Source organism: Mesocricetus auratus, unplaced genomic scaffold (assembly GCF_017639785.1).
Source record: "Mesocricetus auratus isolate SY011 unplaced genomic scaffold, BCM_Maur_2.0 Super-Scaffold_100018, whole genome shotgun sequence".
NCBI classification, from domain to species: Eukaryota; Metazoa; Chordata; class Mammalia; order Rodentia; family Cricetidae; genus Mesocricetus; species Mesocricetus auratus.
The window spans coordinates 13265918-13338006 of record NW_024429199.1 but is presented as its reverse complement, the minus strand read 5'-3'; the positions used below and the strand labels follow the sequence as shown (position 1 = coordinate 13338006).

The 72089-nt window shown below is 42.2% G+C and overlaps 1 long non-coding RNA gene across 1 annotated transcript; it reads right to left on the bottom strand.

Moving 5' to 3' along the window:
• Positions 1-20668: 20668 nt before the first annotated feature.
• On the bottom strand, positions 20669-39018 carry LOC110341465. The gene is made up of 3 exons (XR_002383419.2): positions 38952-39018; positions 38436-38484; positions 20669-20941 (listed from the first exon to the last, which is right to left on the bottom strand). It is a non-coding gene; the product is annotated as an uncharacterized LOC110341465 (long non-coding RNA).
• Positions 39019-72089: the final 33071 nt, after the last annotated feature.

The window sequence follows — 72089 nt, the reverse complement described above, 5'->3', positions numbered from 1 at the left end:
ATCTAGACACAGCATGTTACTTTAGCTGAGAAATTACGTCATTTGTGGATACCCACCAGGAGGGGCCTGAAGACAGTGTCAGACATACCAGGCTAATGAGAATACTTGGTTAATGAGGAAAATCACAAGGATGAAAACTCCAGGCTGACAAAAATACCAGTGCTGTCATGACTTAGCCATAAATTATTTCTGTCTACCCCCAAGTTAATTAATTGTTGCTTAATAGACCACAGATGTGTCAAGCAGCTCTTTCCTGAAAACTGACCAAGTCTATGGAAGATGCCTATAAATTAAAAGAAAACCGTGGAGCTGAAAGTATTTCATTTTCTTTGCCTAAATTCTGGATAGTCTGATCTGGAACCTTAATGTCATTTCATGAAGGGAATTTTCACAAGGTTAAATTGGGAGACAAGTAATGTGACAGACCTTGCTAATGCACTGTGTCTGACCCAACTCAGAGAAGAGGCAAAATTCCCCTGTGAGCTGTACTCAATCAAACCTGTAGTTTGCACAGCTGCAGAAAGACAAAGGTGTTCATGTGTCCTGATAGGAAGTCAGCAGACTCACCTTGCTTGGGAAACAGTTCTAATTGGTTCAGAATTGTTGCGACAATGTGCATGTTTAAACTGTCAGTGTGCGGCGGGGGAATAAAAAAAAAGCCTCGGAACTGAGTCAGGGTCTGAGAAACACAAAATGGTGGTGGAAAGCCACTGGTGAAAATGGGGGAACTGTGGGTTCCAGCCTGCTGCAAACGTGAAACTCGGTTTCCATGTCCATGTTCTTTCCATGTCAGTGGATCAACCCACTCACAGGGTCCACAAGTGATTCTCTCGCTTGTGGATATGATTCTTCTTGTAGACAACACGCTAAGGATGAATGTGGAAGAAAAGAGCCAAAGAATCCACCAGACAGTGAAGTCGGCCTGCGTCTGAGTACAAGTGGTATATTTCATTTCACACATTTGGTATCTTTAAATGTCATCCTTTAAATGTGAAAGGAATTTACCTGGGATATTTTTAGATGACCAGAGAAATGCTTAAGGTTGGCCAAGTAAATAGATTAGACTTTTACCTGAGAAAATGGCTCCCACTTTTTCATCTCATAAATGTTCAGTGTACACACTGTTCAGTATCTTTAGCTTCCTGGTCAGAGCTGCCCCTTGTCAGCCCGAGGTAATGATGACACTGGTGGAGAACCTACTCTGGACTCCATGTGTGTATTAATCCTCCCTCCCAGTAAGTGTGCATATATTATACATGTTTGTTTGTAGAGAAATAGCACTAAGAAGAAGAAAAAAATATCTGTTACCACTCAATAATATTTTCTTTCCAAGTGTGGTAGCAATCACTTAAAATAGTCTCAAGAGTCAGAAATTTTAGGAAATAAAGGAGATATTTTCTTGATATAAATTCTCCTTCATTCGGGGTAGTGGTACACACGCCTTTAATCCCAGCACTAGGGAGGCAGAGGCAGGTGAATCTCTGTGAGTTCCAGACCAGCCTGGCCTACAATAGCTAGTTCCAGGACAACCTCCAAAGCCACAGAAAAACCCTGTCTTGAAATACCTGTCCCCCCCCAAAAAAAATTCTCCTTCATTTAAATGCCTTTCCTAAAACATGTGAGCAAAAGAAGATATTGACAGTCAGCATACCTTATCTCTGCATATATGTTGTTGCTGTTACCATAGTGTTTTTGTGGGACTCCTAAGAGTAGAAGTAGATGGGTCTCTGACTCTTGCCTGTTCTTGGGACTCTTTTCCTCCTATTGGGTCAAGCCTCGCTATGAGGGTGTTTGCCTTGTCTTATTGTATCCTGTTTTGTCGTGTTTGGTTGCTGTCTTCAGGAGGCCTGCTCTTTTCTGAAATAGATGTGAGGGAGAGGAGATGGGGGGGGTAGAGGAAGGGAAAACTGTGGTCAGATGTATTGTATGAGAAAAGAATCTATTTACAATTAAAAAATAACAAAAGCATTTAGAGAGGGAAAGAGAAGCATTTTGTAAGTATTCTTCCATGAATTAAACTCATCATGCTAGCACTTGCCACATGGCATATTACAATCATGCCAAAGACCAAGTTTAAAGAGCATCCCTTCTTGATTATGTCACTTTAAATACAAGCTTCTTCACAAATAAAATATTAAGTTAAATGACCTATGGTGTTCTGTCTTCCAATTCCAAATCTGTGCTACAATTATTGTTGCATGCAACATCTTATATAAACGCCAGCTGCCATGATCACTTATATTATCTGGTGCCTAGTACAGTCTAGACCACAGGGAACCCGTAAATAAGTGACCCAGCAATGGTCTTCAATTTTTCACTTTGTGGCTCAGTGGTGGGACACTTGATGAGAATGTTTAAAGTCTTGAGTTCAGCCTGAGCACTGAAAAACTAAAATTGCCATTTGTATTTAATTTTTTATTTCTGTTTTGGGATTATAAAATAAAACTAATCTCTCTTCAGCAGCCACATTCTATCAGGTTAAAATGCATAAATTCTTATAATTTTGATCAATTAAGTGAAAATACAATACAATATTCAAGAAAGACAAAAAATTAAAGAAAAAATATGTTTCTTTCTCACATTGTGTAATTTTATTCCTCCAAATACCGTCATATTTATTTTTGTTTTTTTTCTTTTGGTATGTTTATTTATTTTTGTTTTTTTAGACAGGGTCTTACTGTATAATCCTCACTGGCCAGAACTCACTATGTAGTCTAGGCTGCCCTTGAATCTATGGCAATCCTCCACTGAGATGAGAGACATGCACCACGATGCCTAGCTCATTTATTTATTTAGAGACAAGGTCTCATTAAGTAGCCCGGGTTGGCCTCCATTTTCCTCAACCTCCTGAGTTCTAGAATTCCATGCACATGTGCCACCATGTTCAATTTAAATACAGTATTTTAAAGGTAAAATTTCTATATATTTAAAGGAGACAGATCAGTGGGTAAAGGTACCTGGCCGCAAACTGATAACCTTAGTTTCATCTCCAGGATTTACATGGTAGAAGGAAAAAAGTCTCTGGCCTTTGAGACACCCACCTCAGCAAGTGCCCCCACCACACACATACACACATACACACACCTACACTAAATAAATAAATGTAATTTAAGATTTTGAAAGTGGAGACACACAAATACTATAAGATGCATAATCAGCTTGTTGAACCACAGCTCTGCTCATGGAAAATACTCCTTTGTAAACCAGCAACAGAACACCTACCCTCAACCCATTTCCACCCCTACCCCCACTCCCACAGGAATGAAGTTGTATGTAAAAGGTATATAGAAACCTCCATAACCAGGCCGGGCGTTGGTGGCACATGCCTTTAATCCTGACACTTGGCAGAGGCAGGAGGATCTCTGTGAGTTCAAGACCAGCCTAATCTACAGAGCTAGTTCCAAGACAGCCTCCAAAGCCACAGAGAAACCCTGTCTCGAAACACCCACCCCCCCCAAAAAAAAACATGAACCAAAATAATCAACGAGATGCAAAACCTGACCCCATCATGTGAATGTAACAAGAACTTACAGAAAACATTCTTCTTTTCAGACTGAGGCCTTGAAGGAAACTGCACAAATGTGTTGAGACATCCTTGACATAAGAACAAATGGGAATAACTTCCAAGGCCCACAGAGCACATGGCTTTCCATAAAGTCTGCAGATCTGTGCCAGTGTCTATACTAATACAGAGATAGGAGCAAAGAAAGTTGCAGTGTTATGAAACAATTCAAAATGTGTGATAAAGTAGGTCAGGGTACACTGTGCATGACAAGTGTCCACATTTGCATTTGGTTCAGGGTCAAGAAGCATTATGCCAAGTGCAATCTTGTTTTCACATCCTTGTTAATTACTAAACATTGAAGTTGAACACCAATATATATGTAGTTAGAAATTTTAAGGAAATTTTATTTATGGAAACACTGAAGAGGGAACTTTTAAAAACATTTGAAGATGTTAACAGCTGTGGCGTATTGAAAATATTGTGGGGTTCAGTTTGGTACTTGGTTTTGGTTGGTTGTTTGCTTTGAGATAGGGTCTCATGTAGCTCAGGCTAGCTTCAGATTCACTATCCATCTACAATGACATTGAACTCCTGGTCCTCTTGATTCTATCTCCCAAATACTGGGATTACAGATGTGTGCTGGCCTGCTTGGATTTTTATTTTGGGGGTAGGTGTTGTCACGCTGTAGCCCAGACTAGCTGGGAACTCAGCCGACCTCAAAGTTGAGCCTCCCAAGTACTGTGACTGCAGGCCCGAGTCACCATGCTAAATTGAAAATAGAAGAGACATAAATGTGTTTCTATTGTGCTTAGTAGTTTCCAGCATGATTCATGTGCACACAGGATCCTACGATAAGTATTAATCATAAATAGAACATTAGTAAGGTAAGTCGGAAATGACATAGAAAGTTGATGAAACTATACACCACCACATTTATTTACTGACTTTTACATTTCTTCTAGCCCCAGAGAATATAGTTTTCATTCTTTTATAAATATAGAAAGTAACCTACACAAATACCAAATAACTGCTACTTAAAGAATGTAACTTTCATTGTTTTAAATGTTTAATTCCCCTCTGCCTCAGAGTGACAGCCAATCATATTTTGTTTGTAAATAAAATGGGGACAATGGGCTGGTGAGATGCTTGGGAGGAGAAGGCTCTTGCTGTGTTACACTATGTACCTGAGTTCCATACTCAGAACACATGTAATAATTGAAGGAGAAAACTGATGTGTGGTGGTTAGAATAAGAATGTACCCCCACATACTCATGTCTTAATACTTGGTGCCCAGTTTGTAGAACTATTTGGGAAGGATTAGGGTGTGTGACCTTACTGGAGGTGTGTCACTTGGTGACAGGCTTTGAGGTTTCAAAAGACTCAAACCACTCTCTTTCACTCTTTCTTTCTCTTTTTTTACCTTGTGCTTGTAGATGAAGGTGTAATACTTCAGTTCAATGTCTGCCTGCCTAATGCCATGTTGCCCACCATAATAGTTATGGATGCTAACCCTCTGGAACAATAAACCCCAAATTAAATGCTTACTTTTACAAGTTATTTTTTGTCGTTATAATGGTGTTTTCATCACAACAATTAGAAAAGTAACTAAGACAGAATTCCAAAGAGTTGTCCTCTGACCTCCACATGTGAAATGTGACATACAAATCCCTTCAAAATTCACACAAAAAGTAATAATTTTAATGGGGAAGATGACTGATATGATTCTAACCCTCTGAAACCATAAGCACAATTAAAAACTGTCTTTTATAAGTTGCCTTGGTCATGGTACCTTTTCACAGCAATAGAAAGGTAATCAAGACAGAAGTTAGAACCATGAGTGAGGTGTTGCTATAACAGGCATGACAATGCTGTGTTGGAGAAACAAAGAAGACATTGGAATTTGGATTCAGAAAACAGATAAATCTTTTAAGCAGTTAAATGGGCCATCCTACTAGGAACTTGGAAGACAATAGTGCAATGTGGACTGATATTTTGGCAAAGAATATGGTTGTTCTAAGAATATGCCCTCGGCTAAATTGTAGAGTTTTGAACTAATTCTGTTAATAGAAGAAATTTCAAGACAGTCTAGTATTGACTATGTCACATGGTTATTATACAGATGTACAAAGGGAAAAATTAAGCAGAGCAGAAAGAAATATAAAATATACAGTTTGAAGCCGGGCATTGGTGGCGCACGCCTTTGATCCCAGCACTCGGGAAGCAGAGGCAGGCAGATCTCTGTGAGTTCGAGGCCAGCCTGGTCTACAGAGTGAGTTCCAGGACAACCTCCAAAACAATACAGAGAAACCCTGTCTCGAAAAACCAAAAAAAAAATAATAATAATACAGTTTGAGGATAAACGGAACACCAGGAAATGAAATGTCAAACCAAATCTTGTGCTCTAAGAGATGAGACTTTTTAAAGAAATGCCTGCTGCTAAAGGGAAAATAGGGAGTATTGCCCTCATGGTTGGACCCTACACAGCTAATCCTGAAAGGAAAGGCCCAAGGAACTGTCTATTCCAAAAGAGAAACAACAAAGAATATTCTATGCAAGGGTAGTTCAAGGAGGGGGCCAGGTTCCTTCCTAAGCAGGCAGAGAAGTTAGCAGCATCAGCCATATTGTTCTGGATTTAGGGTCATGAATGATACAGGAGTAAAGGGGTTGTAGAATCCTCCTCTAAGGTTAAGAAGAGCCACTGAGGCCAGGCATGTGTCAGGGAAATCCTGGCATGGAGGTCATTGAATGTAGCAGTGAAAGTGAAGCCTGGATTGCCTTAGAGATCCCAAGATGTTGGAGATGGCAGAGCCCTGGGATTCTGCCGAGGAGAGCTGCAAGGAGGGAGTAGAGCCAGGCCAAGAGAGAGAGATGTATTTGTCAACAAAGCTGGAAGATGTAGGAGATCTGAGGAGCCATCTCAGCCCTTTAATGTTGGATTTGGAGTTTGTACTGCTGGGTTTAAATGCTGCTTTTGGTCCATTATTATTTCACTATGACCCCCCCCCATTCCTCTTTGGAGTGGTACCTCCTTAAGCCTCCTTAGTTTGCCTGTATGTTCTGTGCCCTTGTATGTTGGAAATATGTAATTTGCCTTTGATTTCACAAGGGGTTACAAGTATGAGATTGCCTCAAATCTCAGAAGAGACTTTGGACTTTGAAACTGTGAGAGACTATGGGGACTTTTGAAACTGGACTGAATGCATTTTGCATTATGATATGACTACAAACCTAGGGGTGTCAGGAAGTAGAATGAGATGATTTAAATGGGGATGTCCCCCTAGGCTCGTATATATGAATACTTGGTTAGTACTTGGCGGAATTGTTTTGGAAGGATTCCATGTTAGGATCCAGGCATTATGCTGTCAGCTGGCAGGCTAATACTTAGTCAGCCCAGGGGACCTATGGCTGCATGTCACTATGTCATGTACTCTGTGACTCATTTCTCACTGCCACCAATAAACAACTACGTTAGGTGATTTTGTTGAAGGAAGTGTGTCACTGGGGGTGGGCTTTAATATTCCTAAAGCCTACACTTCATGTGCTCTGCCTCTAACTTGCAGTAAAGGTATAAGCTCTCAGCTACTGCTTCAACACCACGCCTGCCTTCTTGCTGCTATGTTTCCTGCCATGATGGCCACAGACTCATCCCCTGAAAGTACAAGCAAGCCCTCAATTAAATGCTTTCTTTGGTAAGTTGACTTGGTTATGGCATCTTTTCACAGCAGTAAAAAAGTAACCAAGATACCAGCACAAGACCCACATGATTTTTCATCAAAGGGACAATGTGATTCAAATAGAGGAAGAATGAAAGGTACCAAATAAAAGGATTTTATAACTTTATTGGTAAAAGTATTGTTATGGAGTATCCGTGTCCATAGCCCACCTCCTTAGTTTGCCTGCATCCCCAAAGAAAATAGGAAACAAGGGCTGGCAAGAAGGCTTAGTGAGTAAAGATGCTTGCCCCTAAGTTTGACAATCTGACTTCAGTTCCCGAGACTCCATGGTTAAGGGAGTAAACTGGTTCCCTCAAGTTGTCCTCAGACCTCCATGTACACTAGGACATGCATGCACATATACTCTTACACAGATGTGTAACTCAATAAACATAATTTAATAGGGAAAACATTCAGCTGGATGGTGCTGGCGGCAGTGCATGCCTTTGATCCCAGTGCTCGAGTTCAAGGTCAGCCTGGTCTACAGAGTGAGTTCCAGGATGTGCAGGACTACACAGAGAAACTCTGTGTCAAAAAAACAAAATAAATAAATAAATAAAGCTCACACACACAAGAAATAGAAGTTAATACCAGTAAATGGATTTACTTACAGTTTGGCCAGACCCAGGAAGGAAAGGACCTCATTTCTTATCAGCATGCCTTGAAGCTTAACAATTTATAGACAACGGGGAGACAAGGCCGGATGATATGGACATTTAGCTATGGAACAAATTAACCTTTCCTGGGAGGAAAGCAATTGACTTCAGGTTGTGTGTATTGTCTCTGTGCTCTACTAGTTTGTCAGTTTTTTTTTTATTATTATTCAAATCTAAGCCTGAGAAAAGTAGTATAGACATTTTGTCCTAAAAGGCCCCTTACTTTTGAGACATGGTCTCCTGTGTTTCCCAGGATAACCTTGAACTCATTGGGTAGCCAAGGATGATCCTGAATATCTGATCTTCCTGTTTCTGCATCTGCCCCTAGAGTGTTGAGATTACAAAAATATCCTACTTCGCCCAGTTTGGGTTGTACCAGTGACCAAACCTTGTGCCTCATGCATTCTAGGAAAGCCTCCTACCAATGCAGAGAAATCTCCAGCCCCCAAATCTTCCCTCCGGGTTTCTGAAAGGAAAAAGTCTTAGGATTTTACGGATTGGTGGATATAAGATCCATACCTGGACCTGGGGAGTTGGCTCAGGGGTTACGAGTACTTACTGCTCTTGCAGAGGACCTGGGTTTGGTTCCCAGCCTCCATACAGCAGCCCACAACCATCTGTAACTCCAGTTCCAGAAAATCTGGCATCTCCTCCTGGCCCCCATGAGTACCAGGCACACTCCTACAATCAAACACTCATAAAATAAAAATTAATAGCTTAAAAAGACCATTTCTGTTCCCAGCCTGGCAAAGCACTCTATCCCTTGGTCTATTGCTTTATTTAGTGTGTGTGTGTGTGTGTGTGTGTGTGTGTGAGAGAGAGAGAGAGAGAGAGAGAGAGAGAGAGAGAGAGAGAGAGAGAGAGAAAGAGAGAGAGTGTTTTGTTTTTGAACAGAGCCTCACACTGTAGCCTACACTATTCTAGAACTCACTGTGTAGCCCAGGCTAGCCTCTAACTCAAAGCAACCCTTCTCTGGTTTTCGGGAACTGAGATTACAGGCATGAGCCACCCCTCCCAGGCTGGGCCATTCCTTTGCTGACTGTAGGGTCACAGGGTTTTGTATGTTTTCTTTTGGGATCAGCTTCACGCTCTAACCCCTGCGTGTACGTATGTTCGCAACAGCTAAAAGATGGGCGCGGATGTCTTTGTAGAATTCGGAATATGTCTTCTGTTTGCCAGGGCCCTAGCCCTTTCTCCTAGCACAGGATCACAGTGAGAGGTTCCGGATGTTTTCACATGTGTGAGGGCCGATTGTGTTGTGTGAGCTTCCGGTAGTATTTCCCCCTTTGTCTTTACTTGGAAGCTAAACATCGTTAAAAGGTACGTTTGGATGCCAAGTTGACAGGTTAGACCAAAACATGCATTTGTATTACGCCAGTTTGTCTAAGTAAGAGCTCAGTCGTTGACCTCCCTGCCCTGCAGCATTCAGAGCTCCTGTGAGTCATAGGAATACTTTTTAAAAGGTGTGGAATATAGAAAGGAAGGGGCAAACGCTTTCCTCGGGAAGTTGGTGCAGGGATGCGGCACCCCTGCACTGCTTGCACGCACTCGGCTGCCTATCTGCTGACTCACCTCGTCATAGTTGGGTGGGGCCGCAGATGGGCCTTCGGTGCTGCAGCTCCGACCGGACCGGAGCTTATGATTCACTTTCTCTGGCTTTTGGGCCAAGTGCTTTTTTTTACGTCCTAGACATACAGGGCACCAGTTTCTCTCTCAGAGTGTCGCTATTCTAAGCCTTTGAGGCCTGGAGGCAGACAGACAGGAGTTCCGGTCCTTCATTGTGGTTTCCAGCCAAGCTTCAAAGACAAGCAGTGCTTGTTCCTTGATCTTCCCACTTAATATACACCCACCCCTCCCGACTGCCACCCTTGCAAACGTCAGACTCCAGTACCCAACTCCTGCTTTGTTGTTTTGTTGTTGGGGGCAGGGGGAGGGATTAGGAATGGAACCCAGGGCCTTAACACGCTTGCTAAGCAAATGCTCTACCACTAAGCTATATTCCCAGTCCTTAATTGTTTTTGTTGTTGTTTTGAGACTATATTTCATGCTGACCTCAGTCTTCCTGACTCACCTCCTGATTAGAGGTAAACTAGTTATTTTATAGAGTCAACTCCCCACAATAAATATTTTCTTTTGCCTGTTTGTATTTTCTCCTAGTTCTGCTACTCTCGGGTTCCGGAATGAGGAGAGCCTGGTTGCCACATACTCAGTTTTCCTATAACACATTTGGTGAGTACCCTTTTGCAGGCTTTACCAAAGGTGGGCCAGGCTTGGTGGCTGAGTAGGTAGGGACGGTGGGAGAATAAAGGCCGGGGGATCAGGAGCTGAAGGCCAGCCTCTACTATATAGAAAGTTCAAGCAAGCCGAAACTAAATGAGACCTTGTCACAAAGGGAGGTAGGGGTGTGCAGATATGGTGTCGCTTGGCTTTAATCCCAGCAAGCAGCAGATCTCTGTGACTTCAAGGCTAACTTGGTCTATATATCAGGTCCAAGGCCAGCCAGAGCTAGCTACATGATGCAACTCTGTTTCTAAAAACAAAAGAAAGAGAAATGAGGGAATAACATAGGACAAGGTCCTGTCCTTCGAGCGCCTGATAAACTAATGAAAGGCACAATGTTCTTAATAATATTTGACTTAAAGTGCCATCTTGCCAAATGTCAAGATTCTCTTGCAGTAATTTATATGCACATCTCTTAGGAGAAGTAGGTGTTTTGCAAGTGACCCCCCCCCAACCCTACCCTCACACCCAGCCCAGTACCCAGCATAAGTCTTAAAACCTTTTTAAATATAATTGTCACCTGAGGTTAGCTTGTCATTATATGTTTTATTCTTTAAACATTAAGTTCCGAAAAGTAACATCAGTTCATTTTAGGAAATGAGTCACTGGACTTCCAAGAACTGAGAGGTGCCTTACAGGATATAACTCGGAGCCTGTTTCAGAAATGGAAAACTTGAGAGTAATCAAAGATTGTCTAAAAGTTCAGTCTCCAGCTAAGTACAGGCAAGACAAGCAGCTAGGCATGAACACGGTAATGTTTCCCCAGTGAAAACAGATCCCTACATCTGCAGTATACACATTTGTGACTGGACAGCATTCCCCAGGCATACAATCCATGGTAGGTTTATTACCTCCCAAAACAACACCAATGCCTATCTGTCTTATGTAATAGTCTTTCTATCCTGGTCCAGCTAAATATCATTTTTAACTCATACAAAAAAAAAACTTCCAGGAGTTCCCTGTGCAATTCATATATACCTGCCTAACTTGAATTTAATTAAAGTTTGGAATTCATCTATTTCAATACAACTTTAATCTTCAACAGCAAATTAAACCTGATCAACATATCTATTCAAAATTTCCACCCAAGTCAAACATTATCAGGCTACAGATTATTGCCAATTATCAAAAAAGTGGAAATTATCACATATTTTTGTTCTTTGATACAGAAGCAGAGTAGTATTTACACACACACACACACACACATTTTTGTTTTCCTTCTCTTCAAGGACAAAATGTTCCCCTCGGGAGGTTGTGTATTTCTATTTCTGGTTATAGCCATCAGCTCTCTCTGCTTTCAAGGTTTATTTAAATAACTGCAGATTATCTGAAGATGTTGTTTCTACATGCTCTCAGTCAACAGTCATGAACACCGATGTTTCCACTGGTTTCTTCCAGTGGGTTCTATATGCCAAGATTATGGTGTATATAGCAATTGATATTGACACAAGGCCAGCACCTGATTCTTGGGCTGCCTTACTATCAGGTAAGCTATCAAACAAATAGAGGAGGGGAGGGGAGGGGAGAAGAGGAGGACCTAGAGTCACATTGTGACTTAGGTCCAGGAAAGAGAAAGCAGAATACCGACTCTTGTTGTACCCAGCTGAAGGCTATGACCTCGTAGCACAGGCCATCTACCCAGTAACTAGCCCCTGCTAAGTGTATAAACACTACTGAGTCCCTTGCTAAGAGATGCCCAGCTTAAAACACTTCTCAACCTCTCACATACACAATTTCTATCTGATGGTTATTTGTGAGAAGTTTTTCCAAAACAGAAGTTCTGGGTATCTCTAGGAAAACTTCTGTCTGCTCAGTTAGTGGGACCTTAAAGAGCTATAAATAAGGGGCTTCTACCTAGATTAAATCTGCATCTGTTAGAATTGCGGAAATTCTACATTTAGAAATTGTATACAGGGGCTGGAGAGATGGCTCAGAGGTTAAGAGCACTGGCTGCTCTTCCAGAGGTCCTGAGTTCAATTCCCAGCACCCACATGGTGGCTGACAATCATCTGTAATGAGATTTGGTCCCCTCTTCTGGCCTGTAGTCATACAGAATATTGTATATATAATAGATAAATCTTTAAAAAAAAGACACTGTATACATTCTCTGGTTTGTATTTACAAAGATTCTCTCCAACCCTAAAACAAAGTCTCACTATATAACTCTCTTAGAACTCACTAGATAGACCAGAATGGCCTTGAACTCACAGAGATTCCCCTGCCTCTGCCTCTTCAGTACTTATTTACAAAGATTCTTTAGCATAGTCACAGTACATTTTGTTATTATTGTTTGTGTGTTTTGTCTTTCGTTTTCTTGTTTTGGTTTTCAAGACAAGGTTTATCTGTGTAGCCTTAGCTGTCCTTGAACTTACTTTGTAGACCAGGCTAGCCTCAATTTCACAGATATCTGCCTGCCTCTGCCTCAGGAGTGTTGGGATTAAAGGGGTACATCATCACCACCCAACTACATTTTTTTTCTTTGTTTCTAAATGAAAACACAAACTAGTTATTTCTACAGTCACAATTAAACCTCAGGTCTTTTGAATTTCATTTCAGGGCTCTTTCTCATATCACACTGATCCCAAAAGGAATATACTCTTGAACTACTTGAGTGAATGACAAACTAAGATTTTCATGACTATAAAACACATGATGACCTCGTGGGAACCTTCAGCACTAAGAAAGCTTGTGTTTTAAACCTACTTAAACTCTAGAGTTCTAACCATAAATCATCTACCCAGGAAGCCACTCTGAGACAGGAATTTTACCTCTGAGATAGCAAAAGTGTAAAAGTTTAAGTAAGATGTTGCAGGTTCCAGGAAATTCAACAGCAGGGAAATATGCTCCATGTTTCTTTTTCACTGGGACTGCCACTGGGCAAGGTTAGTGAAGTACCGCTTCTAGGCTCCCTGGATGGGAACCAGCTGGGATAGGGCTGAAAAACCAGTCAGCTCCCTGTCCTGAAACACACCTATTGGATTCATGTAGTGGCTCCACAGTTTGCCTCTTGCAATCTCCTCAGACTCACTTTATGCAAACTAACATCGAGAATGGCCATGCTGATTATGTTTCATTCACATAAGACAGAAGGGCAACTACTACTGAGGAGAGACTATGAATGAAAGCGATTCAGCTGACTGTTCCAGCAACACTTGGACTATCAGGATACAGTATTACGTGCACTTAAAGAGAGACCAAGGAGAAATAGTCTATGCAGAATTCGTTGTTTATTAGTTATTGCTCCACTTAAGGTCAAAACACCCAAAAGAAGCACTGTAAGCCGGATGGTGGTGGCACACGCCGTATTCCAGCACTCGGGAGGCAGAGGCCGGCCTGGTCTACAAAGCTACACAGAGAAACCCTGTCTTGAAAAACTTTTGAAAAAGAAGAAGAGGAGGGGAGGGGGAGAGGAAGAGGAAGAGGGAGAAAGAAAAGGAAGAGAAGGAGAAGGAGGAGGAGGAGGAGGAGGAAGAGGAAGAGGAGGAGAAGAAGAAGGAGGAGAAGAAGGAGGAGGAGGAGGAGGAGGAGGAGGAGGAGGAGGAGGAGGAGGAGGAGGAGGAGGAGGAGGAGGAGGAGGAGGAGGAGGAGAAGGAGAAGAAAAGTTTCAAAGAAGCAAACAGCTGGGCGGTTCGGGGCCACAGTGGCCGGAGTTTATGGCTGCTGCCCTCACACCTTGGTGGATCATGAAGTAAAGTGTTTGACTTGGAACCAGAAGTAGATATCACTTTCAAGGAGGACACCCAGAGACCTACTTGTATTAGCTAGACTGGGCTTCCATAGTCTCCCAAAACAACACCACAAATGGAGGAGCAAGTCTTTAAAGCCATGAGCAGGCGAAGTTCTAGCTGAACCCTAACTGTTGTCTCACATGAATCATTTGACTTCTTTAAAATACAAGTAATACTTGAGCGTGCTTGAGATGTGAAGATTAACTCAGTGACAGTAATAAGTGTGTTGATAGATGCAACTAGAGGCTAAGAAAGGAAAGGATTATAGGGTAAGGTGTATCATATCCTGTCCCTGAGAATGCTGTCACTCGCATTTTAGCTAAAGGCAATAGCGCTGATGCTCAGAATTGGCAGCAGGTTAGAGTAGGTCAGCATTTTTCATGAACACTTGGTCACATGGTCCAAAAACCCACTTTTACTTTGATTGAGAACCCCAGAGCAGAATCTGCCCTGACCTGCCTGGTTCTTGAAAGTTTTTGTCCTGATGACAAGATAATTAGTTACATGAGAACTATAGTTTCTCCAGCTGATCTTAGTGGAGGAAGAAAATATCTACTATCATCTCTCTTCTCATCGTAGTTATGATTCGTCATTAACCCGCTGTGACTATAAATTTCAACAATATCTGAATCCTGAAACAATGTCTTGCTTGGACTGAGAGAGGTAGATTAGGGGCGTTCACATTAAACTTATAACTTGGGCTTCAAGTATTCATTATAAAAAAAAAAGTCACCCCAAAGCTGAAAGAAATTTCCCAGGGTCTTTGGAACGCAGGTCTCTCTCTTATGGAACACAGGTCCATGTCTTATGATTATATTTCTCCCACAGGTGAAGAAAATCACTTTGATCCTGACTTCTTTATCTTTGCTTTTACTCTCAGACCCATAGAAACAAAAACCTCTGACTGGCCCACCCCCCAACCATAATTTTTGAAAGCACCTGTGAGGTACAAATTCAGGTTTTTGAAGTTGAAAGTTTCTTCAAAAAAAGAACTGAATTATTTTCTTTCTTTTCTCTTTTAAAATTTTGCTTTTGTATGCCACTACATCAAGTTGGAAAACCACATTACACTTTTAAAAATGTTTACATTACAGCCAGGCACAGCGGCTCATGCCTGTAATCCCAGGACTTGGAACTCTGAGGCGGGAGTTTCCAATCCAACCAGGGATACACAAACAAAAGATGAGGAAGGTGTTTATGTTTTTAAGACCTATCCTTTTTACCTGTCACTAGGGGTCTAAGATAATAAATCCATTCTTCGTCAACCAATCCTCCCACTCTACTGCTTTTTTTCTTTCCTTTCACAAATCTGCTGAGTGAGCCGGCTTGCAAGCCCAGCGATAGTCTGCTGTTTTCTAGGTTTTTGTCAGCAGACCCTGACCCATGCTAGTAGGATCCTCACCCACAAAGGTATTGTGAAAGATCAGCTACCCTGGAAGAAGTTACTCCGTGTATCCATCCTCTTGGGGACAGTGAGACACATTCTTGGGATGTCAATACTATCTTTGGGAAAGATAAGGACTTAGATTCTGTAACACATTCTTCTTCAACATTGCTTTATGGGATAGACAACAGTAAATGTGTTTTGAGTGCAGCCATGGTGTCAATACTATCTTTGGGAAAGATAAGGACTTAGATTCTGTAACATGTTCTTCTTCAATGTTGCTTTATGGAATAGACAACAGTAAATGTGTCCGGAGTGCAGCTGCCATCTCCTCTCTTTTTATCATATTTTATGGCAACATCATAAATTGTTCTGGAAAGCTGCAGTGGGTGTAGAGGGAACCTGGCATACACTCAGGCTTTTACAGAAACACATGAACTACCTTGATGAGCCGATGGATCAAGAAAACCCTGTTCGTTGGGTATTTCAAACAAGGGCTTTAGCCAAATGAGCTCAGTTGATGCTGCTGCTTTTTGACAACAGCCATGAATCACCGATAGAAAAGCATGAGAACCCAGTCAGCAACTTAATTATATATCATTACCTAAGATAATGGCAACATTTTAGGTATGAATTAAACCTTTTGTGGTGGAGTCTTGCATCATCCCACGGTGTTGGTCCAGGCAGTGATTCTGAAAATCTATAGACAAAGCACTCACGGTTTATTGTCCATTTAAGAGAGGCTGCAACCTTTCTTTGTATTCATTTTTCAAGACTGCTGGAGGAAGAAAGAACTTTTGTTCTGAAGGCAGAAGAACTGCTTTAATGAAAGGTAGGAGGTAATAGTTACATCACAGAGACTGAAACACACCACCAGAAATGGGTCCCAACAGTCAAAGCCTAACATCAAACCCCGGAAGCTGTTGGCCCTGACTGCCTGACCACCTGACCATAGGCTGGTCTTTATCCGGGCCTTTTCTAAAGAAATACCAAATTAAGTCTGGGAGTCAGGGCCCAGCTACTACTCACTCCCCACACGGGATTTCTGTTCTGAAGTCTGTATCCAGCACAGTTGTGAGGGGACACATTGCATCCCCAGGAATACTGGTACCAATCTCCCTTCCCCTGCTTCTCCAGCTAAGCTCAATATGCAATGAAAACAACTTGTAAAGATGGGGAGGAGCACCGCAGAAGGGTCATAGAGGTGGACGGGTTTCTGTCTGCAAAGTCTTCAGCACTCTAATCCTTTTAAATTAACATCAGTCCAAACCGCAATCACAGAGGAGCACCCTCGCTAACCAGACTCAGTCCCTACCAACATCACTAGTTTGACCCATATTGTGTTTGTGAGTATGTTTTAAAAGTCAGATTTCAAGCAAAGAGCATGATTTATAGGTTTCTGGTTCGAGCTAGCTGTCGGCATTTCTTCAGAAAATTTTCCAGGTACTGAGCAGAGTTCATCCTTCCCTGGAAGATTGGCAGGAACACTAGCCAATCAATGTCATAAAGCTGGATATGCTTAGACAGATGGTGTTGCCCAGCAAGCTCCGCAAACTTGTAAAGATTTAAATATATTAGAACTCATAAGCCATTTTAAGTGGACTTCTCTGTGATTTTGCCCATCAGTGTTTCCTGGAAAATAAACTTGCAGCGCCTCTTATAAAGCCATTCCTGTTTTCTCACAGCGCTTGGAAATGGAGTTCTCACCTGGGTTAACACTTTCTTCTGGGGACTTTCATATGTGGAAAAGGATCACATACTGTCACGATTTTGTTTGGGATTTTTTTCCCTGTGTGTGTGTGTGTGTGTGTGTGTGTGTGTGTGTGTGTGTGTGTGTGTGTGTGTGGCCCTTAGTGTCCTGGAACTCCCTGTGTAAACCTGCTTCTGACTCCCAGTGCTGGAAACCTTTCTTTTTGAGACAAGGTCCTGACAGGAAGCCCTGGCTAGTTGTTGTTTCATGTATATTTTACTTGCTCTTGTGTGTGTATTAATATATTTCACATGGGTAGATACTGGCAAGGCCTGAAGAGCGTGTCAGACGACCTGAGGATGGATTTACAGGCAGTTGTGAGCATCTGACATGCGTGCTAGGAACTGAGGTTGTGTCCCCAACAAGAACCAAGCATACTTAACCACTGACCGGTCTCTCCAGTCTCCCGGACTGATTTTTTTACTTCTGCCTCCTGAATACCAGAGGCCTGTGTCACCTGCCCAGCATATATCTTTTCTGATTGTGTTACTGTTAGCTAAATTGTGTTAACTTTTATTGTGTGGATATTAAAGACCTTTTCTCTTCAGAAATCTCTTACTTCACCCAACCAGTCCTGTCACAGTTGGAGAAAAGGTGCAAAAGAAACGCCAAGTAGTAAGAGCAAACCACTCTACTTGTCTCCCTCGGTGAAGCCCTCCCTCGGGGTCTGCCATAAACAAACTGTGGATGGAGCTGCAGCTCCCTCCACTCTGGGGACAGGTAAATCTCCAACTAGAGCAAGGACAGAACTGTCCCCACCCCAGCTCTTACATTCATGTCATGAAGGAAGATGTGGATTTGAAAGTCTTTCTGTCTACATGGGCTGTTTCTGGCCTTGGTATAGAATCGTTCTGTGATCACTGTTTTCACTGTCATATTGTGATTGGCAGGAGAAGGAAAAAGCGGAACACCCGAGCTCTGGTCTCTTCTACCGTGTGAAACAGCTTTCTCTCTTCCAGACAAAATGGCATTGTTATTTTAGCCTCTTCTCCCAGGACTATTTCTCAACTGTAATTATTCTTATTGTGCTTCTGTGGTAACTCCCAACTCTTCCTCTCGGAACACTGGCTCTCATGACTAGTATAGGCTCTGTATCTATCTACACTCTGCAAGTTTCTTACACGAAGGAAAACCAACTCTTATTTTTTAACAATTAATACATGCTGTCTTGTGTAGTTTAACTGAAAACATTCACTTATTAGCCATCCCTCTAAAGTAGATAACTGCTACATCTCTAAGTATTCCTGAGCAAATAAACCTTTTTCATATTTAAAAGGGTCTGTATTATTATTGTTTTGCATCTCATTCAAATTTTCTGAATTTCACTTATCAGACCCCAAAGTGGACAAAGTTCAATAATAACTGTACCAAAAGCCTTAAGTGAACTGAATAGAGTGAACAGTTTACTACTGGAAAGACTCCTCTAGTCTTCTAATTATTCTATTTACATTTGCCTTCTTAAATCATAATTTTATTGCCATGACACTGCATTGCTTGCTCATGTGTGATTAGGCACATGTGGAGATTTTGAATTCTAGAACATTTCTAGAACATACAGACTGTTTCTTAATGTTGAAATACAATACTGATTATTGTGTCTTGACTAGTTGTGCATATACAAATTTCAGTGCACCTCAGTTCAGTGTGTGTGTGTGTGTGTGTGTGTGTGTGTGTGTGTGTGTGTGTGTGTTTGTAAGTTTGGAAAGGGATTGTGTGTGGGAAAGGGTGATTTGCTTAGTTATTTTTCATAGACAAACTCTTGCTATGCAGCCCAGGCTGGCCTCAACTTGGGATCTTTCCTGCTTTCCATGAGTCCTGGCGTTACAGGCTTTGCCACCACACCCAACTCTTAAGTTTTTAATGTCTATGTTACGTTTATTAGTCTAATCCATTCATTCTTGAAAACTGTTTCCACCTTAGATACTACCTACATGTTTATTTATGTACAAGAAAAAGAATTGAGAGGAAATAGGAACAATGAGAAAAGAAGGAAGCTGTTGTGAAAGTAGAGTTTAGAATCTGGTCAATGGAGTAAAGTGTTTAATGGAACACTATAAAATTAAAAACATGGGTTTATAATTTTATATGTTGAGAAGGCTATGTGAACACAAATAATAGGACACTAAAGCAATCCTGAGCCAGCATTTTGCTTGTAACACTTTACTAAATATCACTGTAGCTTTCCAAACTATTGATAATTGTGCCTTGAAAAGTCAAATGCAGCCAGATATAGTGGCCCACACTTATAATCCAAGAACTCAGGAGCCAGAAACAGGAGGCCGAAGGACTGTGGGCAGCTCATGGCTATATTGGACAACAAAGGGAGAAACTACCTCAGAAAAAGAGAAAGACGGACAGAAAGAAAATGTAATGCATTGTAGTTGGTTATGTTGGCTTACACCACCATTTTGGAGGCTGAAGTTGGAGAATCATGAATCCAAAGATAGCTTGAGCCACATAACAAGAACCTACCTAAAAAACTTACACACACACACACACACACACACACACACACACACACACACACTTGGCAAGTATTTTTTTTCCTATTTATTCATCCAATTCTGTCATCTACAAAAAATTTGACCTACTAAATGATGTTACTAAAAGCTCACACCATTCTCTATTTATGGTTTTGCTTTAAATCTACCATTCTCAACATGTGGGTCATGACCCTTTTGAGAACTGACCAATCCTTTTCCAGGAGTCACCTAAGACAATCTGCATATTAGATATTTACATTATTATTCATAACAGTAGCAAAATTACAGTTATAAAATAGCATCGAAAATAAAGTTATAGTTGTGGGTCACCACACCATGAGGAACTGTACTGAGAGGTCTCAGCCTTAGGAAGGTTGAGAACCACCTCTTTAAATGGTTGAAATTAATAAAATGTCATGCTAAATATGTATCACACTTTGCAGGAATTGCTTTGCTTCTTTTACAAAGCAATCATTTCAGTTGAGGTTATGAAAGAAGATTGCATTATTCCTTAAAATACAAAGTTTTTGAAGTGCTAAAATTGTAACTTCACTTATGAAATGGAGGTGTACTGAACAGTATATTCAATGTATTCAAGATATGTATTGTGTTTATAACAGCCATATTGCCCTTAACGCATACATGTATATAGAGAGAAGCTGACATTCCTACCTAGTTTGGTACAAATTAAAGGACTTTCTACTTTCAGGTAAATTCTTAAACAAGACTGCTCTTTAGTGCATGGCAACCTTAGAGGAGGAACACAAGCCTGACTGTAGAACTCAGTCTCCTCTGCTACCATTCCTATAAATGCAAATGTCTACTCTTCTAGACTGGGCTGGGAAGCAATCTTAAGCCACTCATTTTAAAAGATGCTTGATCAGGTGACAATGAGTTAAATATGACACATGTTGAAGCCCACTTCCAAACATCAGAAGTCTTCTCATAAAACAGTTCTTGGGCCTGGTGATAGAATTCAGTGGTAGGAAACACACTTAAAAATGCTCAAGGTGCTGGGTTTGATGCCCAGTAGATGAAAAATTCTTATGTAACCAGGACCATTAGTCTGCTTGAGAACAACTCATTGTGAAGGAACGTCTCATTTCTGTTAAAGCCATTTTATTAGTCTCCAGATTTATGTAGAACAGTTAGATTAAAATGCCCTAAGAGCTAACAATAAAATAATATTTGAATAAAGAACTAATTTTTAGCAGAGGCTTGGCACTTTATTGCATCTCCCAAATATACTTCCATGAAATATCCCATTCATAAGCTTCTCGGGGTTAGCCGTGAACCACTTAAAATGACACTGTGAGTTTTCGGTTGGCCCGTGGAGAGGCAGCACTTTCCAAAGCAGAGGTTCTGCCTCAATGACGAATGAGGTTTTAGAAGTATTTGCCAAGATGAGATAAATGTAAATGTTCTCTAGGCTGGTTGGGTTTCTAGGGATAACAAGATACATTTCAGTTTCTTTAAAACATAAATTAGAATGTATTTTAATAGTGCCTGGCCCACCATTGCTTCTCATCAACATCCAATGAATGTGAACAACAAAGAAAGAAAAAGAATCACTAAACCTCCTCAGAATGAACACCTTTCAGGTCTCCTACCCAAACTTCATTTAGGGCCTTGTTCATTATGAACCCTGCTTCATGAAATATTCCCTCCTATCTGCCAAACCTTAGAACAAGCCCTGTAAAAATATGGGGCAGATAAACAGTGGCCGTCTTACATAATGAGATGTCCTTGCCAAATGGGAGTAAAAGAAGACAAGAAACCCGCCTCCCACTGAGCGACATGTTCCAGGCCTAGCGAGCCTGAAACACCATCATTCATGGCATAGTCTGGCTCCCGGCAGAAGCCAGACTTGATGTTGGGCTACCGGAGAGGAGAACCCTCCAAAGCACAGAGGCATCAGCCATCTCCTGTCTCCTGCTGTTGGAGTGTGACGGTAACATGGGCAAAGATTCTGCCATCATCACCTGTACCACCACACCTGATCTTGGGTGGTACTTTTGTGCATGATAGGCAAGCATTCTACCCTCGGAGCTGCATCCTCCATCCTCAATTATGTTGTCTGAACCACAGAAGGTTTCCATGGAGAGAAATCACAATGACAAGATGAGTCAACCTAGAGAAGCCATCAGCACCTATTAATCTCGGTCCTCAAAGGGGATACTTCTCCGAACACGGTTCTTATGACAGCTAATGAGCTCTCACTTTTTAGCAGCATCCTTTACTGCATGTGGACGCCTCCATACATTCCGTTGTCCTATGCCTCAGCTTCTCCTCAAGTTAAGATTAGATCACCACCCATTTTGCACTGTCGCTAAAGGTATGAAATGAATTAATTTGATAAAGTTGTGGAAACCGTGTCTGGCACTCTTAGTGAAGGGCCTTGTAACTGCTCAATCAGTAACCAAAGCAAGCCCAGACTCCAGGCACGAAACAACATCACACTCCATCAGGAAAAGCGGGACACCGCAGAAAGGAGAGACAAACAGTTCTATCTGTTACAAGCATCTTCTCTTAAATATACAAACTATTTCTGGGCATTGTGGCATGCCGGGTCCCCCCACAGGTAGGGCTGGGGAAGGGCCAGTCCAGCCGTCTCTTCCTGGGGCTGAGCGGGATGGTGAGTGTGGATGACTCAGAGCCCCCACCCCCTCTTCCTAGTGACCAGGGAGAAACACACCCTGAGTTGGAAGACTTGATGAAGCAGGATCTCACTTTATTCCAACAGGCAGGAACTTATATAAGGTTGAGGTAGGGGATGGGAATCTTAGGATGGGGTAAGGTGACCACATGAGGAGTAAGGGCCAATAATACTCCACCAAGCTGGCAGATAGCTAGGCAGGGGGCAGTCTTACATCAGGCCTTGCTGGGTCACCCCTATGTAGGGGTTACAGGTCAGAGACAGGTCGACAAACTCTAGCCAGGCTCAGGAGGTTTTACTGGGCCTCACATTCGAGTCCTTTTAGGCCCAAAGGTGGCACACACCTTTAATCCCAGCACCCAGGAGGTAGAGGCAGGTAGATCTCTGTGAGTTTGAAGCTAGCCTGGTCTATCTAGTGAGTTCTGAAACAGTCAGGACTACTTAGTAAGATCCTGTCTTGAAAAAAAAATTTTAAGCTATTTTTCAATTAAAAATATTTAATTAATTTGAACAGTCATGATCACTGTGATCTATTTTATACGATATTAGCCTCCATCCCCACCCCGCCTTTTGAGACAAAATCTAATGTAGCCGACACTAGCTTCCAATTCACTGTGTAACTGAGAAGGACCTTGAACCCCTGACATTTCCCCCTCACCACCCCGGTAGATCTCGGGATTGCATGCCATACCCAGCTTTAAAATCCTTCTCGACCTGTTTCAAAAGCACAAACTACTAATGCAACCAGCAAAAGTTTTTGAAAACAAAATCAGAAAAACCAAGAAATAAACCCAATCCAGTGAATGATGCCACTCCTTTCCATCAGATAATACAGAGACTCACAACTGGTCAAAATGCTCAGGAGATAGCCAGGCGCTAGTGGTGCATGCCTTTAAATATTTTTGGAGGAGAAATTCAACATGTGAATCAAATTTGAGAACTACTTATTTGAATTTACTGGGTTAAAGTAAAACACAGAAGGCAGGAAACTTGTGTACTCTCTACAACTTCAAGTCCGGAGACAGAAGGCAGCGCTAACTGTGCATATTTTGTTTTGTTTTGTTTTGTTTTGTTTGCAAGACAGGGTGCTTTTTTATAGCCTTGGCTGTCCTAGAACTCACTCTATAGACCAGGCTGGCCTTGAGCTCATAGAGATCCTCTTCCACGTGCTGCCCAACTCTAACTGTGAACTTTCAAACAAATGCTATGATCCTTCATTTGGTCAGGAAGTATGACTGAAGTATATTACATTCAATGTGCTTGTGCTGAACATGACATGAAAACTGTGTGTGTTCCTGTGTGGGAGGGTCTCATGTAAGGCCAGGCTGGCCCTTAACTTGCTGTGTAGCTGAGGATGACTTTGATCTCCTGGTCTTCCCACCTCTACTTCTTAAGGGCTGGGATGCTGCCACTCCTAGCTTGGAATTGTATTTATATGGTAGTTAGCACAGACATGGTTAAGCGCCATTTATAAATTGGTTTTGTTGCTGGGAGAGGTTTGCTTGTTTTGGTTGACTTTGACACAGAGTTCCACTAAGCAACCCAGGCAGGCCTTGAACTTAAGATACTTTGCATCAGCCTCCCTAGTGCTGGGATACCAGACATGTGCATGTTGAGCCAAAACCTGGTTTTTGAGCAGACCATAACATTCTATTCTGTTAATAAAATACTTTTTAAGGCAATTGGAGGGGGGGAAAACTGTCAAATTCTCTCAAGGTTGATATTAGATCTGTCATGTTGACTTTTGTTTCTTGCTTGTCTGTTTCTGTGGTGCTAGGGATGGAACCTAAGGCCTTGTGTGTGCTGCAGAAGCACTCTGTCACTGAACAGCATGCCTGTGTTGGACATCTTTTTTGTTGTTTTTGTTTGTTCGAGACAGGGTTTCTCTGTATTGCTTTGGAGGCTGTCCTGGAACTCGCTCTGTAGACCAGCCAGGCCCCGAACTCACAGAGATCTGCTTGCCTCTGCCTCCCGAGTGCTGGGATTAAAGACATGTGCCACCAACGCCAGGCTGTGTTGGACATCTTGACAGATATATCGGTTGAAATGTTTTTTGTACTTCTTATTTCTAGATCAGAAAATATGGGATAGCAGGTTATTCTGGATCATTCCCCATCTGATTTTTGACACAGATTATCTCAGTGAACGAAGAACTCTCCGAGTCAGCTAGACTATTTGAATGGAAAACCCCAGGAACCTCCTGTCTATCTCCCAGTACTGTGATTACAGGCTCAAGCCAAGACTTGGAGGTTGGACATTGAACTCAGGCCCCCAGGCTCACATAGCAAGCTCTGTACCAAGTAAGCCATGTCCTCAGCCCCAGTCACTTCCATTTTATTTCAAGTCTGCTACTCATCGACATGTAGAATATAAAAATGATATCATAGGCATTCCACAAAAGGGAATGACCAGCAGCAGATGCCGTGAGCTCACCTCCCACTTCCCAGTCTCTAGGAGGTCGATGCTTGGGTGCAACCTCTGCAAATTAAGTCTGTCCAAGAAGGTTCCCCCATCTCCCAAGGGACACTCAGCTCACCTGCCAGTCAGCTTGTCTAAATACAAAGAATACAAACCTCTCAGAACAGTTGACTAGCTAAGACAAGACGGTGATGGCTGGATGATTTCCCAGCAGCCTTACAAGCAGGATGATTTCCCAGCAGCCTCTTCGGTGTTAGCTCACCCCATTTCACGAAAAACGGGAGTCTAAAGAAACCCTTAGGAAAGGCAGGCTCACTCTGGGTGTGAACCTGAGAGAGAAGACCATGGTGTGACTTGTCGGAGTCCTTCTGTTTCATAAGCTGGCACTAGACAGGCTGGTTTCTGACAAGCTGCTGTTGTTAACTTCAAGAGGTGTCACAGGGGAACTCACTTTATCTTCCAGAGCAACCCCAGACGTCTGGAAACCACCAGTTGTTTAAAAAAAACCATTGCTAGGTAGGGAAAGGTCAGTAATATCTATACATTCCTAAATGGATATTATTCCCAACAGTCAGGGTAAATGATATTTATACAAAATATGGTATGTGTTGCTTTGAAAATGCCTTTTTTTTTAAGTAACTCATTTCACATCCATGTATGGACTGGGCTGCTGTAGAAGATGTGAAGCCGAGGGGTTGGATTTGGAACCAAATTTGTGGCCTTGTGCACAATGGCAGAAAATTCCAGTCCCAGAAATATCTCTGTGGCCAAACTACTATAAACTGCCTAGTATATTTAAGAGGGAGGAAAAACAAAAACAAAAAACAAAAACAAAGCGTAGTGGGTTTTGTTTTGTTTCGTTTTCTCCCAAGGCCCCTTTCCATTCTCATATTGCAAATTAGTAGCAAAACAGAATGGAAAACCCAGGTGCTAGGCAGAAAGTTCCAGACTTAGAATAGTCTTCCTAAAACTGGCTTACCTCCGGAAAGCCTGGAATTCCTGAGCAAGAGCTCCAAAAAGATCACCTTTCCTTTTACGTCTTTGTTTTGAGTTTCCCTGAGGCTGTTAGGAGCAGCCCATTGCTGTTGCCCAGGTGTTACCCGTTTCCTTCAGTGTTACCCTGAAGCCAGATTTCAGCTAGCCTGCTTGCTACCCGCTTTGGATTCCAAGCTTTTCCCTCCATGTGGCAGCCAGACTGCCAGCGTTCTTGCTGATTCACTGGGAACAGGCTAGAAGAGTGCAGAGCAGTGACCCGGCATCTGAAACAGGCCCTGGCGCTCACTGTAAACCCCAGCTTTGTCTAAGCTCAAGCAAAGCTTTTGGACTTTCGCATCGGCTTCTCCATCGGCATGGGAATCAGCCTGGTATTAGAGCACTTAACTTTGTTTTCTCTGATGAAGTGCTTTGAAGATGAGAAGAGTTGCGTTTATTTTGTTTGGCAACACAAATTAATGGGGTCAGAAACATGACACATCCTGTGTTTGGTGGCACTTCTTGATTTACTTGCCCTGCCTATCCCATTGCTGACACGGTCCAGTGCGTCCCAGCCTGCCACTGATGACTGTCTCCAGGTGATTTTACTTTCAGGACTTAAACTCAAAACCTTCATGATCGAGCAAACAAGGTAGGCTTTCAGGAATATGTTATAGTCATCCGTCTCTAGGCAGATTGTGGTGTCACACCCAGGGAAGCAAGTCTAACGCTTCTACTTAAGGCCAGTTATAAAGCTCAAGGTAACAAATACAACTGGAGAATCAAAATTGCAAAGCAAGCTTTCTCCATTTTTTAATTAGAAAAGTCTGAATTTGGCTAATCCCTGGAATATCTCAGGCTCAGGATAATTATATGCTTAGCAAGGAAAGCATAAACATGTTACTTGATTTTTTAAATTATATTTTGTATGTGTGCCTGAGCACGTACACGTATGTACAAGAGCTCATGCACATCCAGCCCCCTGGAACTGGAGGGACAGGTGGTTATAAACTGCCATGTGGTGCTGGGAGCCCACCCTGGCCCTCTGCAAGAAGAACAAGCGTTCTTAACCTCTGAGATATTTCTGCAACCCACAAAACTTCCATCTGTTCCCAGTGACCCCCTTGCGTTTCCTTGAAACGTAATCACATAACATTTGAAACACATATGTTGTTTTAAATAAAAAACACAAGGATTGTTGGTTTCATCTTGTCACTTTTTTTTTGCCAAGCTCATATCTCAGCTAAGAATCAGAACAAATAATTGTTATAAAATGTACATGGGCCAGAGCTCTTAACCACTGAGCCATCTCTCAGCACCATAAAGTGTGGGGTTTTTTTGTTGTTTGGTTGGTTGGTTTTGGTTTTGGTTTTGGTTTGGTTTTTTAGTCATCAAAAGTGGCCTCAAATATAAGTTTAGGAAACTATCCAAGAAGTAGAATTCAAAAGTAAAGGGGCAAGAATTTAGTTGTTCCTAATTTAGTGGCTTGTGTTCTACAATTTCTCCAGGCATTTTAGCCAACATTGTATTAACTTTGGACAAAAAAAAATCATAATTACATTTTCTAAAATACAGGGGCACCTTTTATTTATTTTAGAGTCTGAGCACCCTTTCCATTGCTTTGAGTGACTATTCCACTGTTTTGATTTCTACAACAATTTGACTCTGCTAACGGATCCAGTTTTTTGGTCACACATTGGTCTAGATTTTATGTCGTAAAGTCAGTTTTCAGGTGTGATTAAGAGTTAAGCCAGTGGGCTTTAAATGAATCAGATTGGCATTCCTAATGTGCTCGGGCTTATATTAGATACTTTTCTCAAAGCTGTAATTAAAATACCTGAAAGGAGTGACTTAACAGAAGAGAACTTTCTTTTGGCTCACACTCAGAAAGGGTATAGCCCAGCAAGGCAAGGAAGACACAGCAGAATTCCAGGCAGCAGATACGTGTGGACAGGCACCTTCACATCTCTGCACCAGGAATGAGAGAGCTTGTGCCAAAGCTGTAGGGCAGACCATAGGTCCCAGAGTCCACTCCTAGCAAACCAACTTCCTGCAAATCCCACAAACTCCTGAAACAGCTCCCAGCTAGGGACCAAGTGTTAAAACACTGCAGACTGCAGGGGGCAGTTCACACTCAAACCACAGCCTATGTGCCCTGGCCCTATTGGTCCTGTCTTGTTTTCCTGGAGAACCAAGAGTAGTGAAACTGCCTTTTCTTCTTTCCTTTTTCCCCTGGAGTTTTTCCCTTGGCTTTCACCCTTCCACACCTCCTTGGATGACATAAATGGTTAAGAAACATAGACCAGGAGGGTAAAGGGAACATCAAAAACAAAGAGAAGAGACAAGTTGTCATTATGCTCATGTGTTGGCTATGCCTATGGAAGGGCATCCTGTGGCCTTGGTTGTGTTTATGGAAGGACATCCTGTGTATCACCAACAAAGAGGAAAAGGTGAATGTGACCCAGGCAGTGAAGTCTGTACAGAGAAGAACAAAACACAGTTGAATACAAACACACTCTCGTTGTTCATGGAAATTGTATAGGTTTTCAAAATTGTGCTAGTCACAGACTTTTAGTATTGCGATTGATCTCAAATCACAGACTTCATTTATTTGCTGTATAGCCCATGCCAAGTAAATGTTGTGTGCCTTGGGGAAAAGCTTATATCCTAGCCATTTCAGTGTAGCTGCTTGACATAGGCCATTCCTACTGGGATGACTAAGCCTTGCTTGGGCTAATTGAGAATAAAAGTGTCACACTAGGAACCCCATTGATATCTCAATGTCAGAGGCTCACAGCTCATCCTGCTAAAGGACTGTCCAGGGAGGCTGTTTCTGCTGTGTCATCACTCTTTTGTGATTACCAGGTCAGCTGTGCTTTTTATACAAAGTAACACAAAGTCAAGGCAAACCAAAGGGTAGAGATCAAAGACTTGAAATTTCCAGAGCTCACTAAGTGTAGTGGTTCATGTCTATAATCTCAGGACTTGGGGTGGGGGGGAGTTGCAGCAGGAGGACTACTGTAAGTTTAAGGCAAGCCTAGGCTGTATAGAGAGTACCAAGCCAGCTGTCTACCATGGCAAGACCCTGTCTTAACTACTACCCTCCCAACCACCTTCACGTCCCACCAGAAGAAAAGGAGAACAAAAAACCTTTCCACCTTTTACAATCTCTAGAGTAGAAAGTAGAGTGATGTTTGGACATCACAAGAATTCCTTCCAGTATTCAAATATGCAGATGTGAGCCTTGCATAGCAGGTCAAAAAGGGTCGGTGTAGACTATACAAATTGAGTAGCAATGTCTGCCCAAGTGAGCCAGTCTATATTCATGTATATGCCTGTAAAGTTTAATGGTAAAGCAAACTATACTTCTCAGCATAAGAGGGATCTGGTACTTGGCACAGGCTCGAAGTGGAATGCTAGAATATTTCTCCCAAACATTCTCAAAGTTAATGTTGAAAATGTGTTTTTGAATACATAGAGAAAAGAATTTAACTCGCTGTGGGTGTTTGAATGAGATAACTTTTGAGTGCATTCTACATACCAAACTTCGTTATTATGTCTGGTCTTGAAATACTGAAGTGGTACTCTTGTAGACTTCATACAATAGCCAATGTAAAGACCAGCAAGTTTCAGTAATATGCCTATTCCACATTATAAACAAGCCAACATAGCTAAGCAGTTACTCATTTCTTTTTTTTTTTCTTGTTTCTATCAATCCAAAAAAGAAATAAGGGTCATCTTTTTTGCATAATGATTTACATAATATCATATACCAAGCTATTATGTTGGGCTCACAATATACAAATTATATTGAGTTCATTTGAATATTTTTGTCTTCAAGCAAAAGTAAAATATATCTTCACATGTTACAGACAAACTTTAAAAGAGCATGACAGTTTGGGACTTGGCAAAAATACTTTTCAATGAGAGTGCTAGTTTGCTTCCTGAGAACCATGATGTCTTTACCTGGTATGCAGATGGCAGGAGGACCCATTGGAGGAACGACTAAATTACTCATCAGACTCTAGCCTCCTGTGTGCTGGTATTACAGCCTGCCCGACCAGGCTTGGCTGTACAAAGGTCTTGACCAAGTTAAGAGCTACACTGATATTTATTCTGAGGAAGCAGGGAATTTTATAACCATCAGATACAAACTGAAAGGAAATAACCTTGTCTATTAAGGTATTTGTAGGTTTCTCTCTCTTAGTCACTGTTCTGTTGCTGGGATAAGACACCATGACCAAGGAAGCTCTTACAAAAGGAAACATTTAACCGGGGAGCTTGCTTATGGTTTCAGAGGTTTAGTAGTGTCATCATGGTGGGGTACACGGCAGCATGCAGGTGTGATGTTGAAGACATAGCTGAGGGCTTCTGATCTAGAGAGAGAGGGAGAGAGAGAGAGAGAGAGAGAGAGAGAGAGAGAGAGAGAGAGAGAGAGAGAGAGAGAGAGAGAGAGAGAGAGAGAGAGCCTGTGCCTAGCATGAGATTTTGAAACCGCAAAGTCAACCCACAGTGATACACTTCCTCCAGCAAGGCCACAGCTCCTAATCCTTGTAATCTTTTCAAATAGTACTTCCTGGTGACTAAGCATTCAAATATATGAGCCTGTGGGGAATATACTTATTCAAGCCACCACAGTCCTCATCTCTCCGTGTCAGTGACATTGGATACTGAATGGCTTGATAATAGGGTATATCTTTCATAAATTTGGCATCATTACTGGCTACTATGCTTTTCTTGGTTTGGTTTTGCTCCTTGTTTTGGTTTTTCAGATGGTGTCTCAGTCTGACCTTGGACTCTTCCCTTCATCTCTCCTGATTTGGGATGTACCACCACACCCAGAGGGTTTTTTTTTCCCCCTTCAGTGCTAAGAATTGAATCTGGAGTCCCAAGCACACTGGGAAAGTTCTTTACCAGTGAACAACATCCTCACCCCCCCTATGATGTGAAAATTAGGACTAGGGGTTGCGGAATATACTTGAAAGAGTCCTGGATTCTTACCTGAAGTTTACAGCTGACTCCTTTATTTGACTGAGGAATCAAAACTAGCTTCTTCACTTTTATGCCTAAACAGGGAAGAAATTCTATTCACTTGCTCTCTCCTACTCAAATAGATTATTTAGGGAAATGAAATGATCTCTTAGGTTCTTTTAACTGATCAAGCTGTCTTAATAAATGTATTCCCCAACTCTCCTCACCTTTTCTAGAAAGAACACAGGAATATTTTTGAAGGCCGGCAGCTGTAAATATGATGGTTTTCCTTGCTTGCAGTGGGAGGCACACCCCGGATGTCTGTGGTATTATTTTACCAGGGCTATTTTCTTTTCCTTGTGGGTTATCATTCCCCACCAACCAGAGCTTGCCCTTTTATTTTCCAAATCAAACTCTGCCAAACAGTTTTGAAAGACCTGACATTGTGTTTGAGGCATGCTTTAGCTTGAAAGTTAAATCCCATCTGAGTTCTTTTTATTTGACCAAGAAAAGAGTGAAGCCTGTATGAGCACCAAGTGGGAGACAGAGCCGAGGCAGCTGTTCTTACACATCTGCCTGGATGTACTCAAGAAGTTGCATAAATGAGACAGTTTTATTTTATATTTGTTAAAATTATTGTGGTAGAAATATTATTTTTAACTACAAAGTGTAAAAATGGGTGAAGAAAATTAAAATTCTATATGTGTGTGTGTGTTTTATCTTAAATCTATATCTAAAGGATTATTAAAATACAGTAAATAAACTTAAGGATGTGAGATTGATTCCAAACTTTTTAATGAACTATAAGTGACTATGATAGTCAATATAAATTCATATTTGGGGTTTAGAAATATTAACAATGTAGGTATGAGGGTGCATACTTGTAGTCTCAACACTCAGTAGACAGAGGCAGAAGTATTTATTGCAAGATTGAAGTAATCATGGACTATACGGCAAGTTTATCAAAAAAAAAAGGGGGGTTGGGCAGGCAGGAGAAATAGTCACAATGTACAAGCTGTTTTCTGGGTGCTCAGTCTAAACATCAAGGAAAGCACTCTACACATTTCATCTTAGTCAGGCATCACAAACTCTGGCTCAGAATGTTTATGGAACCCAGAGGTGGTGGCACACACATTTGATTCTAGGACTCAGGGGCAGAGGCAGGTGTATATCTGTAATTATGAGTCTATATAGAGAGTTATAGGACATCCAGGGCTATATAGTCTCATAGAAGGAAAGAAAGAAAGAACGAATGAAAGAGAGAGAGAGAGAGAGAGAGAGAGAGAGAGAGAGAGAGAATGAAGAGAGGGAGGAGGGAGAGAGGGAGGGAAGGAGGGAGGGAGGGAAACAATGAAAGTAATTCCTCATAAAATCTCACTTCATCTAAGGACATTGAAGGAATTTCTATGACATAATCTGGTAGTGGCCTTTTTTAATTTGACTCTTTTACCGAGTAGTTATTAAGCATGTGTTACAAAGGGGAGACTTTTAAACAAGCTCTGTATTTACTAGGTTTAACTCCATCTGGAAATATGGTCTCTACACTCCCAGCTTAAAGTCTTTCTTTGTTCTTGTTTTCACTATGGTTTATTTTGATTTTCTTTTGTTTATTTGTCTTCAGACAATCTTACTATGTAATCCAAGATGTCCTAGATCTCATGATTCTCCTTCCTGAGCCTGCCAAGTACATATATTAATTTTATATGTACTAATTGTCCTAGTTAGTCTTTGGCAACTTGATTACAAGCTCAGGTTGTTTTCGAAGAATAAATTTCACTGAAAAATAGCCTCAGTAAGACCGGCCTGTAGGCAAATTATTGGAGCATTTTCTTAATTAATGATTGATATGAAACGACCCAGACACTTTAGATGGGGCCACCCCCAGGCTGATGGTCTTCAGTTATACAAGAAAGTCAGATGAGCAAGTCAGTAAGCAGTACCCTTCCATGGTTTCTGTTTCAGTTCTTGCCCTAGGTTCCTGCTTTGAGCTCCTGCCCTGACTTCACCCAATGATGGACTATAAGCTATAATACAAAATAAGCCCTTTCCTCCCCAAGTTTTGGTCATGGTCTTTATCACAGCAATAGAAACTTAAATTAGACTAATTTTATATGTGATTTTATTAATATGTATTAACTGTACATAAAGGGTTCATTATTTTCATGTATGTATATATTGTGGTTTGATTAAGAATGACCCCCATAGGCCCATATATTTGAATTACCTAGTCACCAGGGAGTGGAGCTATTTGAAAGGATTAGAAGGATTAGGGGGTATGACCTTGTTGGTCAGGCCATCCAGAGTTAACCAGATGCTTCTAAAAGACAAGAGGAGACTCGAGCTCCTGGAAATGAGTTGAGGTCTATATCCAAAATACCATATTCGGGTCCCAACAGTTATGGGAACATGGTCACACTACCAGTAGCTACATACTCTGTCTTCTCCAGCATCCATTAAATCAGTGAAAGTTCTCAAATGGGGATAAGGCTTTGTGAGGCCTTCCCCTCATCCCTGGGTGATTTTTTGTTGACTCAATCATATAGAGATCTTGTGCAGTTGCTGTGAATTCAGGAGTACAACAATTGCTCTGAATTCAAGAATAAGAACAGCCATGCCATTTCCCCATTTCCTAACTGGTGTTCCACACTAATACCCACTCACTCTAGCTCTTTCATTCTTTCCAACCCTTCCTCCTGATAGTCTCTGAACCTTGTATCTATGAGATGGGAGGATGGTAACACAGTTTAAGACATTCTCCTATCTGAGCATGATGCTAGTCTCTCTAAATCTCATTAGAGAGATTATATTAATGTTCTACAAACTCAGTGATCTTAATTTTTGGTATTATTTTAGATTTATAAAAATAATAACGCAGGTATTATGTATATCACTATGTTCACCAGTGGCGTAATGAAACAACTGATATATTGCTTTTAATTAAAATCTATGGTTTTTCTTGCCAGGCAGTGGTGGTGCACACCTTTAATCCCAGCACTCGGGAGGCAGAGGCAGGAGTTATCTCTGTGAGTTCAATGCCAGCCTAGTCAACACACCAAGTTCCAGGGCAGCTACAGCTACACATAGTTAACTCTGTATTAACAAAAAACCAACCAACCAAAAATTACCCTTAGAGGTAATTGCAGGCATAAAAATACACTAAACCTCTATGAATCTCCAGACAAGTTCTGAGGGCTATCTGTTAACTCATTTAATACTAACATAAGTTCATAAGCGGTGTAAGTGGTGTGTTTTATTTCATTTGTAATTATAAAACTGAGGCACATGGAGAGAAAGCAGGCTGCCCAAGATCACAAAGTATGAACTTACAGGATAATGATTTGAACCCAGAACATTTGCCCACCGTCACTTCTGAGGTACTTTATGTGGAATAAATCATATAGATGAGAAAGCAGAGCTCTATGTGGCCTCTCCTTAATTCATATCTTCAAACGCTTTTGTTTGTAACAGCATGACAGCAAAATATTTAATATAAAAACCTCGAAGCACTAGATTTAAAAGTGCTTTCCCAGCACTGTTTTGGAAACCTGGTGGTTTGAATTGGGCAGTTTTTCTTTCTCTTCTTTGAAACACTGTAAGACCTTAGCGGTTGGATTTGTTTCACTTAAAACATTCACCTAACAGAGCCATTATTAGTGAAGGGCCAACTTTAAATGTGTGCCCAGGACTGAAGATGCAAGAGGAGATCCAGAAACTCAAGCATGATGTAGCCTTTCCCGTTTCTAGCAGTCACCTTGCATTTAGCAATTGTTGCAGAGCATTGGTGACTCGATACCTGCTGTCAACAGCCATGTCTAGAAATCCTGCCCCAGTACCCGGCTGCAAAGGATCTTTTCAAAGCAACTATACAATAAAGAACAATGGATGATGTTATCTAATGTTATCTCCAAAGATGAGAATGTCTTACAACATACCTCCGTGTTGTAAACCGTCATGCTACACTGTTGAATCTGCCCAAGGGGAGTAACAAATGGCCCTTTCCTTAAGTCATTAAGATATTCATTGACTAGATAAGACAATCTGAATCGGACTGGAAGACGTGAGCAATACCTTTTAACTGCTCCTGTCTCTATCTTCTCCAAACTACACAGCCAAAGAGAACACTGGGGAAACAATCATGGAAGTCTAGACAAAGTCTAGAACAAGGATGGGGTGTATTCTTAGATGCATCAAAGAAACTACTTTCCTACATTGCTTAAGCTAATTTGCATATTTGTTTCCTCACCGCAATGAAATCACAAATATATTGAAACTGGTTGGCTAGCTCATCATTACACAAAGCAGTATGTAGAAACCCTTCCCCAGTTTTCCGGAAGTGCCTCCACCAATGATGCTATCCTGTACCCTTTTCAAGTAACAAGGTCTTTTAATTTAATGAATTTTGTTTGCTTGCTTGTTTATTTACTTTGAGACGTGGGCTTACCACCCTGCCCAAACTGGGTTAACTTCACTCTGTAACCCATGCAGGCCTTGAAATTATGAGCCTTCTGCTTCAAGCCTACAAGTGAGAGAGATCATAGGCTAGCATCCCAGGCTGAGGGAGAGTTTTAAAATTCACCCTTTTAAAGTTAACCTTCAATTTTTTGTTTTTGTTTTTTTTGGGAGGGGTTGTTTGTTTGGTTTGGTTTGGGTTTTTTTGTTTTTTGTTTTGTTTGTTTGTTTGTTTTTGTTTTTTTTTTTCGAGACAGGGTTTCTCTGTGGTGTTGGAGTCTGTCCTGGAGCTAGCTCTTGTAGACCAGGCTGGTCTCGAACTCACAGAGATGTGCTTGCCTCTGCCTCACAAGTGCTGGATTTAAAGGCATGTGCCACCACTGCCCGGCAACCTTCAAAATTTTTACTAAAGCAGATGTGGTGGCACATGGCTACAATAACTCAGGGAGGTGTGTGAAGGAAGATAAAGAGTTCAAAGCCAGCCTGATCTTATACACACACACACACACACACACACACACACACACACACACACACTCATACATATACACACACACACACATATATACTCACACACTCACATACTCCCACACATATACATACACAACATACTCATACACACACTCACATACTCTCATACATACATATATACACACAGAGACTCACATACACACACAGATTCACATACACACACTCACATACTCACACATACAAACACACACTCACACATACAAACACACACTCACACACTCACATACTCACACATGCACATATATACACACTCACATATACTCACATACAGACACACACATACTCACACACACACACTCACATACTCACACACACTCACATAGACTCACACATACACACACATACATACTCACATACACATACACTCACATACTGACACACACACATATTCACACACACCCATACACTCATCCACACACATACTAACATACTTACACACATACACACACAAAGAAATAAAGATGGCACCACATTTCTTCATTCTTTACAGCTGTTGATTGTTATTGGACAACTTAAGAGAAAATGCCAACAGTGAATAAGTATTAATTACATTGGTTATTTTGCAAGTACCTGGTACTGAACGTCCTATTTGCTGTTTAACCATAGGCAGGTAGGGAAGATGACAAAATTGTATGCAATGGTTAATATTAATCTTCAACTTGACGTGATCTAGAATGACCCACAAGACAAATTTCTGGGCATGTCTATTATTGGATTGGGATAAGATGAGAAAACCCATCCTAAATGTGGATGGCTCCTTTCCACGGCCTGTGAACCTGGACTGAATAGAAAGGAGAAGGTTGGCTGAGCACACCACTCATCACTCCCTGCTTCCTGACTGCAGATGCAATGTGACCAGCTGGCTCGCACCCCAGCTGCCATGACTTCCCACCATGACGGATGACCTTGGAATCACCCACCATGACGGATGACCCTGGAATCATCAGGCACAATAAAGCGTTCCCTTTGGAAGTCGCTTTTGTCAAGTATTTTGTCACAGCAACAAGAGAACTAATACATCTGACTTAAGCCACAGGACAAGACAAGCTGCTGCTTAGAAAAGATAAATGGCTTGGCTAATGCTCAATAAAAACCAGATTGCAACTTGAGCCCCTAGTCTCTCTCCTCCATGTTCTTTTCGCTCACCCTTGGATACATCCTTTGATTTAGTACTACATTTAAGAATGAATTTGAGGGCTAAGTATAACGGTACATACATTTAGTCCTGGCATTCGGGAGGCAGAGGCAGGTGGATCTCTGAGTTTGAAGCCATCCTGGTCTCTACAGCTAGGTACAGGGCAGCCAGGACTGCATAGTGACATCCTGACTAACAGATAAATAAATAGCTTAAAAAGAAAAAGAATCCAGGAGCCTTGGGTGTAGCTCAGTAGAAGAAGCACCTGACTAGCAGCCAAGAAGCCTTGGGTTAAACCCTCGGCAACCCCCACTCCCACTCCCCCAAAGAGAGAATTTCTGTAGAAGTCAAGAATTCAGTAGAGAAACTAAACTCTGGAGATTGCTATTGAGAGCAAGGTTAGCAGTTCCCTGTGTCCGTCACACCTTTCCTTTGATCAAATTGTCACCTGCCCTGCCGAGAAATGCCTCTGTGTCTGTGAACATGGCTGTGGAGGGATCACAGTGCAACTCAGAATGGATTAGGGCTGGCTGTCCCTGAAAGCAGTGCAAAGGTCACGTTCATTTTTACTCAGCAGCGCTGGAGTACCAACGTGGTGCAAGATTAGTAAAACCATTATGCAGTCTTGATTGTCCCCTACTTACAATGTATCCCAGGCTAACTTTAAAATCACAGTAATGCTCCTGCCTCAGCCTACCAAGCACTGGCATTACAGGTATGCACCCTCTCACCCCTGCCCTTACCCTGTAAGCTTGTGAATTCCTAGCAGCAGTGGTTTTGTAGACTTCACAGGGTGGAAATTTATTTTGTTTCTTAAGGTGGTGTGTTATTATCCCGGAACTCTCACCAAGAACAGAGTGTGGGAGCCAAGTCCAAAGATACATGTCTGCAATACGGCCCTTGGGAGGCTGAGACCAAAGCTCACACTGAAGGTCAAGCTGGCTGTATAACACAGTGAGGCAGGGCCTCAAAAGAAACAAGAGAAAGAAAAGGGTGCCCTGTGGCTTGTGGATGTTTGCCCTTGGAATGGAAAGATAAGTTAGAATTGAAAACGCAAAATCAAAATGCCGCTTGTTCTAGGGCAAGGTCATAGTTACAGCTTCAGAGTCTGAAGGCGCTGAAATAAAGTAACCCAGAGGACAGCACATCTCTGTAATCCCAGCCCTGGGAAGGCTGGGCCACAAAAACTCCAAGTTCTAGGTCAACTTGAGCTACATAGTATGACCTTGTCTCAAATAAACAAAAGAATTTTTTTCAAAAAAAAAAAAACTAAAAGAAAAATTTCAAAGCAACTTCACTTAAACTATGTTTGGAAGATGTATGCAACGGACCCTTGTAGAAATTTCTTCATAATTCAATAAAGAATGCAAGGTAGACAAAACACGTATTGTTGTTCCTGGGATCTGGGGTCGCGTCTGGGTCCCTAGGTATTACAGAGGAAATTGGGGTCCTCTCTTGAGGAGCTTAGTCTCATTAATAAAAGAATTTAAGAATGGACTCAAATGGAAACTCAGGGACAATTTCACTAAGGTTGAGAAGGAAACGTCTCAGGGGAGGCAAGCAGCTGCCCAGAGGAGGAGGGGAACCCAGGAGAGAAGGAGAGGAAAATTCGCCCTTTTAGCTGGTGTGAAGATCAGCCATATTGAGGACAAACAGTCACCCGACAGGGAAAAAGCCTTTGGAGAAAGAGGAAGGAAGACTAATCGTGTGGAAACCCAGGTTAAGAAAAGCATGCCTAGGGAAGAAAGGGGGAGAAGAATTTAAAGTTACACGTGTCTAGATTCAGGAGCACAAGCCAACTTACAAAGCTGCACAGCTGTGGTACATGGGTTATCTCACTAGAGAAGAGGATCCTGGGAAGGAAAAGAACAGTATCTCATTTTTAGCATGGCTTCAGGTGAGCCCACCTTCCCAGGGTTTGTCCCGTGGCCAAGAGATTGACTTGCCCCAACTGGAAGGTTAGGTTTCCACCCAGGCCAGAGAATCTACTCTCTTGACCAGGAGTTTTTTCTACTCTAACATTATCATGAACTTCACTTTAGCTCTAAATAAACTATGGATTTTTCAGGGAGGAAGATGGCAAAATTAACAGTAAACTTCAGAAAGTACTTTTACTTCTGAAAACAGGCAAAGCGGCACGTTTGTAAACCTAGCTCTTGGGATGTGAAGCAGGAGGGTCAGAAGTTCATGGTCACCCTATGGTCTACACCACTCAATGTCAGCCTCGGTTATATGAGACCCTGTCTCCATAAAAAAAAAAGTTTTACATTTAACAGATGGAAAGTATTTCTTGAATGCATAGAAACAAATATTCTCTTACCCACTTGAAAGGATCTCCGATTCTGTCTTAGAAATCTCTCGTTGAACTCTGTGTCAGTGAGCAGATCTTCTGGGGAAGAAAAAAATAAAAGAAATGCGGCACAATAAAATATAAACCCTTTTGCCTCAAACAATAAAGCCAAGTTGAGTTGGTTTGTGTTTACAAATTATGACTATTTTAACTAGCAAAGAATTCAAGACCACATCATTTTATCTATCATTATCTCTGTAAAAGGTCAGCCACAGATTATATCCTAACTTTTACTGGTAGTGATTTCTTGCCACTTCATGGTAAGCTACCCCATGAACCTTTGGGAACGAACTCCATGGAGCAATAAGTAACAGTAGCTTCCTTTCATGGCTTTGCCCTCAGAGGTCTCCCACACTGTCCATTTAATTATGACATTGCCCATTGTCTCAGTCAAGCTTCAAGGCCTTCTGAAGCGCAGGGAAAGGCATCCTAAGGAGAGTGCAGCAAAGAGAAGCTGGGTTACGTGGCACGGCTGTGTGGTGCATCCCTTAAAAATCAAAGCAAATAATACTTGACAGTGCAGACTTGGGTCATTGTCAAGGTATAAAATAGCTCTCATCTTTTTGGAATAGAAAACAGAGGTGCCAGGGTGTGGTCCTTCCTGGTTCTAGGATAACTTTTCCTCCTCATAAAATAGGTCAAAGGCACATTATGAAATTGAGTCACTAGACAACCCCTAGTCTAATCTTCTTGTCCCATTAGAAAACTAATAGTCATTAATCCTGAGTCCTGATCATGTCTCACTAGCAGTATTTGGCCCAGTGAGTGACTCCCTCCTCCTAGCGATGGTTGGGCTTTGTTCTGTCCTGTTTTGTCTCCATACGTGGCTTTCAAGACCCACCCTCTGTGCTTGCCTTCACTTGCCTCAGCCTTCGCTTCCCGGGCCACTCACACGTCTTCTGTGCCATCTCTTCACTTTGGGTAGTCTCATCCTTCTCACCCTGTGTCTTGTCTTCAACCTCGTACATAACGATGACTTTTCTACTCAAATGACTGCCGAGGCAGCCAGCAGGTTCCTCAAATGAACCAAGGAAGGCATATCAAGATCCGTTTTCCTTCAGCACCCAAAACTTCAGACCAAATACACAGGGTTGGCAACATGGCTCCTTCCTCTGTGTGGGTCCTGGGGATCAAATCCAGGTGCTCAGGCCGGGCAACAAGAACCATTCACCCACTGAGCCATCTCGCCAGACTCCAATTTGGTTTTATGAGACAAAACCTTCTGTAGCCAAGGCTGGCCAACTACTTGGTGTGTAGCCGAGGATGCTTCCACCTACAAGGCATGCCCTGTATGTTTTGTTTTGTTGTTTGTTTTCAGTACTAGGAATTGATTCTGGAGCTTCGTGAATTCTAGGGAGCCTGACTACCAACTCAGTTATACTGCCCATTCAACCTCGCCCTGTTTTGATGAGAACTATTAATCGCTGGTTTTTACAGGGGTCAATGCTGATACATTTGGTCTCATTAAGGCGCTGTGTTGCTGCTGTTTGTTTGTTGAGACTTGGTTTCTCTGTGTATCCCTAATTGTCTGGGACTTAGCTCTGTAGACCAGGCTGTCTTCGAACTCACAGAGATCCTCCTGCCTATGCCTCCCAAGTGCTGGGATTAAAGACATGCACCACCACCTCCCAGCCTGTTAAGGCACTTTTTAAATCATATATTTAGTGGATTTTGATAGAAATGAAAATAAGAAGAAGGAATTGAAACATGAGGAAGGAAAAGAGGATGAGGATTAAACCAGAAGTTCCTGGAAGAAGAGGAAGGTAGGAACTAGGCACCCCCAGCTTCTGTGCTCAGGAACCTCTGGCCAAGAAAGAAACCACCGAGCAGGGCACAATACACCAATGAGTCATGAAGTCGCTATCCCTAAAGAACTGCAGGGCAGGTCACCAACTGCCAGGATGCCTAACCAGAGCCAGGAGGCTCTACATAACACAGAGGATGCACAAATATTCAAACCTCTTAGGGAAATTTTCTTCCCTTCCTACCATTAGATGAGCTCTGCTTTCCTTCCTGGAAGGTAAGCACTGTTGCATTTGGCATGGAAACAACACCTAGGAAGTGGAAGCAGAGGGTGTTCAACTTTAGGACCAAGGCCAGCCTGGGCTCAACGGGGAATCCTGTTGCAAAAGCGTGTGCTTCTGATAAATAGTCAAGCATCATCGTTTTCCCACATGAAGGATTCAGTGCTATTCTGTCTTTCAGACAGGGGAAGTCTGCTTCTCTTCAAGCATCCAATGCTTCAAGTCCTTTTTAAAAGTATTTTCTTTTAATTTAACTTTGTTTTCTGTGTATAGGCGTTTTGTTTTCATGTGTGTCTGTGGACCACATGAGTGCCTAGTACCCACAGAAGCCAGAAAGGAGTGTCGAATCCCCCAAAACTAGAATTACAGATAACTGTGCATTGCCATATGGGCGGTGCAAATTGAGCCCAGGTCTTCTGCAAAAACAAGTGTTTTTAACTGTGAGTCATGTCCCAGTGACACCCCCCCACACACACACGCATATTGTTTTTAGAAAAAGCCTTTCTGTGAATCTTTAAAAGAAATCAGTCACTTTAAGGTTGTATAACTGTACAGATATAATATTGTTTGGAATGGCTCCAAAGTATCACTAGACCAACAGGCAATAAGAAACTTGACTCATGCAAAAATGAAGCCGCATAGGATTTACTCCAGGCGAGCAATCATGGTTTATGACCAGATAGCTTGCATTGTAGCTGTAAAGGACTAAAAATGCAGTTCATTTTTAAAGATTCAGTACCGTGTAGTCACTGCGATTCATCCCGCTGATGCAGATGGCTGTATTGATTTCCAAAGGGGCTTTATCCTATAGCTCCAGTGTCAGCTCATGGCTGGAAAAGGTCATGTGTGCTGCCCAGTTGAGGAAAAATATTTTGTAGGAGACTGAGAGGAGAGTCTTGTTTGTCATTGATTTGTGAGGTGCTGAGTATACTTCAGCCTAAGCGCTTATTCCCCGAAGGAGTCTGCTCTGTCTCAGCGACATGAGATTTCCCAGATAGAAAGCATCCCACTTGTGCAGTAACTGCAGTAGCTTATGTTCTATTATTTCAACATTACCTAGACAATGCATGTATAATCATAATTTATAATTATAAAACATGCAGACATGAAATAATGTAGAAACCTATATATTCCGTGTGTTAGTTTGGATCTTTCAACTGATGTTGCCAAATATTTGCAAAAGAATGTTATAAAAGGAAATGCAGGGGCTACAGCGATGATTCAACGGTGCTTTGGTTCTTTTGTTATTTGGGGAGGGGTTGTTTGTTTGTCTTACTCTGTGTTTGGACACAGGGTCTCATTATGTAGCCTTCACTGGCCTGGAACTCGCTGTGCAGACCAGGCTGGCCTGGAACTCATAGAGATCCACCTGCGTCTGCCTCCCGAGTGCAGGGTTCAAATTGTGTTTCATCATGTCCAGCTGGCTCAGCAGTTAAGACCACTTGCTGGTCTTGCAGAGGGTCTGGGTTCCCTTCTCAGCAACCGCAAGCATTCATCTGCAACTCCAGATCCAAAGGATCCAGCTCTTTCTTCTGACCTTGGACATCAAGCACACACATGATGCACGTACGTATGGGCAGGCAAAACACACAGGTAATATAAAATAAATAAACCAAAAAAATGTAAAAGGAAGTGCTACCAAATGATTGAGTTTTTATGTTCTTTTTAACTCAGGGTCTCCTGTAGCCAGCCGTGAACTTCCTGCCTTGATGACTCTGTCTTAGACTCCCAAGTCTCACTTGAGATTTGGTCTCCTGTCCCCCAAGTTTGCCTTGAACTGTGTAGTCAAGGCTGGCCTCATACTCTTGCTCCTTCTGTCTCTGCCTTTCAAAAGCTAGGATCATAGGTGTGTGGTACCACATCCAGCTAAAATGATGACACTTAAACATGAATGGAAATAGAATGAAAGACAACACTCAAGTTAGTTTGCTTTCTTAAGTCTGAGTAGATTTTGAGACACACAAGGAGATAGGGTTCGGGAAGGGCATATAGAACTTTTTTTTTTTTTTTTGGTTTTTCGAGACAGGTTTTCTATGTGTGGGCATATAGAACTTAAAGTAAGAAAATTTGATACCAATTATTGAGAAATCAACTGATAGTATAGAATTACTATCATTTGTGAATACGTACTTTCTAATCTTCAGGAAAAAAATGATACATTCCTCTAAAATAGATGTTTAATAAGTCAATAGTCAATGGACAATTACTGAGTGCTGTAGGTGGAGTTCTGCCAGCCACTTCTCAAATAACTGTTCAGAGACTTAGTGTTAATTATAAATGCTCAGCCATAGCTTGTTTTTAGCTATCTCTTGTCATTTAAATTAACCAATTTCTACCAATATATGTGCTTCCTGAGGCTTGTTTACCTCATGTACGTACTTCCCATTCTGCCAGCTCTATATCTCATGGTGTCTTCAGATTCTCCTCATGCCACCCTTCTTCCTTCCAGCATTCTCTCTGCCCCCAAAATCCTGCCTAGCCATCAGTCAATCAGCTTTTTATTAACACATGAGCACAACACATCTTCAGTGTACAGAAAGATTACTCCACAGCAGAGTGCTCATTATATGTCAACAGCATATAACTCATGAGTTTGCAACCTGTATGGTATCACAGAGCCTTGTCTTCAAAGGGACCCTGAAACTGCTTTGATGGGCATTTGTTGAGTTAAATTTGCTGGCAAGGGTCCCTGTGATAATTAATAGTGATTGTCAACTCAAAAGGACATAGAACCACCATGATAAAAACCTTCAGGTGTATCTACTGTGGAGTTTCTAGACTGGTTGAATTGAAGTGAAAAAAGCCTATCCTAAATGTAAGAGACACAATCCTTGGGGCTGTAGTTCCAGGTTGAATAATAAGAAGAGGTGATCCCTCCTTGTTATAGAACCAGCTGCTCAAACTCATACTGCCATGCCCTCCTCCCATGTTGGACAGTTTCTCTTTGAACTGTGATCCAAATAAATCCTTCCTTCTTTAAGATGCCTTTGTCAAGAACTTTGTCACAGCAATGAGAAAAATAGCTAATCTAGTCCCCATATTTTACTCTTGTACTGAACCTCACAAATTAAATGCCAGGTATTGGAAATGAAACAACCACCACAACAAAAAGATGTGATTCCCTTCCCAGATAATTCCAAGGGAGAATAAAGAAATATAATGTTTAATGTATAAGATGAATCAATAAAACAAACTAGTCATATGATAAGGAAAATAAGTGAGCTTGTACTCAGAAAAATCTCAACTTGCTCAAAAGTCAAGAAAACAAAATCTAGCACTAAATTAATGATTAACATTTATTTCCATTTTCCCCGATTGCCTCAGTTTTGCCATGATGGGATCTGAAACACAGTAATTTTGTGGTTCATCTCTTCAATTTTGCTGACTTTCATCATGCAATGGTTAATACACTTAAGGGAAATCTAGGACATCATAAGCCAGAACTGTATCTGTGGGTTTTTTCTATCCTTGCCTCCACACATTTTATTTACCATGCTTGAATTTGTGGTAAATAAGGTTATAATCTGGGGTTTCAGCTTTGGTGGTGTTCAAAAGATGAGTCAAGAAAGAATATCATCCCTAACCCTAGTCATGTGAAGTTTAAAATAATACCTCAGCCTGCCATAGCTCAGGGGAAAGTCTGAACTCATCTGCAGTCAACACTCTGGTCATTTTGGGTTTTTAACAGTGCTTAGTCTCTCCAAGATGTCAGGGAGACCATCGAGCTGACACAGGGTATATGTGTTTGCAGTAGAAATAACTAAGAAAAGGAACAGAAAAAAAATCAAAGTCTTGGCCTCCTGGAGTCTGGGAGAGAGTTCTGGGCAGAGAACACTGGTCTTGTGAGTCAACAACTCCCTGCATCTCTTGATGAACCACCTCTATGATTCTGACATATGGCTAGTGTAGGAGGACATTTTTTGTGTTTCCAACAACAGCTTCAGGCTTCCATATCCACATACACAAACATACCAGCACACTCATGTGCTCTGACACACACACAAATATGCATACACTCGTGCACACACAGATGTGATTTAAAAAAAAAGATAATAGACCAAATTTGACAAAAACCTTTTAGGTTGGGTATGTTGAAACATGCCCTTAATTCTAGCACTTAGGAAGCAGAGGCAGACAGATCTCTATGAGTTAGAGGCCAGCCAGGTCTACATGGTGAATCTCAGGCCAGTCAGAGCTACATCATGAAACTGTGGTGTTCAGAATGAGAATGTCCCCCATAGGCTCATAGATTTGAATGATTGGTTATCAGGGAGTGGTACTATTATAAAGAAGTAGGAGGCGTGGTCTTGTAAGAGGAAGCATGTCACTAGCGGTGGGCTTTGAGGTTTCAGAAGCTCATGCTGCCTGCAGATCCAGATGTAGAACTCTCAGCTACTTCTCAAGCACCATGTCTGCCTACATGCCACCATGCTTCCCACCATAATGACAATGGACTAAATCTCCAAAATTGTAAATAAGCCTCAGTTAAACACTTTCTTTTATAAGAGTTATCATGGTCATGGTGTTTCTTCATAGCAACAGAACACTGATTAAGTCAGTCATCCTCCCTCAGAAACAAAACGAAACCCTAATATATCCTCAAAAAAGTTCTTTTGAAGACATTGAGGATTTAACTCCATGTTAACAGACTTATTTCCCTAGCAAGTACAAGACCCTCGGTTTAGTCCATGACATAAAGAAACAGAAAGAGAGGACAGAGTATGTAGTTGGAAGTTTCTGTCCCTCCAGGTTCCACCACTGATTCAGCCCCAAAATAAGCACAGAGACATATTAATTATAAAACTGGCTGATGGCTAGGGCTTCTTACTGGCTAGCTCTCTCTAAATTATTAACCCATTTCTATTAATCTAAGTAAAACCACGTTGTCTTACCTTACTGGAGAAGGGTGCGGACCTGTTACTCCTTCCTCTGATACGTGGCATCTCCTTCTGCCACCTCTCTCTGTCTTCTCTCTCCTCCCTCTCGTAGCCCCGCCTATCCTACTGCCTGGCTATTGGCCAGCCGGTGCTTTATTCACCAACCAATAAGAGAGCATATATACAGAAGGACATTCCCCATCAAGTGTATGGGGCCGGGTAGAGATATGGTTTTAGAGTGCTTACCTAACATGCACAAAGCTCTGGATTCAATCACAGCACCACGTGAAACTGCATACAGTGGTGCACACGTGAAACCCCAGCATTTCGGAGGTACAGGAAGGAGGACCAAATGCTCAAGGTCATTGTCAGTGTGTACAAGGCCAACCTGGACCTCATGAGACCAAGCTCCAGAGCTTCCATTCCGACTGCCTATTCTACCCGTGTGGAAGTTCACCAAGAGCCAGCCTAGAGTAGAAAGTGAGTTCCATAATGACCAGGGCTATAGAGAAACCCTGTCTCACTTTAAAAAAAAACAAAAACAAAACAGTTCATTTGGTTCGTGTAGTCTTTGGGTCTGTTTAATTTTGGTGTGTAGTATACCTTATTTATTTTCAAGATTTTTTTAAATAATACAGCATGTTTAAAAAAATTTTTAAAAGCAAACAAAAGTCCTTTTTAACTCAGTGGTTCTATATCTATGTGCAAAGCATGCCTTAATTCTAGTATAGGGTTTTGCTTCCAAACATAATTCAATGACAAAATTCATAGGCGTGTGTAAGTAACTACAGTTACTTAATTAACTCTGTGAACTTTTGTAGCTTCCTGTTGGGAAGCCCAGATGTGTTCCCAGAAGTAGACTCAGAAGACCTTTGTGTGGGGGTGGAGTAGTGGTGGTGCTGGTATAAAACCAAACCATAGCCTCTCACGTTAGGCCAGAGCTCTACCACAAAACGACATCCCCAGGCCTAGTAAATTACTCATTTTCTTTAGACAGGAAGAAGTAGGACGGGTAAGGAAAACAGACACTGGCCATATCCCACCTGATCTCACAGGACTGTTTACTGCAACCTACATAGACATGCTGCTCATGCCTCTTTGTCCACAGAGACGTCACTTCCCTGTCCTCTGCCACCACAGGCTGAACCATGGTGTGGGGTTAGGCCAACTCTACGGCTCTGCACTCGCTAACTAAAGGCTGTCAATTGTTTCTGAAAGCAAAATTCTTAGAAGAAAAGACGAGAGATTAGGTGCTTTATCCCAACAGCCTTCATAAAATCTGATGTGTGTAGAAGCGCAAACAGGCTGATTGAAGGGAAGGAAAATGAATACCACTGACTGCCTAGCAAAACTATGGACATGTGCTCTGCAGTTTTCCCTGTTGGTTCTTCTCAACTTTCCCCTGCCTCTTTATTTCCCTCCCTCCCTCCCTCCCTCCCTCCCTCCCTCTCCCTCTCTCTCTCACTCCCTCTCTCTCTCACTCTCTCTCTCACTCATTCTCCCTTTCCTCCCTCCCTCCTTCCCTCCCTCCCTCCCTCCCTCCCTCCCTCTCTCTCCCCCTCTCTCTCTCACTCCCTCTCTCTCTCACTCTCTCTCTCACTCATTCTCCCTTTCCTCCCTCCCTCCTTCCCTCGCTCCCTCCCTCCCTCCCTCCCTTTCTCTCTCTCTCTCTCTCTCTCTCTCTCTCTCTCTCTCTCTCTCTCTCTCTCACTCATTCTCCCTTTCCCTCCCTCCCTCCTTCCTTCCCTCCCAAGCTGGATTGTAATAGTCCATGAAAGTGAAATCAGAAGGTGAGTTTGAGTCCAGCCCGGGCTACATACTGACCCAGTCTCAAAAAAACAAAACAAAACCCAGGACTGAAGTCTAGCTCCTGGGTTTGAGCCCTACCATGTAAACCTAGGAGTGGTGACTGAGATTCGTAATCCTTCTTTGGAGGGGTAGAGGCAGGGCGTCAGAAATTCAAGATTAGTCTCGGCTGTGTACAGAGTCTGAAACCAACCTGGGTCTAAAAGTCTAGAAAAGTCCAACAAATACCAGCCCGTGCTTGGTCCTCCCACACCGTGTTTTGTGTGTAAGACATGGTTGTTTAAAACTGTTCTGGGCCACAGCTCGTCCCCACCGCCTGTGCTTTGTATATCCTCGTTTTCGGTTCTCGAAAAGTCTGTCTTATTTCTCCCAAACAAGATCGTCATGAAAGTTTAAAAGACAAACATCTGGGCACATGGCCTCGGCTTGAACCACATGGACAGTGCTTCCACCCCAGCCCTAACTTTATCAGCTAAGTCAAAATATGGTGACAATTCTATTTACATAGAAAGTCCGGAGTTTGTCTGAAATGTCAACAAATCCAGCATCAGTTAGAATGACATCCTGTCCTCAGACTTCAGCTGTTAGAGAAACTGTGGCTCTTCTGCTTGTCCAAACCAGTAGATTTAAATAGACAGTTGACAGAGGAAATGCATTGAACTCAGAATAAGCTTTCCACTCAGCTACATCTTTTCGAGCTTGGTAGAAAAATCACGTCCCTCCCTGTCCTTCTCCTCTGCCCTACTATCCCCACCCCAAGACTCAGACCCTCCCCAAAGCTAGAGCACAGCTCTGAGGAGTGGGAGAGAATACAGTGACTGCATCCCACCTTGCTGCGTGGGGGGCTGCGAGGGGCGGGGGGGGGGGATGCAGCTACAGCTGTTGCATGGCCTGAGATAATAGTCTTTGAGGCCGGATCTTTATTTAAAGTCACCCAGATCCCATCATTTTCTATCTTTGCTGATGGCTAGTCCTAAAGGAGAACCAGCTGAATCACTGTGAAACCAAGCACAAAGGATGAGGAACACTTTTCAGAAACTTTGATAAATGTCAAACTCAGAATGAGCATATTAATGTTACCACCTCAAGGATTGGCTTAATGGCTGATAACGATCATTTCATTTTTAATGTTCTAAACCACTCCCTTTTTTTTGTTTGTTTATTTAGTTTGATTTTTTTTTTGAGGGTCTCACTACTATGCAGCACTTTGCTGGCCTTAAACTCACTAGGTAGGCCAGGATGGTCTCAGACTCACAGTGTACTGGGATTAAAGGCATACTCTAGCGTGTATAGGATATTTATTTTTTACAATTTGATACAACTGATAATTTACACATTAACTATGCCTAGCCAAGTATGTCCTGAAAATGGCTGATCTTTGGGAAAAGCTGTATCTCAGAGCCAAGCTTGGTTGTGCATGTCTGTACTCCTAGCTACTCCAGAAACTGAAGTGGGAGTGTCAAGAGTTTGAAGTCAGCTTGGGCAACATATCTAGACCCTGTCACAATAGGAAAAAATGCAAATCATGACATAACTGTGTCCATGTGTATCTTATAAATTGAACTATAATATTTTGTGCGCAAGTCAGTGTGTTCTTTGTCACTTTTTACTATAGATCATCTGAGTTTTAAAATAGCTTCACATCTCCAGAGATGAACTTTCTTAATAAAGTGTATCAACACCTATAGTTTATTTTTGTACTCAGTAGTCAACTACCTAAGGGAAACTCAGCATCAGGGTTTTGAGCTAGGCATGATGGCACAGGCCTGTAATTGCAGCACTTGGAACGTAGACGTGGGAGGATCAGGACTTCAAGTGTATCTTTGGCTGCCTAGCAGGTTTGTGGCTCACTCACCTGGACTACACAAATTTCTGTCTTTAGGAAAGGTTTAGCCAAATGTGGTGATGCATACCTTTCAATGTCTGAACTCAGGAGGCAGAGACAAACAGATCTCTGTGAGTTTGAAGTCAGCCTGATCTATAGAGTGAGTTCCAAGCTAGTCATGGTTACACAGTGAGGCCTTGTCTCAAAATAAATAAATAATTAATTTAAAAAAGAGGAAAGAAAGAAGAGGAGGAGGAAGGAAGGAGAAGGAATGGAAGAAAGAAGGGACCCTCACTGCAACTGTGCCTATGTACTTATAGCTCCAGCTCTGTAAAGGAAACAGTGACCCGAGCTCGCATGCACACATGCACCCACGTAGAGATAAAAACAATCTTCACATTTTTTCCTCCTTATTTCTTTCATCTTCTATTAAATAACACTGCAAGCTTCCATTGCCACAGCGAGTGTTACTTATGTCATGAAGTAATTCATTCAATGGTCAAATTTCTCTCAAAATCATCAGGAATTACATTTTTTTCTGCAGTTTTTTGTTTGCTTGTTTGTTTTAAACATCCTTTAATCCCCCTCTAAAGCCCATCTAGGGAAAGTATATGAACTTTGGACCAGAGCGTTGGCCAGAGACACCTGAAGAGGGTCCTAAAGGAATTGTTCTGCCACTTGGAGTAGCTAAAAACACTTCCAACTTTTCTGGCTGGTGGTGAAGCTGAAAGTATTGAAAGAAAGTACACCAAAGGGTGGGCCAGAGTGTAAGGACAAAAGGGACCTGGAAGAGGGATGAAAAAGAAGAGGCAGATGGGAAACAATTGCCGTGGTTTCCCTCAAATATTCAGGACATGCTCATGGTGCTTGAAAGTGGTCCTTTTTGTTTGTTGAGGGTTTTTTATTGTTTTTAGGGACAAGGTCTTGCTGTATAGCTCTAGCTGGCCTGGAAATTGCTGCGTAGATGAAACTTCTGGCAATCCTAACTCAGCCTGAAATGATTGATAAGAATCCTTTCAAAGTCGTGCAATAGATTAAACATGGTGGAGTAGAGCACACGACTCGTCATTGGAGCAGTTGGCCAAAGTGAACAGCTAGGAAAAAGAAACAGAAGACCTAAATAGCACAAAGGTAAAATCTAAATCATTAGGAGGAAGGAGGGAAGGGGGCGGGGCTAGGAGACCTTTCAAGGGCACGCGTTTGGCACTGCTTTAATTGTAAAATATGATTAATGAATATGACAGAATTTGGACAACCTAAAAGTACAAGTTGTTTACAGCCTTCATCCAGCCAGGACTTCTGGCTAAATCTGTAACTGTTGAAAATTTCTCCACGGATTTCTTCTGAATCTTCAGCCAAGTATCCATTTCCTTTTGCTCTTAAAACCAGATTAATGACATTTTAATTTTTACATTATCATTTCCTTCTTTTACCTACACTTTTAGAAGCAGATTTATCTAGTCAATAAATGTCCATTGAGTATGGTCCAGGAAAAAGGAACGTTAACCAGAAGGAGAGGTGGTCAGAGCTACTTCAGTCATACAGGGTTCTTAAGCATCTGAACTATTTGTTTCATTGATATGTCTAGTGCAGGCCTTTGAGGTGGCTTAGTGGGTAAAGGCTCTTGCTGCCAAGGCTGATGACATGAGTTTGACCCCTGGGACACACACACTGGAAGGAAAGACCAGACTCCCTCTGGTTTTCACAATCATGCAGTAGCATGCTTACACACACACACACACACACACACGCACACACACGCACACACGCGCACTCACGCACGCACGCGCACGCATACATAAACACTAAGTAACGTTAAATATATTTTTAACATCTGCTGATTTAATCCCCACCAGAATGTAAGCTCTTTGATCATTCAATAAGCACTCATTATATACAATGTTCATTACAGTAGCATCTCACTGAAACTTTGAACTTGAAATTTGTCCTTGCCGCAGCCTAAAATTATCGTCTCTTATCTAGCCTCCTCTTGAGAAACAATAGTTTGTTAGACAAAATAATTTAATATTTTGAAAATTATCTGAAAATTTACTTTTAAAAATAGATCAAATGGGCTGGGCAGCATTGGCACATGCCTTTAATACTAGCACTCAGGAGGCAGAGGCAGAGGCAGAGGCAGGTGGATCTCTGTGAGTTCGAGGCCAGATTGGTCTACAGAGTGAGTGCCAGGACAGGATCCGAAGCTACACAGTGAAACCCTGTCTTGGAAAACAAAACAAAACAAAAAATAGATCAAATAGCTGAGCGGTGGTGGCACAAGAGCCTTTTAATCCCAGCACTCAGGAGATAGACCAGCCTGGTCTACAGAGCGAATTCAGCAAGTTCCAGGATAGGCTCCAAGGCTATAGAGAAACCCTGTCTCAAAAAATCAGAAAGAAAAAAATAAAGGTCAAGCGAATGTTTCATTTTGCTTCAGTGTTACTGTGACCATAGAAATTATTAATGACTAGTTCATTTTTAGAACAAGACAGACATTGTCACAGTGGCTAAGAGTCTTTATTTTATGGGTTATATTTGTGATTGATTAGTTTTGTTTGAACTTTTTTTGTGCTGATGGAGAGCCTGTCCGAGACTTCTCATTTCTGGCAAGTGCTCTACCATTGAGCTACACCCCAGACCTAGGTTTTGTTTATTTTATTATTGCTGTGTGTGTGGTATGTTTCTTATGTGTGTTGTGCATGCATCTGAGTGTGTCCATGTGTCTACGTGCACGCCTACGGAAGCCAGAGTTGGACTTACTTTTCTTCTGTTGCTCTCCTGCCTCACCTTGGAGATAGGTCTCTTAACAAATAAAAAATTTTGCCTTCTTGGTAGGCTGGCTGGATAGCCAGCTCTTAGGATCTGCACCCTGCTTCCTTGATGCTGGGACTATAGGCATGAGCAGCTATGCGCAGTTTTTCTTTTATGTGGGTGGGGGGATTCAAACTCAGGACCTCTTGCTTGCAAAACAAGTACTCTCAGCCACTGAAGCCATGTTCCCAGCCCTCTGTATTTTATTTATTTCCATTGCTGTGTGTTAAGGAAGGATTTAAGTCGGCCTTACTGACCCACTGAAAGCTTTGTTCTAATTATTTTTATTAAATTCTCAAGTGACCCAGCCTTTCCTAACTGCTGAGAAGATCATCAATACATTGATGAGACTGAGCTGTTTAGTCCTACCTAATTAACAAGCCCTGGGAAATGATGAGGTCAGCTTCGTAGATGTTACCTCTTCTCTTATGATGCCTGCTGGCTTTAGGTTTTCCCGATTCTCACATGCTTAAGTAACTCATCTCTCACCATCAATTTTTAATGGGGCTCTGTTCCATCCATTGCTTAGCCTTGCCTTCAGGCAATGGAAGAGGCAAAGGCTCAAATGTCGTATTGTTTCTGAGGCTCTAAAGAGCTACATACTTTGTGAATGCAGGACATTCACAAAATGTCCCACAAGGGAGTGACTTGGTCATTTTGGCCTCACCAAGTATTTCCTACCTATCATTCGAGGTTATATTGTTTTCAGAAATAGAACTTTGGAGATCCTTAATGAACTACCTAGTCTCCAGTGTTTCCTGGCTTCTGGTAGGCTCAGAAATGCCTAAACAAACATCTTATCCGCAACGATGCTGAGCGGAAATCAGTGTGATCCTTAGACATGTATCACTCTTTGGGTGAAAAGCTGAGAAAATGATGATCAGATGGAACATTATAGGAGGAATATTTTCAAACAAAACCATCGGAAGGAGTAGGGGAATTTCTGCTTAAGGCTGTCCACAGCAGTTGGTCCAATGCGAGCCTAGCATGCAGGAAGTGCTGGATCAGATCCCAGGACCAAAAAACAAAAATCAAAACCAGAGTGGTAGCACACAGGCCTGCCTGCAGCCCTCACATTCCAAAGCTGGAAGGGGCCCAAGAATTCAAGGTCAGCCTCAGCCAGCTCCTAGCCAACCTGGGCTACATGAGACCCTGTCTCAAAAAAAAAGAGGTAGGAGCCATACATAGCAGCTCACAAATAATTGGAGCACAACTTTAATCTCAGCACTCGGCAGACAGTGGCAGGAAGATCTCTGTGTATTCCAGGCCGGCTAGGGCTGTATAATAAAAACCTGTCTCATAAAAATAAATAAATAAAAGAACCAGGGAATTTTCATATTCAGAACCTGTAGACATCCAGAGTTTCAAAACAAACCATTTGTGTGTTATGTCTCCTGTGTCTATTCAAGATGAGAAGTTCAAGGAAACCTGCCAGGTATTTTAAATAAACACTGCTGGTCAATGTCGCTATACCAGAACAAGCAAGCGCTCAAGAGACTATTCCCGGTAGGGGAAAAAAATAAAGGCCTTTTATATCCCCGAAGGTAAACTCCCTTACATAAATTATAAATTTTCCTCATTAAAATAGCTAAGTTATCAAAAGAAAAAAAGAATACTTAAAATGTACAGTTTTACTATCCACACAGAAGACAGGGGAAATTATTCTGAGTGAGTGCTAAGCCACCAGCTGTTACTGTTATGGCGTGAAGCAGAAATGTGCCCTTCACACTCCTGGATTGGACCAGTTGGTCCCCAGCTGGTCACAATGTTTTGGGAGATTGGAAAATCTTTGGGATACAGGGTCTAGCAAGTGGACGTATTTATGCCATTCAAGGTAGGCCAGAGCCCAGCCCTGTCTCCCAATCCATCCAGAAGAGGTGAGCCTCTACCACGTACCCCTGCTGCCACAAACTGTATGTACTGTGCCTTCCCTGCCATGGTGGATGGAAATGGAGTCAGGATAAACCTCTGTTCATTTAAGTCGCTTTTGTCAAGTATTTTGTCACAACAAGAAAATCAATTAGTGCAGTTATATAATGTTTTAAAAGAAAAACCAGCTATCAGAGGTACCAGCCCACAAAGCACTATGCTCGTGTAGTTTTGCTCTAGAATATGAATAAGATACCTTCGCTAAGGGTATCTTGGGGCCAGTGAGATGGTTCAGTGGTTAAGAGCACTTGCTCCTAAGCTGAGGACTTGAGTTCCATCCCCAGGACTCAGGTGGTGGAAGGAGAGAAATCGTTTCTTCAAGTCATCCTCTGACCTCTACACCCGTGGCATCCCCTCCTTCCCATATATACAATAGGTAGATAGATGATAGATAGGTAGATAGACAAACAGATAGATGGTAGGTAGTTAGACAAACAGATGATAGATAGATATATAGATAGATAGATAAATAGATAGATAGATAGATAGATAGATTTAAAACTAAAGGACTTCTCTTTAATAAATAATCTTTAAATAAGGGTGTCTTGCTCTTACTAAATACTAAGCAGCAACATGCTGTGAACTATATGAACGTTATTTCATTAAACACCGAAAGAAAACTGCACAGAAATCGCTTTCACTTTATAGACCATAAGCTAAGCCAAGAGACCAGCCACATAGCTGCTACACAAGCCTGCAGGCCGTTGTTACTTACCTCATGGTCTGCTCTTCTCAGATCTGAGGCTCTGGGGCAAGGTGTTCTCTCACTTGTCACCACAGCCCCAGAACAACTTGCACATTTTACCTTTAGGAAGCAGGCACTGTCTGACAGCTGAGTGAACTGTGTGAAATCTTCAAATGAGCCCAGATAATTGACTAAATAATTTTGTGTGGCTTTCACATTGCCAACTTTAAAGCAAAACAATTCGCAGTTCAAGAACAGCAAAATCCTGAAGGAAGGCAAAATGAAGAATGTATACACACACACCCTCACGCACGCCCTGGAAGGAATCTTCCTTTTCATACCAGGGGAATGTTCCTTGTTGGTGATTAACTTCTCTGCACAATTTCCTCTAACGGGTACAATTTAAGGCTAGTTGGGGAATAATATATTATCTTGATAGATGTATGATAATGTAGCCAAAGATTAAAGTTATCCTTCACCTCAGCACTCTACTGCTTTGAGTGCAAATACTTGGAAGGAACATGGCTATCCATCAGAACTGAGTTTAGCCACTGCTGCTTGTCTTATCCAGAAGTAGCTACTGAAGCAGGGGTTCTCCATCCTAAGAAGTGCATCTTCTCAAATGTCAATCAACGTGTTCTAAGTGTGGTACCCGGTTTGCTTAGTACACTGACTGTGTCTGCAGCTCCTTATGGGTCCTGGTGACTCTGAATCAACACTCCACAGGTCTAATGGCAATCCCTTCGTGATTACCGTAGGTCTGATCATTTAGGATCTCTATAGTCTATCCTGGTCCTGGCTGGAGTCCGCTGCCTGCTACCAGTTCCTGTTTTTTCTGGGGTCTGCCTCCCCAGCCAGCAGCAGACTGTCTCAAACCACCAAAATGCAGTTTCAAGTTACAGCCTAAAGGCTGGCTTTCAAATTACTTCAGGCTGCTGCTATTTCCCCCCGGAATGTTTGGATCCACAGAGCAAGTTAATCCCAACTCCAGACAACCAAGTGAAATGCCTGAGAAAAACCTTCCACCAACATTTGCTCTGTCTGAGCCGGGAACAAACCCTCCCAATTCTAGTTCTCCTGGACCTTCCTCCACCTGTGGTAGGCCTCTTCTCCTCAGCCTGTTACCATGGCTTCCCCAGCCCTTTCTTGCCCTGTACCCTCACAGCCTCATGTCTAGTCCTAAACCCTCACTTCTGATCTCCCCTTCACAGATTCTCTTGGCCACCTCCCTGTCTTTGTTCTGCAGATTTCTCCCAAGATGACTGCCTTCTGCATAGCCAGTCACCAGCTAGTCAACAGAACTCAACAACCTTCCCTTCTTCCTCCTCGGAGCTTCCCTAGTTGGCTGGTGAGCACACTCCCCCTCAAGTACCTCTTGACACGTGACTCTTCTCATGCATATGAATCACTGCCTTATTTACTCATCCCACAAATGTATTGAGTATTTAGTAGGTGCTATATCCAGGGAACAAAAGATGAATGATAAACTAGGCAGGCAAACATACTGTAAATAAATGCTTAGAGTGTTGTAATCATTATAACACATTGTATTATATCAAACAAATAACCATATCCAAGTTATATATTCAATTAGCACCTTGGACTGCTGGTTTTTTGTTTTAAATTTTTACTTAAAACTTTTTGAAAGGTTCAGGCATTACTCTGGCAGGATTCACTCAGGCAGTTCTCTGGCCAGCCCAGAGTTCCCTGAGAACCAGTCTGCATGCAGGTGCAAAGGACCCCTTTAAAGGACAGACTCCTGCCCACGTACTCTCTCTCCTCTTCTCTCATCTCATCTTCTCCCTTAGCTTACTCTCTCTCTCATGTCTGTCCCCCCCTTTGGTCTTGTTATAATAAACTATGGTTAACATGCTCTCCATGGCTTACACTGTATCGTCCCGGTTCCCATCTCCTGCAACACTTTCCTTTTCCTTTTTTCTAATATCTTTTTTTGTTTCATTTTGTTTTTTGAGACAAGGTTTCTCTGTGGCTTTGGAGGCTGTCCTGGAACTAGCTCTTGTTGACCAGGCTGGTCTCGAACTCACAGAGACCTGCCTCGCCCTCTGCGCAGCCTGTGTCTGAGAATGTGCAGAGGGTGTCGGGGATTGACAACACTGAAGGCTCCTCAAGAAGGCTCTCTTTTATTCCTACTCTGGCTGGTTATTATATACCCTGACACCAGAGGTGGAGGTGGGTGAGTCTGAAGAGGCGGATAGTCTTTGGAAAAGGTCGAGGACAGAGCAGTTCCCGTGGGCAAGACCTTTTCAGGAACTTATTGCCCCAGGCATTGTATTGTTTTTAGTAAACATGTTTTTAGTAAACATTGTCTCATAGCTGCTTACTTCCAGGCTGATGGGGAAGTGGGTCTCTGCTCAAGGTCTGGTGTCCCCACAGAGATCCGCCTGTCTCTGCCTCCCGAGTGCTGGGATTAAAGGCACGCGCCTCCACTGCCCGGCTCTAATTTCTAATCTTAAACAAAATACCAACATTTTTGTTATTATTTTTTTAGAGTGTGCATAATAGAGTTAGTTGCCCCCTCCCATCATGTGGGTCCTAGGGATCTAGCAAGTCATCAGTCTTGGCAGCAGGAGACTTTACCTTGTTTTACTTATTCTTTTTTTTTAAATTGATTCTATTTTATGTACGTGAGCATTTTGCCTACAGGTATATATGTGTACCACATGCTTGACCAATGTCCAAAGAGGTCAAAAGATGGCTTTGAATCTGGAACTGGAATTGCATTCGGTTGTGAACTGTCCTCGGGGAGCTGGGAATGGAGTCTGGGTCCTCTAGAAGAGCAGCAGGTACTCTTAACCACTGAGCCAACTCCAGGCCCCCTTGTTTTGTTTTTTGATCTAGGATCTCAAGTAGCTAAGCCTGCCCTTGAACTTCTGATCATCCAACCACTACCTCCCAATCATTCAGATTACCGACCGGCATGTGTATCACACCTGGCTTTTATCTTTTTATATTTTTTGGTTGGTTGGTTTTGGTTTTGTGAATCAAGATCTTGATAGGTAATCCTGGCAGTCCTGGAACTCATTCTATAGACCAGGCTGACCTCAAACTGCCCTCAGTCTCACAGAGATTCACCTGCCTCTGCCTCCAGAGTGCTGGGATTAAAATCGTGTGCTGCCTCACCTGGCTAAGATTTACTTATTTGTTTAAAATATTAATTATGTACTATTGAATGTTATTGATAGTATTCATTAATAATACATAAATATTATTAATATGTATATAGCATTAGATCCCTCTGGATCTCTAGTTTATGGGAATTGAACCCAGTCCTCTGCCATTTCTCCAGCCTCCAGTTATTGTCTTTTGAAATAAGATCCTTGTATGAAGTTCAGGCTGGCCTTAAACTTGTACTCTTCTTACACAACCCCAGTAGGCAGAGATGACAAATGAAGGATATCATGCCAACCAGTAGAATGACTTTCATGTGTTCTAATATTTTATTGTTAGTGTACTGACTTTAAAAAAAAAGTGGTTGTTTTCTAGACATAAAAGCACTCCCAAACTGAACACTGTGGTTCATGCCTAGAAACCTAGCATGTGTGAGGCGGAGGGCAAGGACCCAGAGTTCAAGGTCAGTCTTAATTATACATTTAGTTGAAGGCCAGACCCCACAACAAGAGGCCCTTTCTCCAAAAGAAGAACAAACTCAAATTGAGGTATAGTGGTAAAAGACCTATCCCAGCACTGAGATAGAGAGAGGCAGGAGGATTGGGAGCTCGAGGCAAGCCTTGTCACAAGACAAGTTAAAGACCAACCTGGACTAAAAGGAACTTTATCTCTAAAGCAAGCCAGAAAGGCAAGTTGGTCATGTGACAGTTACTGGCTTTGTGACACTTGGGGACGAGGAGACAGAACAAGGAGAGCATCTGCTCTGTTAGCATTTGGTGACCTTTCCTTCTGAAGGGTTAAGCAAAGGGAACATCACTGTCATAACTGAAGCAAGTCTCTGTGAGAAATTTGACTGCTCCTCTCTAATCCTGATTTCTTAGAAATTTCAGACGAGAAGTTTAGTTCTGAGAACTCTATTATTTTTTCCACTTTTCCATTCTTCATTTTGGAAATAGTCACTCAAGTTAACAAGCTGTGATGCCTCTCACTGAGGGGTGAATGTTCCTAGCTAAGAGGGAAGTTCCTTAGTTCCTTTGTCAGTAGGGATGAGAAGCGCTGGCGCCTTCCCAGCAAGACCTCTCCTCAGGACTGTCCGGGAGAGCAACCAAGGGTGAAAGCCTGCAGGTCCCAAATGCAGCCACTGCCCTTTCTCTTGTCTCTGCCTCCCACTAGGAACCTCACCACAGCTCAGCAAGCTTAGAGCAAGGAACCCAGTCCCTTGGTTTTCATCCCAACCTGTGAAGGAATTAAGTCCAAAACAATGGCTTCCTGAAGGGGTAGTGGGGGTAGGGGAATGCCTGGTGGTAGAGAGATTGCCTAGCAGACACAAGGCCCTTCTTGGGGAACTACAATCAAAAATGAATGTATTTTTTTATTATTTATTTTCTTTTCTGTGCATTGGTGTTTTCCCTGCATGTATGTCTGTGTGAGGGTGTCGGGTCCCCTAGAACTGGAGTTTCAGACATTTGTGAGCTGCTATGTGGGTGATGGAAATTGAATTAGGATCCTCTGAAAGAGCAGTCAGTGCTCTTAATCCCTGAACCATCTCTCCAGCCCCTAATATATATGCGTATTTTAAACAATCAAGCACTAAGCTGGGTGTTGGTGGCACACGCCTTTGATCCTCGCACTCGGGAGAAAGCAAGCAGATCTCTGTGAGTTCCAGTCCAGCCTGGTGTACAGAGCAAGTTCCAGGACAGCCGGGGCTACACCAAGAAACCCTGTCTCAAAAGAGAAAAAAACAAACACTAGACTCTGTGCCTTTTATTTTCAAAGGTGACAGAAGCAGTCCGTAAGTGTCTCGGCGCAGCAGTAAACAGGGACATGCAGAAACAGGCAAACTGAAATGATAGGCTCAGCTTCAGGCCAGGGAAGCAGATCAGTGCCTTGCTTAGCCATTATCAGAGGAGCTCGCTCCTGCAACAGCCGGGAGCAAACACAGAGACCAGCCAGACAGTGCAGAAAGTGAGAGACCCCGGAACACTCAGCCTAAATGGGATGTCTCCATCAAATCCCTCCCCTCAGGCCTCAAAGAACTCTGTGGAAGAGGTAGACATGTGTTAGAGCCAGGGGGGATGGAAGTCACCAAGAAATGAAGACACACAACAGGGCCCGACACATAGGAGCTCCCAGAGACTGAGTCAGCATGCACAGGAGGGCCTGCGCGGGTCTGCACCAAACGGAGTCCTAGAGCTGAGACGTGGACACAAGCCACCGCCTCTAACCCAGAAGCTGTCTCCAATTGATAACCACTTGCAAATACAAAATTAGTTTTCTTTGGGGGAGTCTGAGGAGGAGGGGAACAAACTACTCTTAAGGCCAAGGTCCTGCCCAGAAGTAAATGGCCAACAGAAAGCAAACTCAGTGGCGTCTTTGTCTCATGATGTTTTCTCAGGATTTTTTTCTTTCTTCTTTCTTTTTTAACCTTACAGGTCCCTTGCAAGTGTATTACAGCTTCTGGTTTTGTGTTTTTCATGGGAATCCTATGTGGGTAACCATGTGTGTGCCACTGTATCTGCATGTGTGTCTTGTGCTTTTTCTTTTCCTCTCTTTCTTGTTTGGTCCTTTTGTCCTATTCTGTTTTATTTGTTTCTGTTTTAATTTATCATATTTTAGATGTTTCTACCAAAGAGAAAGAGTGTGGAACAGGGATAGGAGGGGAGGTAAGGAAGAGCAGGAAGGAGCTGAGGGAGAAGAAACCTTAAATAGAAAATACTAGATTAAAAAAACTATTTTCAATAAAAAAACATAGACCTGTTTTTAAGGAGTAATCATTGTTTAGGTGCTAACAGTTATTCAATTTACAAATATAGATCTAGCGATATTGTATTATCCAATTCTTTTTTTTTTTTTTTTTTTTTTTTTTTTTGGTTTTTCGAGACAGGGTTTCTCTGTGGCTTTGGAGGCTGTCCTGGAACTCACTTGGTAGTCCAGGCTGGTCTCGAACTCACAGAGATCCGCCTGCCTCTGCCTCCCGAGTGCTGGGATTAAAGGCGTGCACCACCAACGCCCGGCTTATCCAATTCTTAATAAGAATTTGGAAATTCTCTAGGCATTGATGGCACATACGTTTCACTCCAGCACTTGAAAGGCAGAGGCAGTGGCAGGCAGATTTCTATGAGTTCTGGGATAGCCTGGTCTACAGAGCAAGTTCTAGGACAACCAGGTCTATGAAAAGAAACCCTGTCTTAACACCCCCCCTCAAAAAATAAGAATTTGGAAACTTAGATATTTGTGGATAATTTTTTAACTTTAAAACATGGCCAGCCAGGTATCGTTTAGGAGGTAGACACAGACGGATCAAAAGTTCAAAATCATCCTTGCCTACATACTGAGTTTGCGAGCAGCCTGAATTATGTGAGACCCTGTCTCAACTAACAAAAGAAAGATCAGTCAATCATGGTGTGCCTAAATTCATAGGTAGAAGGTTCTTAGGAAGCACTGTACAAGTGTTTAAAATACCATCATCCCACAGACTACTTCATAACCACAAAAGGAAATGCCATCTTGACAATGGGGCAATCTGGAATATACCACTTTGAACAAGTGATCAAACTTCTTGTGACCTGTACCAGTAATGGGAGAAGCTGACACTCTAGGTCCTTGGGAAGTCTCAGGAAGATTTACCAAAAAAGTCTCACTATGAGATAAACAACAAGAAAAATCAAAATTAACAGGATCTTCTACCAAACAACTAAACTGAACATTATAAACACCATGAAATAACAGAGCTACCCAACAGGATGGGACACTTCTTTAGATTTAAAGAGACTAAAGGACCTGCAAAGCAAATGACTGAGTCTTCAATGGGCTTGACACATGGTGACACACACCTTTGAACTCTGCACTTAGAAGACAGAGACAGGAGGATCCTATGAATTCAAGGGCAGCCTGGACTACATATCGAGTTCTAGGACAGTCAAGACCTAAATAAAGAAACCTTGTCTCAATAGATGATAGACAGATAGATAGATGATAGATAGACAGAAAGGCAGACAGATGGATGATAAAAAAGATAGAACTGATGAACATGCTCATACAGACATTACTGTAGAAATTAAGAAATCTGAATATGAACATCAGGAAATATATATAACATTAAATTTTATGAGTTTGATAAATAAATAGAAATTGGAAATAAGATTGTTGTGCCCAAATTCTGAACATCAAAATCACCAAGAGGCCCATTTCGATGCAAAACCAAAGAGTCTTTTCTTGTAGTTGTTTAACGAGCTAGCCCCATTAGCTTGGGACTTTCATCCACCCACCACAGTGGATGGCTGGAGAAAGACCCAGAGAGACCTCGAGGCGGGGATTTTAAAGGGCAGCATAAGGGGAGTGTTTAGGTGTATGAAACAGTCTCAGGATTGGTGCCCTTCCAGGTTTGGACGACCTGCCCTGTGTTGATTAGCCAACTGGTTGCTATGGTCCATAGGCCCTGCCAGGGCAGTTGCTATGCTCTGCATATCACTGTTGTGCGCTTGTCCGTAAAGCACACCCAGAGCCATAAAGCACAGTCCTGCCAGCTAACTTCTGATTGGTTCCTTGCCACAAGGAGGGCATCTGACCTTGTAGTGACCAGGACAGAAGCCGCAAGGTCATGCAAGCACATGGTAGCCTGTCATGGCTGCTAAAACTGGTAGGTGGGGAGGTGGGGGGAGCTGGTCACTTCAAGATTTCCTTTGTCTTGGGAATTACATGATAGAATTCTTTTGTTTTTGTTTTGTTGTTTGTTTATTGTTGTTGTTATTGTTTTAATACAAGATCCACATAACCCAGGCTGGACTCAAACTCAATATGGAGCCTAGGTTGACGGTAGATTTCTAAATCATCCTGTCTCCAACTTTCGAGGGCTAGTGTTACAGGAATGTGCCATCACCCCTGGCACTTCTGGCATAGTAACATTAAGGTAACCTGAGGTTTGAAGCTTGTTTTCAATGGGTGGAGGGGAACAGGGAGAAGGAAAGAAAGGGGCCAGGGGATAACTGGTCAGCAGAACATGCTTTTGATTGCCACCCAAGCCTTGAAGATATGAACCCAGTCTCCAGAAGTCACATAAAAAGCTGGACACAGTGATATACATCTGTAACCCCAACACTCCTCAGGAGAGATGGGTGGAGAACAGAGAAAAAGACAAGTCTACAGGACAGCTAGCCTGGAGTATTCAACCCCACAGAAACAAGACCATACCTCAACAAGGTAGAAGGTGAAAACTCATTCTTGAAAATTACTTTCTGACTGGGCAGAGGCACTCCTTTAATCTCAGTGTTTGGGAGGCAGAGACAGGCAGATCTGTGAGTTTGAGGCCAGTTTGGTCTACAGAGCAAGTTCCACAACAACCAGGGTTATGCAGAGGAAACCCTGTCTTGAAATACCAAAAGAAGAAAGAAAGGGAAAAGGAAAGGGAAGGGAAGGGAAGGAAGGAAGGAGGAAAGAAGGAAGGAAGAAACACACACACACTTCATTTTTTTAAAAAAGAAAGAAGCAGTGAAGAAAAAGTAGAAGGAGAGAAAGTAAAAGTAAACGCAGCCAAGTAAACAATACTGATGGCATGGACTGTAATGACCGGCCTTAAACAGTTGTGTCATTGTGCTTGTTCGTTCACTTGTTTGGGGAGACAGAGTTTCATGTGTCTGAGGCTGTCCACCATGTAGCTGAAGATGAGTTTGAACTTGTGATCTTCCTGGCTCCACCTTCCTAGTGCTGGGTTACGGCTATGCAACACCAAGCTCAGCTACAATTATGCCCTTGAACAGAATCTTTATGTAAATAGAAAACACAGATAATGAGAAGGGGCTGACAAAAGAGCTTCGAGCCTGCGAGCCTGGGAGCCTGGGAGTTACCCAGACCCATTTTCCTGCAGGCACTGCCACGTGCGAGCTTCTTCATTCCCTGCTCTCTGTATGTAACCAGCAGTTCCCAGCCCCAGCCCAGCTCAGAGCCTCCAAGGTCTTGCCTATTTCTGCCAACCCATGCAAAATACATTCCACCTTGTAATCCCTGGCTCTCTGGTCCTCAGAAGAAAGTCCGTGTTGATTGATGCAAGTCAAGTGACTTTCACAAGCAGTCTCCCCCGCTGCGCATCACCTCCACCCTATAATGGTTTTTATGCACGGTTGCTGGTACCCACCTGCATTCTCTTCCTCAAACGGGGCTCTCTTTGCTAATGACAACTGACTTTCTCTTAATCTAGCAAATCCTTAGTCAGCTCTCAAAACCACAGTGTAAAATGGTAAGCACATGAGTAGCCCTCTCCCCTCAGATGCACTGCATTGTCTGCTGTACTGTGACTTCCTTCTGTCCCCGCCTCTGCCTCTCTTTTTACACTATGTGCTCCTGCAGAGACCCAGAACTCAGGTCTAGTTGTTGCTAAGTGCTTGGGAAGCAAGCATTTGATGAGCTGGCTTTACTTACTTTTATCTCTTACTACTCTAAAGTCACTGTGTCTTTTTTTGCTGTTCTCTTTGAAAAACCTGAACTCTTAATAAATTCATTAAGAAAGATAAGGCAGGAGGATGATGAATTCGAGGTCAGCCCAGGCTACACAGTGACATTCTGACTCAAGAAAGGGAAGGAGATGGGCCTGGAGAGATGACTCAGAGGTTAAGGACCCAGAGGTTAAGGACCCAGGTTCGAGTCCCAGCACCCACATTGCAGCTCACAGCTGTCTGTAACTCCAGGTCCATGGCAAAACACCAATGTACATTAAGAGAGAAAGAAAGAAAGAAAGAAAGAAAGAAAGAAAGAAAGAAAGAAAGAAAGAAAGAAAGAAAGAAAGAAAGAAAGAAAGAGAGGAGAGAGGGAGAGAGGGAGAGAGGGAGGGAAGGAGAGAGGGAGGGAGGGAGGGAGGGAGGGAGGGAGGGAGGGAGGGAGGGAGGGAGGGGAGAGAGAAAGATGGGAGGATAATTTAGAAGTGGGAACCGGGCATTGGTGGCGCACGCCTTTAATCCCAGCACTCAGGAGGCAGAGGCAGGCAGATCTCTGTGAGTTCGAGACCAGCCTGATCTACAAGAGCTAGTTCCAGGACAGCCTCCAAAGCCACAGAGAAACCCTGTCTCGAAAAAAAACAAAAAACAACAACAACAAAAAAAAACCCCACAAAACTTAGAAGTGGGTAGGCTGTGATGTAAGTACAAGTTCTAACTAAAAGAAAGGCAACAGAATGTTAAACTTCTAGACTCTTGGTTGAAGGCCAGAGCCAAGGCATTCAGAGCAGGACAGAGAGTTTTGCTTCTGGGAAGCTTTAGGGCTTAACTTCCCTTCCAAATGTCTCTGCTCTCAAGATCTCTTTTGTTTCTTGGGAAATTCTAAACATATTACATGGCCTTTTCAATGAAGGGTCTGTTTCCTGTAACTGGTGCCTCCTTTCAATTAAGATCAAACGGAATTCAACATTAAGCGGAGCCACGACTCTTTCTCAAGTTAATGTTAATTATAACTTTGGTGGATGTGTTGCAGCCTGCTCTCAACCTATCTGATTTTACCAACAGACAGGGGCAAAGCTACTAGGAGACAGAGCATTTTGCCTCTATTATTATGGTGCTTGCCTGCAATGATCCTTGGGTATTTCTTCCCAGGAAATCTTCATATAGGTATTTATTATATGGAAAACATGAACCTTTATTAGAAGCTAACAATACAGTCGGTGTCTATTCAGTTTCTGTTATGTACTTAAGGCAAGGAAAGAAAACTCAATTCTGTTCTTGCGAATTAGTGTGGAATTTGCTACCTATAAAATGTTACATTCAAAGAACTTGTTATTGTACAAAAATACAGGCAGTCATTTTTTTGAACCAAAACCTTGAGAATAATCTTGGAAGCAGTAAGGGAAGGTCACCGGCAACTTTTGTAGGAGAGCAGTCCAAAATAATCAGTATACTCATTGTTTCTATGAGAATTTGCGAAGAGCTATGCAGCTTATAGCTACCTCATCAGGTAAAACACAGGCAAACGACTCAGATTTAACTGAAATTCTCATATTCCTCTTTCCTAGGCCATCCTGCTTGCTATGCTGATTTTATTTAGCACTAATATTGTCAGTTGTTTTTTAATAGAAATACTTGACAAATCAGGCTCTTGTTTTAAAATTACAGCTGCTAAAGCTCATTGCACACTATCCCTTCTATAAATGATCTCCAGTTACAATGAATTCCCCAGCTGATCTCTTACCTACTGCCTACCCCATGTCTGCACTTTCCTCCCTGCACTTACCCACTTTGTATGTTTACAGACTCCATCCTTACCTTGACCATCCCCATATCCAGTTGAGAATCAGATAGTTTTGTTATAATGGTACCTTACTATATGCATTGATGTATCTAATTGTAAACACCGAAAAACACTAATGATTTTAAAACAATACTAGTGTTTTTTTGGTATTCTATAGTTTAATCCACGATCCAGTTTCTCCTCAGCCCAAAGCAGTTCAGACGAGACACTGGCACAGAGTAAAAAAAAAAAAAAAAAAAAAAAAAACCTCATGGATTTTATATGAGAATGGTCTTTTAGTCCTGCTTCTGTAAAAGTAAAACAACCATGTGACACTGGAAGATTCTTTAATCTCTCTGCATACTGGGTTTCCTGTGTGAACAATATAGAGTTTGCACATAATGGCTACTTGCTTTAGTCTATGTTATTGTCAATAACTCATGATTCTGGGTCTGGTGAGATGGCTCAGTGGTTATGACCCAGCACCAACATGGTAGCTCAAATCTACCCATAACTCCAGCTCCAAAGACACCTGAGGGGACCAGGCAGGAACATGCACAAACATACATGCAGATAGAACACTCTAACATATAAAACTTAAAGACTGAAGTCTTTTAGGAAATAACTGTTATACTGTGAATTTAACTCCTAACCCAGACTTTCTGGAACTGACAAATCAGAGCATGAGCTGCTGTGGAGGTTAGGTAACTTTCCGGTACTACTGTGATGTTTTATGACATTGGAAAGCATTTATCTATTGTCAGACTTGCATAGCATCCCTGCAGATTGCTAGGAGACAGTAAATGTTTTTACAAGCAAAAAGCCTTCACTTTTTCCTACTGCTATCTACTGAAGGGGAAAAAAAAAAGAAAACTTCGGTCAGCTACTGGTTTACAACCCAGGCCCTGTGTTTCAGAGCAAAGGCTAAAGCCTTTCTGATCTAACTGAAGAAAGCAATCTTACTCTTTTCATCTAACCTGCAGCATCCCTAAAGAAAGAGGGAGCACAGCTGGGCGAGCTAAAATTACAGCATACCACTGAGGCTGGCATAGCAGCACGGAGTAGAATCGCAGAACTCCGGCAGTAGAGACAAGAGGGAGATTGAGGCTACCAGGGGCTACGTAGCAAGTTCCAGATCAACTGGGCTACATTATGAGACAGATTCTCAAGCAAAACAAAATGTCACTGAAGAGCTATTGTGAGTAGTCCCCTGGTTGATGCAAATCCTCCAAATGCTCGGTGTTTTGAAAAGCAGGGAGGTAAGACTCTTCAGACCCTGGAGACAAGACCACACCTGAGTACTCCCACCTACCTCATAAAATCCTCTCTTCATAAAAACTAACCAGACCAGATTGCCTCAACATTAATTAATATAATTAACACATTATCAATAGCTGCCCCTAGAAGCTCCCACTATGTGTTTCCAGCTTCCTGTAATTACAGGTCACAGCCTTTCCAAAGAGCCAACATCATTCTTACCCCTTTTCCCACAATTACCTCCCAAACTGAAAGCCAGCCCATTATAAAACCCGAAAAATGAGCCAGACAAAATTATACACTGAACAGAGAACTAGTTAGCTGTGAGAGCGGGAACATGCTTCACGAGTTGACTAAATTGCTGCTTTGAAAAAAAAATTTGATAATCTATTGTTGTACTCACTAATCATTTAGGATTAAATGGAACTAAGCCACTGAAATGAAATGGAGATGCAGAAACGAAGATGAGAAGATCACCAACAATTCAAGTCTTTGCAATCATTCTACGGGATCTGCTGAACGTTTATTTACTGTTTTTTTTTTGTTTTTGTTTTTTTTTTGTTTTTGTTTTTGTTTTTTTTTTTGGTTTTTCGAGACAGGGTTTCTCTGTGGCTTTGGAGGCTGTCCTGGAACTAGCTCTCGTAGACCAGGCTGGCCTCGAACTCACAGAGATCCGCCTGCCTCTGCCTCCCAAGTGCTGGGATTAAAGGCGTGCGCCACCAACGCCCGGCTCGTTTATTTACTGTTTTAATACAGCAGCAGGTAAGATGTTTTAGTAGAGCAGGCTGTGTGTCAGACTCAGAAAAGGAGCAGAGAACGTAAAGGATGGAAAGACTAAAATTGGCTCTGCAGCATCATATATTCTTTGTACCTCTAGAGAGCTGACTAGATAAACACAAGTTTTGTTACGACACCATTCTGGAATAGAAAATTCGAGGCTGTAGTTATAAGTCAGTGGTTGTGCTTTTGCCTAGTATGCATTAGGCTCCAGGATTGATCCCCAGCACTCACCCCAACCCTGCCTCCCAACACAAATCCTTTCTTTAGCTGGTGTGGTGGCTCATATCTGTTCTCCTAGAATTTAGGAGATAGAGGCGACAGAATCACAAGTGTAAGGCTAGCCTTGGATACTTAGTGAAGTCAAAGCCAGCATGAGCTGCCTGGGGCCCATTTCAAAAAACATAAACAAAATAACAAGCAACAATAACAAAAAGCAAAATGGTCTGATGTATGCATGCTACAGCATATGATATAAAAGTATTCAAAAATGGGACTGGAGAGATGGCGCAGCAGTTAACAGCTCTTGCTGGTCTTGCAGAGGGCCACAGTTGGATTCCCAGCAACCCCATCAGGTGGCTTACAGGCACTTGTCACTCTAGCTCCGAGGGATCTGACACTCTGCTCTGCCCTCCACAAGCGCCCAGACACATACAGCACAGAGTCACACAGACATATACATATATACATAAATAAAAGTAAAAATAAATTTTTAAAAAGGTTTTAAAGATTTGTGGCTCTTAGCTAGGTGTGGCAGCCCAAACCTTAAATTCCAGCACTCCAGAGGCAAGAGAAGGCAGACCTCTAGGAGTATGAGTCCAGCCTGGTCTACATACTGAGTTTCAGGCCAGCCAATACTCTTAACCTCTGAGCCATCTCTCCAGCCCAAGAGTTACTTGTTTGGTCATGGTTCATGGATGGTGGCTGTGTCATTTTTGTGGTGGTGGTTTTTGTTTCTTTTGCAACAGGGTTTCTCTGTGTAACAACCCTGATTGTCCTGGAACTCACTTTGTAGACCAAGCTGACCTCAAACTCACTAAGATCCTCCTGCCTCTGCCTCCCGAGTGCAGGAATTAAAGGTGTGTACTGCCATTGCCAAGAACTGTGTCATTTTTTAAAATGTTGCTTTCCTTTGTTTTGTTTTTTTGTATTAAAATCAAAATAAAGGGTTAGTAATTAGCTTGGTGAGAGACCCCGCCTAATGTAATGTACAGGCTTCAACTCTCAGAACTGAAGGTGTGGGGGGGGGCATGGTAAGCAAAAATACCACTTAACAATGCCAGCCAGGATGGCGGGATACACCTGGACTTCTTGGCTGGGAAGGAGCAGTTGATCTCAGGAGTTCAAGATTGGTCTGGGCATTGTGGGAGGGAGGAAAAAATGAGGAAGAGAGAGAAGGAAGGGAGAGTTCTTCATTCTCACGCTCTCTGCAGTGTTGAGATCTTTGTGCTATGGACAGTGCTAAAGGAAAGACTTTGCAAGCTGTTCAACAAAGAAAATTCCTAACCTTATTCTGGAGGGACAGAGGATAAGAATTGTGGTTTGGAGAGGGGATTAAATAAAAATAATTATAACACGTACAAGTGCACAAAGTCTTAGAGGATGGACAACAACAAAATACTAGAGTATCTATTACAATGCTGATTTGTGGGAGAACACAGTGGAAAGAAAAAGGCAAACGAAATAATTTCTCCTAATCTCCTAATTTGTCCCACAAAAATCACAAAATAACTCTATATTTGATGTTAATAAGGTTATCGTTTTAATTACTTAACTATAGCTCCAAATCCTGGACTTTGAAATAAAGAAAATAGGAGATGGGATGGTCCTAGACACTAGGAGAAGGAGGGCCCACAGGGCAGAAGTGTTCATCTTTCTAGCTTCCTTCTTTTCATGGGAACCACATACACACCCACATGATTCTATAATTATTAGATGTAAGCACAGAAGAAATATTAAGGGCTGGGTGTTGATGGCATACACCTTAATCCCAGCACTCGGGAGGCAGAGGCAGGCAGATCTCTGTGAGTTCGAGGCCAGCCTGGTCTACAGAGAGAGTTCCAGGACAGCTTCCAAAAGAACAATACAGAGAAACCCTGTCTCGAATAACTATAAATAGTCAGGGTGAATAAATCACAAAGATGAGATTGGCATGTTCCCATTTTGTTGTATGTTAAGCCTAAAAACTCAAAGCACGCTGATGGTTTTCACTAATGTATATGCCAAAGGACAGACCAGAGACTGCATTCTCAATAGGATAATATTCTTCGTGCTGCTACTGTAAATGGCATGTATGAAAAGGTTAGGAAGGAATTTGTACACATTATCAAAAGAAGAAAAACAATGAAAACATCAAGCTGACAGGTTGGGAGTTAAAAGTATCAAAGGGAAAAATAGTTGTGATAAAGGTTTTTAAAGCGATGGTTATTAAAGATTAAATATTTATGAAGCAAATTAAAATGTTCAGCTTTGGGGGCTGGAGAGAAGGCGCAGTGGTTATGAGCACTGTCTGCTCTTCCAGAGGATCTGGGCTCAATTCCCATCGCCCATGTGGCAGCTCACAATTGTTTGTAACTCCAGTTCCAGAGGATCTCGCGCCCTCACACAGGCATTCGTGCAGACAAAACATCAGTGCACGTAAAAAATCAATAAATCTTAAAAGAAAAAAAAAAGGTCAGTTTTGTGAATTTGGAAAGTCAAGACTGAGAAGACAGGAGTGGAGGAGCCAAGGCCCTGCTCTGGGGGTGCTGGACTCACTCCAAGCTTGAAGTTTGGGCTGAATGGAAGGCCGGGTGAGCTCATCCTGAGAATTCTCACGGGGGCGGGGAGAGGGCGGGGGGGGGGCTTTGAGAGGCACAGCTCCCACACTGCGGACAAGTGAGTAAATTCAGCACTAACTTGTAATGCAGTGAGAAAAATAATTTAAGACGTATAATTACGAAGAGAGTTAATACAAGTCACACAGGAGAGGTGCAGTTGCTGTACAGTAGCAAACTTTACCTGGGAATACTGATTTCCAGCTAGACGTCGGGTGAAGGATGATGGGCGAGGCTGTGGGAGTATCTCGGGTTAAAAAGGATCTCTCTGTGAAGAACTGACATTACTTTAATTAGATCTTTCTGCTCCGGAGACTGACCCTGGAAATTACAGGTGAATTTGAAATGCAGAAATGTAAGTGATCAGATTCAGCTGGCTCCTAAATGAGGCGTGCAGTGACGGAGGCAGTGGATCTGTGTGTTCGTTTGTATTTTGGAATCCACACGGTAATGTGACATAACTACATTCGTTTCAAAAAGTCTGCTCCACATGGAAAGTTAACTTAGGTTTTCTTTTTGGGGTTTTGAGAGAAGGCCAAGACGATCGTGGCGCCTCTGCCTCCGCATTGCTGGGATGGCAGGCCACCACGCCTGGTTTTACTGGCGCTGAGGTGGAACCCAGGGCTTTGTACGCACTAGCTGCCTGAGCTCCTGGAAAGTGGATTTGTGATTAGACTTACCGGTCAGAGGACACTCAGAAGACAGGCGTGCTGATACTCAGGAGGCAGAAGCAGGATGCAGAGTTTGGAGGCCTCCAATCTATATATAGGACCCCCCCAATCTATATAGGAAGATCTTATCAAGAGGATGAGAAGACAAAAAACAAAACAAAATCAAATATGTGGGGAGAATCAGTTATTTTATTAAAATATTTTTAATTTTTTTCTTTTTTCTTTTTCTTTTCTTTTTTTGGGGGGTGAGAGGGTGGTGTTTGGAGACAGGGTTTCTCTGTATAGCCCTGGCT